Source organism: Medicago sativa, chromosome 5 (genome assembly GCF_051527215.1).
Source record: "Medicago sativa cultivar Bolivia chromosome 5, Bolivia_mono, whole genome shotgun sequence".
Taxonomy (NCBI): Eukaryota; Viridiplantae; Streptophyta; class Magnoliopsida; order Fabales; family Fabaceae; genus Medicago; species Medicago sativa.
In genome coordinates, this window is record NC_140753.1 from 27,057,134 (window position 1) to 27,115,818 (window position 58,685).

Consider the following 58,685-nt stretch of genomic DNA (forward strand, 5'->3'; position numbering starts at 1 on the left):
TTTAATTTCCTATTGCTATTTCAGTGTCAGGTGTCCGTAGTCTATTCCGTCCCCAAACTTCTTTCCTAAGCAACTTGATTGTCAAGAGAAAAATCATAAACATTGAAACACATACATAAGCATTGTGTACAACAGGAAGTTAAAATCTAAGGAAGTGTGCATATGTTAACAGCCAAGACAAACCGCTATGAATGCAACAAAATAAAACGCCAACATAATGTCAACTATCGAGTCATTTCTTCGGTTTAAGAAGAAATTTGGACATAGAAATATACCCAATTATGGGACTAATTGTAACCATCACAGTGACTATAGACAGAAAAGGAGCGTAGAATATAATACACCACAATACCAAGAAAATAAAATAAAAAGAAGTAATTTTCTTTATTTTAAACAATTACAAGTTAGACCATTACAAGTTAGACCATCTACTAAAGCATTCAAGAAAAAAGAAACAAACTAACTGTTGTTCACATACCACATAAGTCATTCACTTTCTTCGCCATATCTTTTATCTCCTTCTCCACTTTTTTTATGCTTGTGGATTAAGGTCCCAAACCCTACATAAAGTAAAACAAAATCACATATCCGAAAAAAGTTATCAAGCTAACAACTAAGAAACCTAGCAGTGAAAGTCATGGATCAACAAATGAGCAAATCATCTCCAAAAATATCACTTGCTTTCTATATTACAGAGCAAATAGACTCCAAAATCACATCATCAACCCTAAATGCATAGTTACACAAACTAGTAGCACCTCACCTCAGTAATTCTTGGTGAAAGATATTGATTGGGTACACTCAAATTTTGTCAAACCATATAAAAGTTTAAACTTTACCTAACATCATGACACAATCTATGCATCTACATCATACTAACATGATATATTAACAATTTTTTTTTTTGAAACATCATATATATTAAGCAAGGCTAGCACAAGGAGTACTATCCCGCGAAGGAGGAAAAAGAATACAAGAAAGAGGGTCATAACAATGACAGCACCTCTCCACCTAACAACCAGTCAACAAAAAACCCCCTATAAGCCAAAATCAACAACAAAAACAGGAAAAAAAAACTGATAACACACCAACAGCAGCAGCTGCCACTGAACTGCAAAACACATCAGGAACCATGCTACACCAGCTGCTCGCAACACTCCACCCTTTCTGCTAACCACAGCAAACCACTCGCACAGCAAAATAAAACACACAGGCCAAACTGATCAGCAAGACCAAACAGTAGGCTAGCAGCAAGAAAGAGAAAACTAGCGCAGAAACAAACAGGAACCAGCAACCAAAATACAAACCTTGGACAAATAGGCAGTGCAGCATCCTACCGAATCAACCACCAAGACAGTAACGGGGATTCCAACACCATTCGTAGAACAAACATGTCGCAATTTTCAATCTCGCCAAACTCCAATTCCCCGATAATACCTTAACTTGATCCCCCATTAGTTCACAGCTACTACAAGCACCAATTTATACAAACCCAATCAAAATCTGAAAAGAGGGTAAATTAAAAGGAAACTAATTTCTTTGTTTTGAGTATACCTTCAACGTTATAGAATTTTAAAACCCACAAAAAAAACAGATTTTTAACTAACCCTAGATCCATAATCATCAAATTTTTCAATGAACACTAAAGGGGTTAAAGCATAGTTGGAATTCAATGTTATAAAGCATAAAATAGAGTAAACGCTAGTGAAACATTAAGCGATTGTTACAAAAAACGAGATCGGTGAAGCTAAAACAGAGAAAATGGAAATTAGGGTTTTAGAGAGAGACAGAGAGAGAGGATTACGTAGGTTTGAGGAGAGCGATATCATCTTCATCAAGGGGGCGAGTTCTTCTCTTCCTTGAGCTCATCTTCATTGTGAATCGTCCATTCACAATGACTTGATTCTATGTCCAAACATCACACGATGGGGTCTGTGGGGGAACTGTTTGAGAATAAGTAGATCTCTGCGAATTTGGTGAAGAAAAGTAGAGAAATTGATCGAAAAGCTTTGAAAGTAGCTGCTGATTGAAGAGATCTGAAACTGGTGTTTGAAAAGAACTTTTTGTGAAATTGATTTTAGGGTTAAGAAAGAAATTGGAGAGAGAGGGAAAATTTTATAACACAGGCGGGATATGAAAACAATTTCCCAATTAAAAATAAAATAAAAACCATCAAATATTGGCCGTCCGAAATCTGTCTCAATATTTCCCACGGTTTTGGGACAAATTTGTTTTTTTAACGAAATTCGTGCGAAATCTGTGGGAAAGTATCTTGTTTGAATAGGTCTAAAAAGATTCACACGATTTTGGGACGGATTTGGGACGAAAATTCCGCTCCTTAAAAACCGTCCCAAATCTGTCCGAAAAGTTAAGACGAAAACTTATCCGTCCGAAAATTCCGTCCGAAAACACTGTTTTTTTAGTAGTGGAATCAGGAAAAGACTGTTGCGCCCCGCATTTTTGCATGCATGAGGCGCATGACAGATGCACGGGGACGCATGTGAGTGCAACCCAATGCATGCCTTAGGCGCATGGATGATGCACTAGGCACATGGGTTGTTAAATCCATACCCTGAGCATTTTTTCATGCCCTAGCCGCATGGTGTCTGTTTCCTGAGCCCACTTCTCCGATTTTCCGTCGTTTTAGGTCTTCGTCTTCAAATAACTTGCCTCGGAACTTTGGGAACATAATTCCTCCCATTTGTAAGTCTTCTGAAGCCTCTTGAAAGTTCATTCTTGGTTTTCCTAAGTCGTCACAATTCTTCAGATGTTCTTGATTTGCCGATTTTCATGATTTCTTCGTGAATTACTTCAAAAACCCCATAAAATTGCTATGTTTCGGGAAAACTAGAATTACAGACTCAAATATAGAAAACATTACAAAAGTCCTGAAATCATAGGCAATTGTTCTAATACTCCTCCTCTTTGCTTCTAAATCCTACTGAAAATAATTGAAAAACATGCTAAGAATATCGTAAGATGACATGTCATCAATGACATTAGTATGATGATTTGGGTGTGTTTGGGGTTGATTTAGAGCCTTGAAAGAGCTTAAAATGGTGAAAATTGTATTTTTTGAAAAGCTTATTTTTGAGTCTGAGGCTGTCATAATCGTGTCACGATTTTGCTTGCAGAAATGAAGTGTTTTCTGGACACAAAATCGTGCCACGATTCCCAAAATCGTGACACGATTCTGTGAAACTAATTTCTTCATATTACACTATTTTTAACCCTTTTTGGCCATCTAGAATTGTGTAGGCTTGTTATAACATCAAAGTAAGACTTGCAGGGATAATAATTATGTGTTGGAGAATGTAATGGTTAGTAATGAACCTTGAGAAATAGAAAGTAGACGGACTTTGAAAATTAATGATTTATGCCAAGCTAACTTGAAAATAATTATGTGTTAATGATGGGATGACGAATGATGGTTATTTTAGTATGATATGTAAACTTGAAATGAGGATTAACTAGACATAGATGATTAATCATCTAATATGTTATCCTTGCTAAATGAAGAGTCGTTGGTGTGATAATTATGATGAATGCAATATGATGATCAATTTGATGATGGTCAGTTGTTGATGTATGGATTGTATTGATTTGACGATACTTTGGTGGGTTTATATTATACGAGGGAGTGGATCATGTATTGATAAACTAATTGGTGTTGTGCATTGTCGAGTCTATACTTGAAGTCTATGCATTCATAGTCATTTAATCACGAAGTTGAGTAATCACGAAGATGAGGGATCACTCGATAACAAACCTCTGATATCCAAAATGGTACCACATGCATGTAGAGTCGTGTCTAGAACATTGCATGCATATGGATTGATATGAGAGTCATATATTCAAGTATGTAATGACGTGTATATGACTATGTGAATGTGATATTTGTGCACTTGTGATTGTGGTGTTGAATTGTGAATAATGTGAATTGATTTTGAGATAAGGTGATGGTGTAAAGACTTGATATATCTTGAATTTAAGATGTGATTTGATATGCCTAATTGTATGAGAATATTATCTGAGATATTGAATTGTTGATTATATGATAATTGTTGCCTCAAATCTATTCTTATGTTCATGACTTTCTATGTTGAGTATTTCTCCCCATTTTTCGAGGTTCTGGCTATGTCGTTCTATTGGGTGGTGTAGACGTGCATGATTGAGGACGCTTGATCGTGTGAGTACTCGGTGATAGATCGAAGCTTCCTCGCTTTTTGCTTGCTTTTGGAGTTTAGTTGTAGGCTCTGATTTAGGACTTTGCGGGATCTCTGTTTATTTTACTTTGAGAAACCATGATGTGTACGATGATATACCTTGAGATGTCGAGACGATGTTGAGATGATACTTTTGAAAATGAATCATGTATGTTTTGGATTATTGAAGGTGTAGCACCTTAAACCTTGTATTTATCTCTAATTTATTATTAAATAATGCAAGTGGAGTTTGAGGGTGTTGCACAAGGTCTCACGTTTCCTACTATTCTCATTTGAAAGCAGGGAAGAAAAGAAAGGGAAAAGAAATTGACGTAAAAGAGAAGAACAAAAACAGAGTTTATGGATGATGGTGTTTGTTCTCTGTCACGGGAAGGAATAAGAGAAGAGGAAATATGTGTAGCCCCCTTGAAGGAAGGAAAAAGAGAAGAGGAAATCTGAAACTGTTTCAATGTTTGATCGAAAAAGAGAATAGAGAGAGAGAGAGAGGCTGATGTAGATATGGAAAGTTTAGGGTTTCATAAATTACAAAATATCCCTTAAAACAGTTTAAAATTTTGGACAAAAACATCTTCTTGCGTAGTCTTTCTGTAGCAGATGCATTGACCTCATCTCAACCGCACTACTCCAGCCAAAATCGGCCGCTACTAATTGCATCATTCATCAGACACGTGTGGGCGCAGCTGGAAGCTCTTGGCTTGAAAAAACCGGTATGCACCACGATAGCGGGCGGTGCAGCCGCTATTGACAACTATGTGAGAAATAATCCCCGCAATTTCCTTTGGAGGTGAAAATAGACTTCATTTCATTTTGGTCATTGATCCACCACCAAGACCCTTGAGAGAAACCAATCTTAAAAGTCCTATAACACCCTAAAAATCTTAGCCTCGCACTCTACAAAAGTTCTTAGATAAAGTGTTTGATCTGAAGAAGATGTAGAGAGATAGGGTTTGCAAATTTCAGAGTCTATTTGCAAATTGATTCAATTACTAAGAAAGTGTGTGGGTAGGAGTATATATAGGTGTGATTGAAAATAGTTGATTTTATTCGCAAAACAACGAGAGTAAATCGAATCATAAAAAGCATGATACGATTCAAATACTGTTAATTGAGAGAATATGGAGAGCATGAAGATTGATATAAATCACAAGAACAATGAATCTAGAGAGCATGAAGTTTGATATGATTCAAAGAACACTTATACATATCAACTAAGCCAAAATCATATTACAAAGGGCTCAATTGAATCGATTCAAAAATTTCAAGGAAAACTCTGAATCGTAGCAAATAGAATCAAATGACCAATGGAACCCAAGACAAGGAATGATATGATTCGTAAATGTTTGGTAACACTTTGAATCGAATCAAACACTCACAAAAGCATAATTTTGAAAGAAAATAATTTACTCCAAAGAAACTCCAAAACATATAACATTATTATATATGACTTTAGATCATGGATCAACTAGGGTGCTTTCACAATTGAGCTAATTAAACAAAGGCAATGAAACATAAAACATCATCTAAATAAAAATATCATCAAAACCCAAACTAAATTATTGAAGGAGCAACTACATTCCCTCCTTTTTGATGATGTCAACTAAATGTTGATGATATTGACTTTGCACTTTGATTCCTCTGAAACTTAGCATACAAGCAACCTAGACATAACATATACTAACATAATGAAATCGAAACACAACTTCACACAAGCTGCATACCAATCAATCATAATACTAACAAAACTAACAAACATAGACATAACACAACATCATAGCAAAATGTAGCAAACATAACAAAAACATAACACAACATGACAAACCTAATTCTCCCCCTTCGAAAATTTCAAAAAGGGAGTGTACCATTCAAAATGCAAACAAAAACTATTACAACGTAAAATGTGTACAAAGCACGATGTCATAGTGAAAATAAAATTACATGAAGAAAAAAAGCATCACTGAGCATCATTGGCGCCATCCAGATTTGGTGGAGCATTTGGGTTAGGGGTGGAAAATTCACCATGGTTAAAGGAAGAGAATTATTGTGAAGGGGATATGTTGAAGATTGTGGAGTTTTCGCACCTTTGAATCGATGCCCTCATCTCCCTAAATTGAGGGTCATGAGCATCTAGCTGCTGATTCATATGTTTTTTTTTTTGACCGAAGCTGCTGATTCATATGTTGTCTCATACTTTTCAACTCATTCATCACATCATTCAGAGTAACACTAGGTCAAGGTGGCTCATAATCAGAGCACCCTTATCTTCTTCATTTTCAGCATCCTCCATATTCACGTCACTCCCAGCTTCCAATTCGGCTTCTTCTTGTATATTGTACTGATAAATAGCTTCAACTTGACTTGGAGAAGTTCCTTTTGCCAGACAAACATGATCATAAATCCAAAAATCCATCATATCATCATATTACCTATTTCCATTCCCATCTTTGTAGTAGTGCATCCTACCTACAACCCTATCATCCAAACCGCTTTCATCATGAGGTGTGGTGAGTAAGACTGCTATATACTTAATTGGCCAGGAGAACTTTGGAAAAAAATGAACATTGGATAGTTGATTTTGATCTTGTTTTTTAGCACCCACATCACATGCCTGTCCTCATCATCAATTCTTCCATAGTTATTTTTTTTAGCGGTAATTATTTTCACCACTACTCGCACTTCAGTTGCATATCACTAAAGGACGAGATATTAACAAAGTCAAGATAGGTTTTTAAAATGCTTCTCACAAAATCCACTATGTTATTACCCAAGCATAGTATTAGAAGCATTCATGTCAACCCCATCACAATCAAGCCCAACAATACTTTCCCAATGACTCGGTGTTAACGAAACAACTACACCCTTAAAAGGATAAATAAGAGATATACCATCATCTTGTCTCTCAGCATTACAGTAAAAAGCATTAACTTGTTGTTCTTCATAAGTGTCCTTAAAACTAAGAAAAGTTACCATGTTTTGAAATTCATGCAGACTAAAAAAAATCAAAACCCAATTTTCTCACTACATGCAAATCATGGTAATATTTGTCACCAATTTTCTTAGTGTATAATTTTTCCATGTACCTGTTAAAATTTTCATCGCTGAGAAAATCTTGAACATGAATTCACTAAAGCAGCCGTAGATGTATTCACTTTGCTCTTTTCTCCTTTCTTGCCAGCAACTTTCACTCTCAATTTAGGGGCCATGATTCTGAGAGTTGGTGAAGGATTTGAGTGATTGAAAGTGGTATAGGGATGAATATGTGTTGTGGTGAGGTTATAGAGGTTATGTATTCATAACTGAAGGGTGAGAAAGTGGGAAAGTTTTTTTTTTCATGGAACGACACAACATAAAGTTTTGTTTCAAATCTAGCCCACTTGATACAATTCACCTTTGAAACGAATCAATTCAAAGCATACGATTCAAACGTTTCATTGAATTTGTTTGAATTGATTCAAACTAAAAGAAAGTGAAAAATATTAATTTTTGATGAAATTATTTAAAAGGTGATTTAGGATTTAGTATCAAATGAGTGTGCAATAATTATTTTGATTTATGCAACGTATTGTTTGGATTGAATTAAGACATGTGTGTGATGGTGTATATAAAATGGATCAAGACATGATTTTATTGAGAACCCAACTAACACACAAGTACACAATCGCAATTGTACATAAGCATGCAATATATAGCACGGTAACAAAAGATATTATGAAAGAAGAGATACACAATTAACAAGATATCATGCACAAAATCGCAATTTTAACATGAGTAAAAACACAAACATTTAAATTAAAACCACAGTTCCAAACAAAATGTTGAGTGATAAAAAGTGCATTTTCCATAGCATGCAAAACACGTTTGACACAAAATGGAATTTTTTTACCTGTAACTATATACTTACTCCCTTATTCAAGTGCTTCCAAGAACAACAATCAAGGAGTGGTGTATCGTGGCAATCCAAACATGATAAGGCAATGGTGAGGTTAATTTTTTGACTTCCTCGTATACACCTTTAACACACTTTTGCTCATAATATCCTCACACTGTTAGGAGCTTATTATGGAGTGTCGCCCTCGATTTGATTCATGATAAACGTACCTATAGTACAATAAAAAACAAACCAACCTTTCCTAACTTGTGGAAGAGAAAAACAAAAGATATCTAAATTGAAAAGTTATCTTGAGATGTGTCCCCTAATTCCAAGTATAAAGGACTAGTGGGTACACCTACAATTGAGTGCCTAGACCAAACCAAGAAGGATCTTTTATGGTTGTAAGGCCCTTTTTATACTAATCAATTTGAAGCCTTTAGGCCCCCAACCGTAGTTGAGTCTTTGGACTTTTTATACAATCTAAGTTTTTGGGCACCCACATCATTACACCCTTGGGAACTTCGACTATTATAAAGTGACAATGAGGTGTGGTATGACCAAGTCTTTCATAATAGTGACACCTAATGTTGTGCTTATGAGAATTTCTATTGTAATTTTTGTTAACATAAGAGTATCCTTTATAAGGCCTCTTAAGAGAGGTCTTTATGTCTTTTGACTTCATAGTAAATACCATTTCATTCTTAGAGACTTGTTCTAGTTTGAGAGTTAGAGATTTAATCTCTTCATGTAAACTAGGACAAGTTTCATAACTCGCAAAATCCATCATATTTGAGTCATACTTGGGTGGATTTCGCTTAGGTGACTCAATATAAGGCATTACAATTTTCTCATTTATTAGAGATGCATGGTCATCTTTCAAACATTCAAAATAATTTTTAAGTTATGAAAGCTCGACATCCAATTTTAAAATATCTTTCTTTTGGGAAATCAATTTCTCAAAAGCTTTCATAGCATCACCATACATATCTACTAGAGCTTGTTGTAATTCTTCATATGAAGGATTAGATTCGGAGTTGGAGTAAATTACCTCATTTCGCTTTTTCATGTGACCCATGAAGAACAAGTGTGCAACTTCATCATTCTCGAATTTAGTAAGTACGGATGTCATGTCATCATCCTCCCAAGAAATATATGCCCCTCTTCCTCTTAACCTTCGAGAGGAGTTGAATTTTCCTTTAACTTTAGCTAGCTTTGGACATTCACTCTTGTAGTGACCGGTTTTCCCTTGAATGATGCCTTTCTAAAGTTGATCAAGCTATTGCCACTATGTTTCAGCCCATTTATTTTAATGTAGTGATTGTGTCTTATTATGAATAGCCCCATTTCTTCTTCGTTAAGTGAATCTTCATATGAGTCACTTTCTTCTTGAAAAGAAGAACTTGCAACAGACGAGGAGTCTTTTAACGCAATGGAATTTTTCTCCCTTTTCTTGATGTCTTCCTCAGTAGCTTTCAACCTTAGGATCTCATGCTCATGCTCTTTGAGCTTGACAAAAAGAGTAGTGATTCCAATATTATTGAGGTTTTGAGATTCTTTAATGGTGGTGACTTTGGGCTGCCATTCCCTAGTCATGCATCTTAAAACCTTATTAGTACGATCTTGGTTTGAGATGTTTTTTCCTATGTTTTGTAATTTGTTAACAATGTGAGTGAATCTCATTTGCATGGAGGATATAGTTTCACCATCCTCCATATGAAATAACTCATATTGTTGGATGAGGGTATTGATTTTTTATTGCTCAACGTCCTCGGTACCCCGTGGAAGGTTTCCAACGCGTCCAACATTTCTTTAGCGGTCTTACAATGTGAGACCAAGTGATACTTGTTTACGCCAAGGGATAAAATGAGTATATTCCTTGCTCTCTAATTGTATTGGACCTTTTTCTTATCATCATCCGTCCAATCGGCTTTAGGCTTGTCTATGAGAACACTGTCTTTGCCATCGACATTAATTTGTGGTTGAAACCTCCCATTAACAACGGTGTCCTAGAAATCCATATCGACCCATTGAATGTGAACATTCATGCACTCTTTCCAATAGTCATAATTTCCATTGTAAAAGATAGGAGCTATATTATAAGCCCCTTTAGGCTCTTTGTTCGTCGTATCAGCTCTTTTAGTGGTTGACCGTTAGTGAAAAGACCAAGCTCTAGATGCCAATTGTTATTTTATATGATAAATACAATAGATATTTAGAGGGTGGGGGTGAATAGATTTTTCGGATTAAAATCTTTATCAAAAGCGTGTGGTTGATAAACTTTGAAATATTATAATGACTGTTAGAATTAGCTTGAATATGATGATAGGATTAAAACAATGTAGAGATATAAGACTTAAAATATGAATAAGGAATTCACTTGTGAATCTTATTTGAGAATTCAACAATCAATACACAAATCAAAGTACAAAACTAAACTATCTCAAACAATCTATAACAAATCACACGAACTATGAACTTGAACAAAGTGATATATTAATGAATCAAGTTGAAGCTAATTTCCAAGTTCGATTGTTATCAAGTTAATGGGTCGTTTGATGGCCAGGATATGAAAACATAATATGATACATTTTTATATTCTGCTTAAATCTCATGTTTGATGCACCAAAAAGATAGAATAAAATAAACCATTTTTCCATCATATCCTGACTTGCCTTTGCTATTTTTATCCTGAGTATAGGCTGAAATAGAAACTATTCTGACATGACTAGAAATTCATTCCTTATTTATTACCATGATATTATGTCATTTTTAAAATGTTGTCATTCCTTACATATTTATAATTAATTACATGCCATTTTTAAAATATTTAATTAATTACGAGATTATTTTTCTCACTTAATTATAATAAAATGATGATATCCTATTTGTTATCATGTGCGCATCAAACACATGATAGGATTAATGCTTATCATGTTTATATCATATATTGTCTCTATCCAACTATATATCATATCATGTCTCTATCTTATCCTTACCATCAAACGAGCCATAGGTGTTTGAAGATCTCAACTAAGAAAATTGCGACGAGTTTAATATGAAATTAAAACTTCACAATCAAATTGCTAATGCTTCAATGACGAATTTCATATATCACAATTAATGATGAAAATAAAGAGATTAAGTTGAGAAGAACATCGAGATTTATATAGGTTCTCCCATTTTGTCCTCTATACAGGTGTGTCCTCTCTTCGTGATAGAAAATGTCTATATCATTATCTTCCACTATGATGAAAATGTTTACAAATGTATGATTACAAAGATTCCTTCGATATTCTATCTTATATGCTAAGTAATCATACGAGATCCAATCTTCAAGACCTCTCGAAATTGGCCAGCCATAAAGTCTTCAAATCTTAAGCTTCCATGCAATACCTTGAACTTCTACTCTGAGAATTTGAAATTGATTTGCCTCCACTTCGATCCCCTTGAACTTTGAATTGATGAGAAAGAACCCCCACAATTCCCATTGGAGGTGTAAAGAGCTTTCTTTTCCTTTAGGTTCTTGATCCACCACCAAGACCCTTGAGAAAAACTCCAAGTGTATGCAATGTTCTAGACACTTCTACATGTATGATGTACCAAATGGATTCCGGAGATAATTTTACCGCATTGAATCGACTATCGTAATTTCTCTCTGATTACGTTCTTCACCAATAACATAGTTTCTCTCAAACTATGTTCTTCACCAAGACTCGACATGACTATGAATGCATGGACTCCAAGTAAAGACTCGACAATGCACAAACACCAATTCTATATTATAAAATTCACACCATAATACAATATCTTCACCAAAATTCACCATTGCATTATCAAGCATTTACATCCATACAATACAACAAGTCATAATCAACAAAGGATCATCATCGTATTCATCAATCAACAATTATATATCATCATTAAAGAGACACGTTGTTTCCACAAAACACCAATTTGATTAAATACGAATATTTCACCACATCATAACAACAAACATTTAATACACCAATCAAACATTGATTCATTCTTATTCTATCCTATTATTATGATTACAATCCGACCATAAAACCTCATTTTGCCCAAGTTCGTCTATTTTCACAAAAACGACTATTTTCAATTTCATCAACACAATTAGGTTTCCAAGTTCTTACATATCATTAAAAACATCCCAACATATCATTTGTCATTTAGTGTAATCAATCAAAGCATTTCGGTTTCACGAAGTTCGTTTATTTTTTCAAAAACTCAAAGTTCATCTCATTTTTAACTTATTTAAAAACCAATTTCAATCCTAATGAACACCCATGTTTAAACACTCATAGAAGTCCAATTATACTTCAATACATTAGGTTTAGGTGTTTGGAAACCATTGGTTTACGTTTGGGATCGAAAAAGTGCGAAAAATCCATGTTCCGGAACCCTGCATCACTGGCACGGTCGTGCTCAACACATGAACGATCGTGCCACCTATCACAGAGTGTCACACATGACTCGTGCTAGGGAGACGCACGGTCGTGCCTCTGCACCAGAATAGCGGAAACACATTTTTGCGTTTTCGGACATAAAAGTCTGTTTTCAAGTCCGATTTTGATCCCGTTTTCGCCAAACGTTTCCCAATCATTTAGACCATTGATACACACTAAAAATAGAGGACAAAACACATAGAAATAGATTGTCATCTAAGAAGAAAGTAGCATACGTCTTCACCAAACCTCTTTATCCAGACCCATTTAATACATTACAAAACAAGCTTGGAATATTTGATCACAATTTATGCAATTAATTGTTACGTAAGTAATTGAGTAGGTCGGTAACTATCCAATTGTTTTGACAGTTAAGGTAGTTACAATGGTTAGATAACTAACTATGGTTAAGCTTGTAGAGTACATAGCATATTGTAAATTAGTGTAGCTCTACATAGTAATATTAAGATTTGTGAATAATAATAATTCTTCTCTCTATTCAATAATCTTTGTTCATAGTAGATTGCTTTGTTAATTTCTCATCTATGGAGGTTCAAATAGATTGAATACACTTGAGAAACATGAGAGAAAATAAAGTGAAAGGATCCATTCCCTGAAAACACAAATGATAGAATGATCAAACTCATGTTTGTAAATATTTTAAGGAAAATGTTAATGAGTGTATTTAGAGCATTGTTTAATAACCTTAGAGTAACTCCACTGATCGACATTTACCTTGGTCCGCTAGCTAGGAGTACATAAATTGTGGTGTTTTTACAAAAGTTGCCATTAAAGTGCTACAAGCTGTAAAAATTGTGTGTTTATGAAGTAACGATGATTTTGATTAAAAAAGGATACGAGTTGTTGGATCCAGTTCCACTAATTTAAGTCGTATAAAACTTAAATGTGAATAAAATATTAATATGTGTGATAAAATTATGGGACCTAATATGAGTTTTTTAGAGTTCATCATCGGAGTAAAAAACGTATGAGTTATTTCAAGATGATTTGACAAAATATGACTCACAAAATAATTATTGGTAGATTTCACAAGTAAAAGCCCCCTTAATTAGTAACATTTTATACGTTAAAAGTAAAAATATTTAACTTTTTTAATAATAAATTTTTAAATGAGTCCCCACCAATATTGAACTTTTGCATGATTTTTTGAATAATTAAGAGCTACTCCATTTCAAATAATTAAGAACCTAACAAACAAATAGATTCAGATTTCAGATCCCTAACACAGGACAAATGTTGACCCCCACTCCTCTTAACATATAAACTCGAATCCTTTTAACAAACCATAAAAAAGGGATTCCACTTGTGTACCATTAAGGTACCAATGGTATATACCATTGGCCAATTAGAGTGTGCCACCTATCAATGTTACTTTATAAATGCTTTATAAATGTTTTATAAATGATAATCCCTCCGTCCCATATTACTTGACCTATTTAGAATGTTTGCACTATTCATGTAACATGTTTTGACTCTATTTTTCTACTAATATATAAAAACAAAATATAGCATATAAGATGTTGTTAGATTCGTCTCGATTAATATTTTCAAAATATCAAATTTTTGTAATTTTTTCTACCAGATTATTAAAGAAATTTAAGTTTAAAATTGTGCATTGGCATACGTGACAGAGTCAACTAGGTCAAGTAATATGGGACGGAGGGAGTATATTTTCTTAAAGGGTATACTATGTGGTACAATCTAATTGGACAATAATATATACCATTATGGTACACAAGTGCTATCTATAAAAAAGCTATCACGTTAAACAAAACATAGTTTCTCGTTAATCACTCAACACACATTAGTCACAACAATTGTAAAACCGTTATAAAAAGCATATGTATTTCCTAAAAAACAAAATTGAAAAGCATAGGTAAAAAAGAATCTTATGGATAAAGGTTCTACTTAGTTTCTTAATTATCACCAATCTTTGAAAAGGGTAAGTAATTAAACAAAATATAAGAGTAAAGACTTAGATTAATCTCTCGTGATTTTCTCGATCAAATTTAACTTTGATAAAATATAAATTTAAATTAGTCTATCGAATGTGAGACTCCACTTGCTCAATGTCAGCACAATGAAAGTGTTGGAGACTCCAATAAAGGCAAACCAAAGACCTCAATTTAGGCGATTAAGGACAGACCGCAATAAAGACGGAATTTCCAACAATAATGAATCATGTACTAATTTTTTCTTCGTATAAAATATCAAGTGTTTATTTTTGGGGTAATAGTCACTTTAGTCACTGAATATGTAATGATTAGTCATTTTAGTCATTCATTGTATCAAAATTTCAAAATAGTCTCTGATTGTGCATTCTGTTAGTCAAAATAGTCATTGACACTAAAATAACCTCTCAATGTTCACAATAACTCTTTTCATATAGGGACCAAAATGACAATAAACATGTACTTATAAGGACTAATATAACAATAAGTAAGTATATTGGAGGACTAATCTGGCAATATTAATGAAATATTTTAACATTAAGGACTATTTTGACTAACAAAATGCACAATCATGGACTACTTTGAAGTTTTGATACATTGAAGGACTATTTTGACTACTCATTACAATTTCAGGGACCAAAGTGACTATTACCCCGTTTATTTTTAATGAAAAATGCTAACAGATGTTCTTCGGACATTGTTTAAGCATAAAAAAATAGTAGCTTTTACCTTAAAAACTATATAGTGATAGTTATAACTTTCATATATGTTTAATTTGTATTTTTAAAACAAAATTTATTTTTGTAAATTTCTTAAACAATGCACTTGTTAGATTGTTAGTCAGACCCATTTTTTATTCACTCAAAATAAAATATATTTTTTTGAAAAATAAAGATGGAATTTTTTTGAATAAGAAAAATAAAGAAGGAATTGTATGTATATATTTTTTTTTTGAAGAAAATGTATATATTTAAAATACAGGGTGTAATTTGAATGTGGTTCGACAGTTGACAGTCCCTTGATTCAGACTCCACGTGCGGTGCTCGTTATCATTCAATCCATAAAGACTGTGGTGGCCGGAATGGGACCCTAACTCCCAAGTCAAAAATACTAAAATCGACACAATTAAATAAAAAGATTAATCAACTAGGTCCCATCTCATTCAACTCATCATTGCCCTTCTTCTCCCATTACTCATTTTTTTACTTTCCACTCTTTATTCCCTCTTGCCCTAATTGATCGCTAACAAACATTTTATTTTATAAGCTATAAGGTCTATTAATTAAATTAAAGTAACTATTCTATTTGATAATAAATGTTCTAATTTAATAAATGTTCTAATTTTTGCTCAAAAAAAATGTTCTAATTTTGAATTTGGTATTGGACATACACCAACATTAAAACATTTAGATAGAGTTTACGGTTCATTTGAGTTGCACAAGTTTCGATAGATTAATTTTTATAATTGTGTGTGGAGGATATCTGATTTACATAAAAAAAATTGTTTTAAAGACAATAATTAATAAATTTATAATAGAAATATTATCCTAAAAAATACATCATCCTTTTACACAAAAGTTGCTTATTTTAGTTCTTTAAACAATTATTTAAGGGCATTTCTTTACATATTTTTTTGGGTTAAACAAGTTTTTCATCTCTATTAATATAGTGAATTTTGACTTTAATCCCTAAAAAATAAAACTGAATGTTTTCATCCTCACAAAGCTTTTTGTTTTGTTTTTAGTCTCTAATGAAAACTATTTTGACATGTTCTTGACATTTGTTGAACATAAAATAGACATAAAAGGATCGAAGATAATAAATTAACATAATATAAACATACCTTGAACATGAAAAAGTCATAATATTGACATCAATATAAACATAAATTAGTCATTATGGATTAAACACAAATTAAAATTATTTATGAGGATGAAAAGACTTCATTTTATTTATCAGGGACTAAAATCTAAATTCAATATATTTTTAGAGATAAAAACTTATTTTACTCTATTTTATTCTTTTGAAAGATTTCTTTTTATTATTTTATTTTTGCATATATGACTGACACAAAAATAATAAACAGTCACCTTGTAAATCTTTGTACTTCTTGTCAGAATTGCAGTTAAATATCATTATTTTAATAAAAAAATTCTTTTAAAAATATATATATGAGCCCCACTATCCAACCACAAAAAAGTCATCTCTGAATAAAAATTTAAATCAATGAAAGGAATTCTCAAGTTGCTACTTGCAAGATAATTTATTGCACTATCAGATCATCATTTTTCCATGGCATTATTCTCCAAGTGTATAGCTCTGTAGATAGAAATTGTTTCATAACCACAAGACTGTCAAGACTGAAAATCGAACTTACAATGCATCTTCGTAGTGAGTGCAAAATCACAGCGACCCCATAGTGATTATTCAAAATTACACTTTAAATCTTAAACAAAATCACGGTGTTATCGCATCAGTCCACTGTGATTCTTAAGAGCATCGATAATAGTAGTAAACTAAAAAGGGTTTTTATATGAGTCATTTAAACGAGTCTTGGTGTACACATCACTTATCAAATGAGTGATTGTGCAACTATGGAGCAATAAAATCTTGTCACGTGTTTAATATTGTCGTGTTTGCTGAGACTTGGTCAACATGTGAGTAGGGATTAGAAAATCAAAAAGAGGTGAACTTGGGGCCAAAATAACTCCAAAAAAAGCTTTGGAGGCTAAAAGCGTACAATTGTGAAATTTGGGGTTAAAAGTACATTTAAGCTTTATAATTTTTAATGAATGTACCGATTATAAAGACATAATGACTCCAATGGTAGTAAATTAAAATGAGCCCTTAAACATGTTCCACTAATTTGTACTTTAATGTATGCATTTATAAAATAAATAAAAGAAAAAAGAAATGAAGAGATTGAGAATCATAAGAATTTGAAATGCTAAAACCAACTTTTATCTATTTTCTTTCTTATTTTGAGAGTCTTTGTATAATTGTCCATAATTAGCTAGTATGCATCCATTTTTTTATTGCTCAAGTAAAGGTCGTTAATATGTTGAGGTTCTTATTACCGTTATGGATGTTCTTCAAGCACATAACCTATTATCATAGTAGTATTTTCTGAAGTTCTTGACGATATGCCTTTTATTTTCCTTAAAATTTAAATCAATTTCAAGAAGATATTAAGGAAGTTGAACTTCATAAAAAAAAGAAAAACAAAGAGTTCAGCTTCCTCTAATCGACCTTTATTGAGATTTGTTTTATTTTTGGGGTGCAGAAATCTTACATTATTGGTGGGATGAGATTCAAGTTTTCTTGTTTTTTTTCCCTTTATTGTAAAATTGAAATTAATAGAAATGTTATTTAATCACTGTTGGGTAAACACCGATTTCACACACAAAGTTTGAATAAGATTACTTCCCAAAATGTTTTTTTTGAAGAAAGATTACTTCCCAAAAAGTTATAAGAAGAACATTTTCACTCATTTAATTAAATAATAAATAATTTATTGGTTAACGAAAATTAAGAGTCGATTACTCGATATGTATTAAGCTAGGTCTTCATCCTAAAAGTTCATTACATACGTGGTGGTTAAGAATTTTTATTTTAAAACCTTAAACACTAAGATCTACCTTTTTCATAAAGTCGTAAAGATTCACTCCCAAAAGAATTATATTGTCATTTTTCGTCAACAAATTGTGATTAATACGTAATAAAATATATAACCCATTTGTACCAAAAAAAAATAAAATATAACCCATATTTCCAAATACAATTGGCTACATGATATATCAATTACTCCACTACTATTTAGCTAGCTTGAAAATCTGCAACATGACTTACAAAATATTATTATTATTATTATTATTATTATTATTATTATTATTATTATTATTATTATTATTATTATTATTATTATTATTATTATTATTATTATTAAAACTTAACATCCAAGAAAAAGAAGATTGAAGCATGGCACGTGTCACCCCATGTGGCCAAAAGACCCAAGTGTGACTTTAAAGGGAACAAAAAATTTGAAATTATATCACACCACAATGCAATTGCATATATAGTACAATTACATTTCAACAACCAACATACCTAACAAAATGATGAAATAATATATACTCCCTCCGGTCCTTATTATAAGAAAAAGTTGACTTTTTAGGTTCATAGAATAATTAATGTTTCTTATTGTAAATATAGACTAGATACATCACTTGCACAATGAACCAAAAAAATTAATTGTTTCTTATAATAAGGACCGGAGGAAGTACAACATACTACCTCCGTCCCAATTTAATTGACACAATTTTGTTTTTCACACATATTAAGAAAAATGTATAAATAAAGGGGAAAGTGGAATATATTGTATTGGGAATGATAAAAGTATTATTTAGTGTTATATTGTATTAGGAATGATGAAAGTTGTATTGAAAATTGAAATGAGTCAGTTATTTTGGGACACTTTTTTTTAGAAAATGAGTCAGTTATTTCGGGACGGAGGGAGTAACAATTATGCACACTGTACTATCTGTTTAAGGAAAGTTTTAATTTTAATGTAATGTTGTTTTGCACATGTGACAAAACTGATTTGTGTCCTAACTTCCAATTATGTTATGTTTGTTTTGATTTGTACCAAAATTAACTACCTATGTTCCAAATGAGAGACTTAGTCATGTCACTTAATTAAAGATGCACTTTTTTTGTTGAAACCAACCATGAGCATGGTGCCTTTGATTCTTTTAACATGTAACCAAAGGTACAATTTGATTTCTAAGAAAAGAATCAAAATAATATTTGTGTGATGTCTCATGCAATGTCACTATAGCAAACGACACATCCACGTTGTGCTCAGAAATGTAATGGAACTGATCATTATTTTGCCTGCGTAACAGCAATCTACAAACATGTTGAGATGAAGCACAAAGTTCATAGTGTAATCATATGATTATGTGATGTAACATTCACCTCATGTGATGTAACTTTTTTTTACTTATGACCAGACCAGTCTAAAGTAAAATGTTATTCAAAACTAGGTGACATGTAGGGTGGGTGTGTTTGGTTCTAAAGAGAAATTGTGGAGAGAGAAATTGGTGAGAGAGAATGTGAAAAGAGAGAAATAAAAGAGAAATATAGTAGATTTGATGTATTGTTTGGAAGAAGAGAAAGATGATAAAAATGGAAGAGAGAATAGTTGATTGTTTATAAAAGTACAAAAATAACCCTGAATTTTAAAAACATGTTATTAAAGCAATTATCACTAACTTTTTTTTACTAGTATTTTTTTTAACTTTGATTAACTTATAGGAATTAATTCAATTAGTTTAAACTATGTCAATTGATTATCAAATAAATTCATTGATTTAATAGTATTTTTTTAATTTAATTTGTTAATTAAATATTATCAAACCCAAAAAAAAAAAAACCAACTTGATGATATAGATGTCCAGTACAATAGTAGTATATCCAAGGAGAGAGATGGGCAATATTGGAAACAGTGGACTCTCCCCACTTTCTTCGCACCAGTGAAGAGAAACAAAAAGTGGCTAGGACCCACACTTTTTAATCTCTCTGCTGTGTTTCTTCGATGCTCCAAACTGAAGAAATCATGTGTTTCTTTGCTCTTTCTCTCTTCCCTTTCTCTTTCACGCCTATTTCTTGCCTACCAAACAGAGGCTAAGTGAATATAAGTCAAGTTTAATCTGGCTTACTCGACTCGATTTTATAAAAATTATCTGCGTTTGATGAGAATTTGTTTATTTTTTTGGCATGAACTCGATTCAAATAAGTACATGAACAATTCATTACCTTGAATCAATTTAGGTTCAATTCAAACGAATGAATTATGGATTCAAGTTTCGAACTATATTGGAGTAATAGTCACCTTGGTCCTTGAATGTGTAGTAAGTAGTCACAATAGTCCTTAAATGTATCAAAATTTCAAAATAGTCCCTGATTGTCCACTTTGTTAGTAGAAATAGTCCCTAAAACTTAAATAATCCCTTAATACTCACAATAACCATTTTGATATAGGGACTAAAATGACAATAAGTAAGTATGTATAAGGACTAATATGACAATAAGTAAGTCTATTGAAAGACTAATATGACAATATTAACGAAATATTTTAATATCAAGGACTATTTTGACTAATAAAGTGCACAATCAGAGATTATTTTACAATTTCGACACATTGAGGGACTATTGTGACTACTCGTCACTCATTCAAAGATCAAAGTGACTATTTCCCCTGTTTAAATTGGTTTGATTATATTGGTGGCCCTAGGTGAGCCCTAAAAGTGAAAATCTATGAACAAATTATAGGAAAGGGACATTATGTATAGTTTATATTAGGTGTAAAGAAGAAGATGACGTCATAAAATTTGTGGAACTGTATGATAAATTGTTGTGAACCAAGCAATGGTTTGTCTCACTTTATGTTTCGGGCTGCCCCTACATATGTGTAAATCAAAATGCACTATTTCCAATCTTATCATGTACTTCATGCATTTTTTCCATCTTAATAACTAAAAAATATTAAAAGAGAGAAAATATAGTGACGTAAAAATTAGAGATAATTTTTTTTTTAATTTTGAATTAATCATAATCGTTATTTAGTTTGTATTTGGTTCAGCTTTGGATATAATTGATTCTGACAGAATTGATTCTGATAGAATTGATTCTCACATAATTGATTTTGAGATAATTGATTTATGTTTGGATACAATAATGCAGAACTGATTAAACAAAATGAATGTTGTTTGGATAGTTTTTATCAAAATTGCTTTTGAATGTATAATTACTAAAATAGACATAGCTAAATTCAAGTAAACGTGCATAGTTGAATGAACATGTAGATAAATATTAAATGTAGATATATTATTTAATTTAAGTAGAACAATATTACAAAATATTTGTTCATATATTTTATATTTTTTGATAAAATATATGTAAGTTAAATAATACTAGAATTAGTTACAAAAAATGATAAAATATAGCGTAAAAGAAAGGTAAAAGAAAAAAATACAGTAAATTTGAATGGGGACACCGTAAAGGAAAATCCAAAATTTGTTAACTCATGACCATAAACATTTTTCGGGGGCTAATTTGGTTGGTTAGGTTTTCTGATTAAATTTGGTTCATCAAATTAATTACAAAGCAAAAAGAAAGAGAATTGATAAAGGGCAATAAAGGAAAATAATAAGTTGTAATAATTAAAATATTAAATTTAATGTAGAATTGATTCTAGGAAAGCCAAAAGCTAGGAATTGTAGCTTTAAGGAGAATTGCTTTTGGAGGATAGAAGCAATTCTGAAAAGCGAAACCAAACAACATTGAAAACTCAATTTCCACTTTTGAGGTTTGTCAAAGTGCTTCTTGTTGCTGAAAAGCCAAAACAAACACACCCTTAATAATAACTAAAATAATAATAAAATGTGATTTTTTTTATACAACATATAAACTTTTCAAAAACTCTATGACCTAGCACACCCGCCAAATCGAATATTTGACATATACTTAAAAGACATTAAAACTAACCTTTTCAAAACAAACAAAAAAAAAAAACACATTAAAACAAAAATATAAGAGAAATAAAATAGTTCATCTCTGATTTTTCAAGATTTTTATCTTCATCACCAACCTTCTCCTTCATTTCACCATGAATCACCACCAAGATTCCAACCCATTCGAAGAAGTCCCCTTATTTTTGAATTGATTTTTATCCTAGAAAATTAACACTTGACAGTGTATGCAGTTGTCGTCTTAAATCAATTGAATTCAATTATTATTGATGATATAAATTCATTTTGTTTCAAGTTTTTGTTGTAGCCTATTATCGTGCTTATGATTTTAACTATTGTTTTGAAGGAAAAAAAAAATAAAGTTCGTGTTGTTATTGTTGTTTCATCCAACAAAAAAGAGTTGTGATTGTTGTCGGTCATCAATCTATCTACCGATGATAAAAGATAACTTTACGAGTTAGCCAGTGATCAAATAACCGTGGCTAAAATTTATGAAAACTTTGCTGTTGAAAATTGATATAAAATTGATGTTGAAGTTCATAAAAAATTGTGGCGTGGTTTGACTCAGTTTGGAGGTTTTAGTTCGTCAAAAATCATGACATAATTTTAGAGAAATCGTGGCGCGATTTGACTTATAACAGCTTTGTATTGTGCACAAAACAGTGAATCATGGAGCATTCCAATAAAAAAAAGTGAATCGTGGAGCGATCCAGGAAAATTACGACGCGATTTTCTCGGGATTTGAGCACCATATATGCATTATTTGACTCATTTGATGGGCAATCTCATGAAACCAAAGGGAAAAACTTTTTGGGAACTTAGAGGTTAAGAGTTATGTGTCTTTGAGTGAGATTCTTGTGTTGAGAAACAATTGTAAACAGTCTGGGAAGGGATTCAGAAAAAAGGTAAAAAATTAAGTTTTATCTTTAAGAACTTGTTGATGTTAATTTCTTGTAACTCTTTTGTATCTTTTTGTAAAAAACTTCATTGAGAGTGAAGTGGAAAGAGATCTCTCCTCTAGACGTAAGTCATCATTAAGCTGAATTGGTGAACAAATTTTGGTGTGTTTGTTTCTATTATCTCTTTATCTTTTGCCTGTAGTTTGTGTTTTACACTTGGTTACCAGATCATATCTAGGACTACTATTGTTGTTGTTCCTTAAGGCTACTTTAAAATTGGTTACTACTATCTTTTGCCCCACACATCTAAATTTATTGGTGTGAGGTTTATGTAAACATTCACAACCCAAGTTTTCCGTGTGGTAGTATATTCTGGAAAACTTATCATTTGTTTACGATTCCGAAAAACTTGATGGGGTGAGTGGGTGTAATTTTGGAAAGGATTAAACTTTTTATTTTTTTAATGATTTGCAAGGGGTATGAGTATAATTGTTGGGATATACGGTAAATTTATCTAACTCACTCTAGATCTATATAATATCGGTTCAATGTAAGGTTGTGAATGATTTGAGTCGAACTTGGCTGAACTCGACTCCTTTCGATAAGAATTGGTCCTGTTCGAAACTCGATTCGAGTTTGAAACAGACGTTATTTTAGATCCAGTTCGGTCCATTTTAGGTTTACAAACAACTCGGTTCGACTTGTTATGTCCAGTTCATCTACTCAAATCACATAATTCAAAATTTTTCAAAAAAAGGAAAGAAAAAAAATCTTTGACATTAAATTTTCTTTTCAAATGGTAAAGATCGTTTAAAATAAAAGTTATCTTAGACATATATTGAAAGGATAGACAAAATACAAAGTTTATACATACATAAATAGGCTGATATGTACAACAAAACCAAAAGGATAGCAAGCTACAAACATTCATAGATTTCTCTTATAATGCCTATTTTCTAACTACCTATAATAATACCTAATTTTTAAGGTTTCTAGGAATATTATATGTTAACCAAACATCTTTTTTTATAAAAATCTTGGAATAAAATTTACATCTTTACATTCTAAAAAATGTTATTAATATAAATAAATTTGGTAAAGTTAAAACAAACACATCGACTTTTTTGGTGGCATGTATCTTGCCACATTTAGTTAATAAATTTTTAAAAAAGTATTGATCTTATGTCGACTAGAGCAGAAATCTATACCGGTCTATTTGTCTTATTTCTATTGTGCTTACTTGACAAATATGTAGCATGTTAATATGCATAAATTACATTACACATGCCGTACTGTGCATTACATTTATATACGTGAAGTTCCTTGTTTTATAAGGAAATAAAAAGAGAGAAAAATAATTGGTATTTTTATCTTTTTTTCTTCATAATTACTAGCTCACCTGAGAGTAAAATTGAAGCACAGTAAAAAAAAATAGTGCCCTCGTCATGAGGCAAAAGGACCAGTACTTGTTGGTGATGACAAATCAAAGTTTTTGGCCAAAGTAGATGAATCACGTGCTTTACTTCCCTATATATGCCGGTGATGACGATGGCTCACCATCCATATCAGCTCAATCATACACAACAATTTTGTCGGAATATTGGTGGTTACTGCCCTTTAAATAAATCATTTTCCTCCCATTTTTAGTCAATCCAGTCACTCATTTTGAAAGATGCAAATCTAACACCTATTCTTTTTCTTATTATTAATTATATGGTTACATATTATAGGTCTCACTCACCTCTTGCCTACACATAAAAAGATTACTTCAACAAACGAATCGTCTTTATAACTATTATAACAAGTTTTGGATAACTTATTAAATATTATTTTTATATATGGTGCACCATACGGAACTTTTATATACCTATTTGATTAAAATGCGGGAATACAGTTGTACCAAAAAATATGGGAATATGTCAAATAGTGAACCTTAAAGGAAAAATGTAACATGCATTTTCAATAAAAGAATTTTTTTATTATCCTATGAAATTAGCATAATTTTAATGAATAAAAACTCATCTAAAAAATCCATCTTATTAGATGCTTTAATAAATCTGTTAACTGTAAAAGTAGTTTAGTTTTGAATTTTACAAGCAATTTTTTCACTATTTTTTACTTAAATTTAATAACTAATTTGTCTGTGTATATATTTTTTTTGACAAAATTCGTTTGTGTATATATTACTCCTTCCTTAAGATCATTAATATAAGAAAAATAATTAACTTCATATATTAAATGATTTATGGGAAACAACATATGAACATACATCGGAAGATTAACATGCAAAGTATATGAAGGAATGACAGCATGGTCGAGAAGGATCTTTTCAAAGTAGAAAACCTAAGCGAATGACAGGTCTTTTCAAAAGACTAAAACCGAATGACAGGTAGATTGACAATACTAAGGAGGGACAACTATATTATTTTCTTTTGCAAAATTACATATGTGGTCCTCTAAGTTTAGAGTGTGTTTAGATGAGTTGATTGAAAATTTCCAAAAAATTATAATTATAAGTAATTTAAATGATTCAATTGTATTTGTATAAAAAAAATCAGCGGAATTACCTTATTATTAAATGTTTTTGTTTAGATAGTATACTAAATAATTTTTTTTTAAACAATAGTATACTAAATAATTTTATTGTTATTATTTTGGGCTACTTTTGTGAATTTTGAAATCTTTAGGTCAACTATGAAAATTTATAAATAGGGGGACAATTAGCAAAATTTTAGGGGTGTATTTGTAATTTATGGAAACTTTAACGGGTCACTTTGTAATTTTTAAAAAAAATTAGGAATCAATTCATAATTTTTTGAAAATTTTGTTGGAGTCAATTTGAAAGCTTTGAAAAATATGAGGCCTAGAATGCCAAATTTGGAAAAATTTAAGAAAGAAGAAATTTGAAATTTTTTAAATTTAACTCAGACAGATTACTTCATAAATTTCCACCATTTTGAAAAATTCTCTAAATCATTATCCAAATAATGAAATTTACCTAAATATTTGAATTCCCTCAAACAAATTACATTAACTCAAAACATTTTCTCATCCGAACACACTCTAAAATTTATAACACATTTGTTCTTTACGATTTTTAACATCGCATTGATCCTTTAAGCAATACAACATTTACAACGTTAACATTTTCCATCCATCTCTATTAGAAGAGACTTATGTGGCAGTTACGATGTTGACACGATAAGTCCAACTCATCAATTTAAATTATTTTAATTGAACTTTATTAAATAAATTAAAAATATTAAAATTTTCAACTTCTTCATCATGATCGACTGATCGCCATCTTCATTCAATTAAAATCCAACAAAAATGGTAAAAAAAAAGACCCAAAACTCAATGACACAAGAAAACCAAAAGATAAAAAAAGTTTAATAAAATTTTTAACCCTAAAAAATTAAACAATTTGGTTCTTATCCCTAACAAATCACATTTATTCGTCCCTAAAAAAAAAATTAATTTAGTCCCTTGAGTTAGCTCTGTAACACCATACTTCCCGACGATAAATATTAAATAATAAGAATTTATTTAATAATAAGGATGTTACAAAACTCGACATTATATCACAAAATAATAATTAAATATTTTCTTTTAAAATAAATCCATTGTAGAAGAAGAAAATCATTCATTGATCCCATTAATAAATTTATACTTTCCTTCCAACAATCATAAATAGATAATAACAAAGTTTCTAAGATTCAACTCAAATGTAATTAAAATTAAATCGTCAATCTCAACCCTAGTGTTACAATATCAGATCTCATAACGACTCCATGCTTATTCAAATACCAAATAACAGAACTAAACAGAGGACATCCCCTCATTTCCAACTTCTAAAACGTCTGACAACTACTCCTCGTCAACCTGGGTATCTGTACTTAAAGTACAGCCGCCATACAGAAAACAACACAACAAAATAAGGGGTGAGAAATCCTGCCATAACATAATAATAAGGAAAAACACGCACATTAAATAAATATCAAGAAAAATATAATATCCATTATCTCATCGTCTCAACAGTCATTATGTATAATCTCTTCCTTTCACATGTCACAACAAAACATCATCTTCACACATAAACAATTAGCATAAACATCAACAATTACACATCATTCATGACGTCACCAAATTACAAAATATCATCATGTATATGCGAAGATGCAACTCTTTCCTAACACCTATATGCATGCAGCTACCCGTCTCTACTCATCAAAATTGTATGTCAGAGTTATGTTACTGAACATACACGTCATCAGAATCATCACCAGAATCTTAATCATAATATGAGACATGAAGAAACTCACCAAATACAACACCATATAATTTATATATTTACTCACCAATAACGTCACCAAAATTTATATAGTTACTCAGCAACAACGTCACCAGAATTTATACAATTACTCATCAAGAACGTCACCAAAATTTATATAATTACTCACCAACAATGCCACCAGAATTTATATAATTACTCACCAACAACTTCACCGGAATTTATATAATTACTCACCAATAATATCACTAGTATTTATATGTTTACTCACCAATATCATCATCATTAATCATATAGCGTCTCCTCTTTATACAACTTGGTTCTTCCTCACCATCGTCATTAACTCTTTGTACTTATTCTTCTCATTAAAGCAGAGACCAAACTATTACCTCATTGACTCTTATCATCCTTCATTCATTCTAACTTAGGTCTTTATCTCTTTAGTGATTCGTTATCTTACCTCATCGCTAATATTACCCCTACATTATTCTTTAATTAACACACAACTTTCTATTCCCATTTTATTTCATTTTATAAATTCTCTCAATATCATCTATCCTCGTAAATCGACCACATTCGTTTCATTTTAACCTAAGTTCGTTACTTCACCAATATCATTCTTCCTAACACTATCCCCTATGTTAATTTACGCCTTTATATTTTCAATTATCTGTCTTATCCCTTCACCTAACATCTTCATATTTTGACTCATCGACTTCACCGTCTACTGCCTTTGGCCACTAACATCATATGCTTGTTTTACTTAGTTTTTATACTCTTTAATTTTAACTTATGTTATTAGACTTAACCTTTATTCCTAGGTTCTTTTATTACCTCCATCTCCTGTCTATGAACTATTCATAATATAATCTCATTTTCTTCATTAATTCCTAATTCGACCTCGCTATTTACACTGTTATGATCTTGTCCAATTATTCATGAGTAACTCGAAATTCATCCTTACCGCGTCTGGCATCCATTGCCATATTCCTTTATTTTACCTACTCCTCTTTATCATCAGTTACCTACACCTCATCATATCTTTATCATTACCATTTACCTTGACTCTTCTTATCTTTAATCTAACAACTTTCTTACGTTCTCGCTCTTCATATAGATTAAAAGTAAGAGTCCTTAAACTATATAACTAAATGAGGAAGTGTGTTTAGGCATAAATAGAAATGATTACCTTAAGGAAATGGCAAGCTAAAACATGAACTGGTGTTAGTGGCGTAAGACAATAGAAGATACTAGCGTTGAAACTATATATGAAGATAGAACCCTAAATTTAATGAGCCTAAAAGAATAGAGGGAATACATTATGAGGAATGACGAATGGAGTAAAAAAATATCTTAAGATTGAGAGCAAAGGGTAAAACCTGTCACTAGGGCAAAAGATGTAGAAAAATGGAGATATAACTAATGATGGTGGTGTGTTCTAAACATGATGTTGAAATAACGAAGATGTAAACTATATATATGATATGTATATATGATGTTAATCGATGTATGAGATGTTAATTTTGTAATATGATGAGGTATGATGATAGTATAAATGTTATATGACGATGGTGAACGACATAATTACTGTTGCTTACGAAAGACTTGAAGGTAAAGTAAAGAGAGTTGTAAGAGATTAATTCATGAACTAATAAAGATGAAAATAATAGTAAATTAGTGTAAAGGATAAATATAGCGAAGAGTATAAAACCTTTTTGTGATCATCTTTATCCCAACATGTTTTTGGTTTTGGTGAACTTACGCCATTTACAACTGCAGTGGAATGTGAGGACTATTTTTAACAGCATTCCAGATTTCTGAACCTTGTGCTTCAAGAAACATTTGCATACGAATTTTCCAAAATTCATAATGCTTACCAGTGAAACTTAGTGGACGGATTACGTTAGATTCTTCACTCAAAAACAGTTTTGTGGAACCCATAATCCCGGATCAAAGGAGCATGTTACCTTAACTCTCGCTCTGATGCCAATTGAAATTCCTAAAAACCTATGGGAAGGGGGGGGGGGGGGGGTGTGAATTAGGTTTTATGACTTTTTTTTTGTTATTTTAAAGCTATTAAGGTTCTTTTTATTAGTTATTTTTCCTAAAAACCAAAGGGGGGGTGAATTATTTATTTTTCTGAAAAACTACTATGATGAATGTATGAACGATATGCTGAAAAATAAAGAGAGTAGGGAAGAGCAAAGGACACAAAAATATTATAATGGTTCCTGTTCTAACCTAAGGGTAGTCCAGTCCCTTCACACCCCGTAAAGGATTTCACTATGTAAGAATTTCGTAACAAGCAAGTCTCACCCCAAGACTCCTCTAACAATCTTCCTACTTAACCAAAATAGAACTCAAGTGATCGTACCTGATCATAAGGAGACTGCCGGTGCTTTGAATGCGGTGGAGGTGACGGTGGTGGAATGCGTTAGACTGCTTCTTGGAGCGGATGGGGGGTGTGTACTTGCAGGCACTCCGACGCTCAAGTCAGTAGAGATCAGAGAGTGAGGGTTTAGAGGAAGAAAGAGTTCTACCTTGGGGACTGCGGTGAGTCCCCTATTTATAGAGGTGGAGAGCTGCAGAGCCGTTGAGGAGGCACACCTGGCTCTGGCGGTTACGAAATCGTGGGAAGTGTAACCGCCAGAGATTTTATTGCGGGAACGTGCACAACGTGCAAGAGAGACGTTGGGGTTTGTTTGAACCAGTCTCTTTGCTTCGTGCACCCCCATTCAGGAGAGGGGGTATGTTGCGAGCAATAATGCCAAACGTGGAGTTTGGGCTTTGAGTGATATTGGGCCTAAGTAAATGGGCCAAGAATCCCTTTGGTCGGTCCAGAACAGTAGCCCCCCAAGTCGTTGCTCTTGATAAAGAGTGATGACTTAAGTGCGGGCGTTTTGCTCGTCAGGAGCCGACCTCAAGGAGAATTCAGTCAGTATGTATCCCCGCGCTAGAGGAAGAGATGGATCTCGTTGGCGGACTTATGCATGCCTTGACTCGGAGAATCGTTTGCGAGGTGGACTGAGAATACTGAGAATTCTGGCCGACTAGGCTCGCCTATCTTGTAGTGTTTGTCTCCCTCTAACGATGTAAGTTCGCCTAGCTGTGTGGCGGACTCCGGCGTGGGTACGTCCGGCGGTATGAGATCGGATGAAAAGATTCCCTCGCCAGGAAGTTTGGTCGGATGTCATTCCGTAATTAATGCCACCGTCTCGAGGGAGAAGTTGAGGGGACATGACCTTTGGTTTCTGAGTGACATGTGTGCAAGCTGTTAGTAGCACTTGAGTGCCTATAGTTTCCAGCGTGTTATCGGGTGGTATTTCCGAGGTGTCATCATCATCGTTGATTGAATCCTGACATTCGGGGAACCGTAGTGAAGGATCATAGCCCTTGGATGAAGAGGTATGATTGAATCTGGACCGTCGAAACAGCGTTTTAGAGGAGGAGTAGTGAGTGAAGGGATGCACCGGATAGACTTTGTGACTTTTGGGTGGTTTGTGAAACGAGTATAAATAGTTCCACTATTGTTTGGAGAGTCACTGCATTTTCGAATTTCTCATAGATTTAGAGATTTCCTACAATTTCCAAAAGCAAAGTTCTTCCGAGTTTTCGCATTCCAATCGCAACTTCAATCTCTTCTTCTTCACAGGTAGAGTTCTGTTGACTCGTCTCTTTTAGAAACCGTAGGAATGCATGCTTCTAGGGCAGGAGTAGTTTTGACTCGGTGGTTTCCGCCGTTGGTTTAGGCGGTTTCCACCGTGCATCAAAGAGTTTTGTAGATATGCTGTCTGTTTTCTGTTTAGTGTTTAGAAAAACATTGGCGACAGGCTTGGGTTTCTTCCATAAGCTTTAGGTCGGTTCGCTGAGGGTAGATCCCCTCGATGCGTGAGTTTGAGTTTCTAGACCTCTTAGCTTTTTTATGGTAGCGATTTGATCCCTTCCTTGCCATGACCGATCTGATAGGTGAAGGAAGGGTGGATCGGACTGTTAGATTCACTTTTTCCCTTGCTTTTTCCAGATCTGTCATGGCTGACGAGGGAGTTGCTGCGTCCGTCGTTATGAGGCCCGGAGAGGAACCCTTAGAAACTGAATCGGTGTTTGCCGTTGATGGTGTGAACGAAGCACCTTTTGACTTCATTGGTGAAGGTAGAGATTGGGAGCTGATTCTGCCGAGCACGTCCAACCGGGTGTGTTCGGAGTATGAAAATTACGTATTTCCCATGTATGAAGTGGTTTTCAAGGACATGGGCTCCCTTTCTCTAACTTCCAGCGGGAGGTGCTTCGCTGGACCAAGTTGTCACCTACCCAGATTCATCCAAATTCTTATGCCTTCATGAGGGCTTTTGAGCTGTTGTGCGATTATCTTCGCATCCCTGCCTCCAAGAATGTCTTTTTCTCCTTCTTCACCGTACAGCGGGGTACGAACTGGGTTTCTTTTCGCCAGACCCAGAAGATGTTTGAGGCCTTTGCCGGGAAGATCTGGAGTTTTAAAGAGCGCTTCTTTCTGGTTTGGCCTAAGAGTACGACTGCTCTGGAAAATCTCTTGGAGGCTGCTAAGGAAGGCGAGCAGGAGCGCCGTCCTTTTTTCCACCTGTGCTGGTCTCAGGACCATTTTGCTTATGAACCGAAGGACTTCGGTCGAACCGTTGCCACTCTGACTGACGAGGAGAAAGGCCTTCGTCAACAACTCTGGGCTTTCATTGAGTGCCTTCCCCAAAGGGTTAAGTCTGACCGACGGGGGGACCCTTTGATGAATGCGGACGGGACCCCAGTAACAGAGCCCCGCTTCATCAATACTTATGAGTTGTTGACCTCTGAAGATTCTGATACCTGCCTTGGTAGTTTATTGTTTTCTTTTTGCTCCTGTCTCCTTTGTTGCCTTCTTGCTTGTTTCTCCTAACTGACGCAGTTTCCATTGTCTTTGTGTTTGCAGAGAAAATGAAGAAGGATTTGAGAGCCCTTGTAAATGCGGCGAGCAAAAATATCTCGGCCAAGAAAAAGCGCAAGAACGTCCAGTCCCTGAAGCATCTGATTTCTGGATCTGGTCCTAGCTCAACCCCTGGTCCTGTGGTGGATTTGGACGGGGAGGAGCCATCTGAGGAGCTGGTGCAGGACCCTGCTAAGAGGCAGAGGGTGAGAGTGCCTTCTGAGGATCCAATCACGCCGATCAAGGTCGTTCCTGTCCGCTCTAAGAAGGGAGACTTCCTCCAGTTGCTGAGGGTGTGGTCCGAGCCGGAGCTGTGTGGTCCCCAGTCAACCCTTTTCTTGGATGATTCAGAGTTAAGGATTATCCAGGATCTGGGTCCAGCTAGCCGGAGCAAGGCAATAACTGATGGGGTTATTGCCACTATGAAGGCTTTGGAGGTTGTTGCTGCGCTGAACAACGCCTCTCTGGACAGTGAGGTTTGGGCCGATGCTCTGGTGCGGGAGAGGGACGCTTTGACCGCCAAGGTTGCCGCTCTTGAGGAGGATCAAAGGAGCAAGAAGTCAGTTGCGGAGGAGCGTGACCGTCAACTTGCTTCTTTGAAGGAGCAATTTTCTGAGGTCCAAACTGCTCTCGAGCAAGCAACCAATTTCTCCCGGAAGCTGGCAGAGGAGAAGGCGTCTTTGGAGGAGGCTCTGAAGAAGGCGGACCTCCCCGGAGAGGATGAGGCGGAAGACCTTGCTGTCCTGCGGCCCGCCGGCCTTGTGGATAGGATTGGTGAGCTGGAAGGAAGCTTGGTGGAGGCCCTCCAGCTTGGTTTTGATCGGGCGGTGGCCCAGTTGAAGGTGACGAACCCTGGCGTTGAGCTGAATGTCGAAGGAATTCATCCTCGTAGTGAGGTGAAAGGCGGGGTGATCGTTCCGCCTCCTGATCCTGAGGAAGAAGACGGGCATGTTGATGAAGCCCAGGCCTGATGAGGCCTTGTAATTAATATCTTCTTCAAAATCTTGTAATGACATTGTGCGCCCTTAGTGGTTTTAACACCTTTATAATATGATTTTTTTATTCTCAATTATACTTGTTTCTGAAATGCATGATTTACTTTCAAGTATAATGTTTTGAATTTTGAATGCTCGTAGTGTGAGACTTTCTATACTGTTTGCAGTATTTTGTTTGAGAGCGAATTATCTATCTATCTTGTATGTTTGATAAACTGCGACAATTCGTATGCTCTTAGCTGCTGTCGAGGGCGAACTATCTATCTGCCTTATGTTTTTGACAGATTGCAATAATTCGTGCGCTCTTAGTTGTTCAGCTTGCGAACTTGTATGCTTTCGGATTGCGAAGCTCTTTAAGTTGAGTGTGGCGGGATGGGCTACCCCCCGCAGTCATTATTTTGACGAAGTGACTTAATGACTGGAGAGTCTTCCATGCCCGCCTAGCGTTTTGTGACTTTGACTTGATGAAATCAAAGTTGTGCCTTTTGCTTTCCAGGTAATGATTTACTTTGCTTGGAAAGTTTTTACCTTTGCGTAGTTTTTGCAAGGAAGAGCTCAGGCCAGAAGTTTTCTAACTGTTTACGCAGAGTATTAGTTAGAAGTATTTGCACATCCAAGAGATTGTTTATCTGAATGTGTGTCCAAAGTTATGGACGTGTAACAACGGATGAACGAGAGAATTTTTCTAAGTTCCCTCCACTGAGGCGTGAAACACCCATCGCGAGCTGGGGTTCTACCTAACATGCCGAGCAGTGATGTCGCAGCGATAAGCGTACATACTGAGGAGTAAGATAATTTTTTATGTAAAATCCTCTCATCCTTTTTCTTTTTGGATTCTGAGTGGCACAATTTTCCTCTTTCGTTTATTTGCTCGACGGGGAGCGATGAGTTCGTTGTATCGAACTAAGTACGTACATTAGAGTGAGTTGCGTTGTTTTGCCATCTAAGTGTAGTACTTTTTGAGTTTTTCTGCATTCCAAGTCCTTGGAATTGCATTTTGATGGAGGTCTTCAAGTCTGTAAGCTCCTGTCCCGGTCTTCATCCGGATCCTGAAGGGGCCGTCCTAGTTGGCGGCAAGCTTCCCTTCTTCGGAATCCTTCTGGTTTCGCAGGAGGACGAGGTCGCCTACTTCGAATTCTCTTTTGATGACTTTCTTGTTGTGGCGAGCAGCTATTTTCTGTTTTAGTGCTGCCTCTCGCAAGGTTGCCCCTATCCTGACTTCGTCGACGAATTCGAGCTCTTCACGTAGATTTGCCGTGTTGGCCGGGAAGTCAGTGTTGGTGTCCGTACGCCATGTGAGTTCAGTTAACTCAATGGGTAAGACCGCTTCTGTCCCGTACGTGAGTCGAAAAGGTGACTCGCCAGTTGTGGAATGGGGAGTAGTTTTGTAGGCCCAGAGGACTGCGTGTAATTCCTCCGCCCATTATGTTTTGGCCGCGTCTAGCCTCCTTCGTATTCCTCGCAGAACTACCCTGTTTGCAGCCTCGACGAGGTCGTTGGCTTGAGGGTGTTCGACGGAGGTAAAGCTTTGTTTGATGCCGATATTCCTTAGGTAGTCCTGGAACCGTTGGTCCGTGAACTGTGTACCATTGTCAGATATCACTAATGCTGGCACTCCAAATCCTGCTTCGATCCATTTGGTTGAGTAGTTGATTGCGACGACCAGATATTTTACTTGCCCAGCGGCTTTGGGGAATGGCCTCAGAAGGTCGATGCCCCACCATGCGAAAGGCCAAGGTGAGACCAAGAATGTTAGCTCAGCAGGAGGTGCTAGGTGCATGTCCCTGTGTCGCTGGCATTTATCGCAGAGGTTCACATAGTCTTGGGCGTCTTTCATCATGGTAGGCCAGTAGTATCTTGCTCGTAGGACCTTTTTTGCGAGAGCTTTTGCACTAAGGTGTTATCCGCAGATGTTGTCGTGGATGTCGGCAAGGACTTCTTGGGTCTCATTAGGTCCTAGGCACTTGATTAGCGGAATGTTGAAACCTCTTTTGTACAAGGTTCCTTCCACTAAAGTGAATGAGCAGGCCCTTCGTTTCAACCTTGTCTGTTCTTGCGGATCGGTCGGGAGCTCGCCATTCTCTATGTATCGAGAGATGGGTCCCCTCCAATTTTCCATTCTGATGATCGAGTTGACCTCTTGATGCAGAGTTCCTATGTTCTGGATGCTTGGCTCGTCGAGGACCTCTTGTATTACTGTTTTGTTTCCGTTCGCAGTTCGCGTACTTGCGAGTTTTGAAAGAATGTCTGCCCGAGTATTTTGTTCGCGGGGAACGTGAATTACTTCTACGACGTCAAATTCTTTCATTTTCTCTAGTACTAACTGGACGTACTTTTGGAGGTGGTCTTCTTTTACCTGGAACTCTCCTGTGACTTGGGAAGCCACTAATTGCGAGTCGGTAAAGATTTTCACCCTTTTGGCCCCCATGTCTTTGGCGGTTCGCAAGCCAGCCAGGAAGGCTTCATACTCTGCAGTGTTATTGGTAACAGGAAAAAACAAAATGAGGGAAATTTCGACAACGATACCTTTGTTGTCTTCGATGATTATTCTGGCTCCGCTTCCCTTGGCGTTAGATGACCCATCTACGAAGACGGTCCATTCTTCAGGGTTTTCCTCAGCTGGGAAAGTCATCTCGGCGAGAAAGTCGGCGAACACCTGAGCCTTTAGTGCCTTCCTGGATTCGTAATGAATGTCGAACTCGGATAGCTCGAGTGACCATTTCATCATCCGACCAGCCACGTCTGGGCGACCCAGGATCTGCCTGATGGGCTGATCCGTCCGGACTACCACCGTATGAGCTAGGAAGTACTGCCTTAGCCTTCTGGCTGTTGTGAGAAGTGCGAGGGCCACCTTTTCGATCCTCTGGTACCTTGTTTCAGGTCCCAACAATGCTTTGCTGGTGAAGTATATTGGTTTCTGTCCCTCCGCTGTTTCTCTAATGAGGACGGGGCTTACCGCGTCGAGGAAACAGAGAGATATAGGTACAGTACTTCACCTTGACTGGTCGCGATAGCACTGGTGGCCCAGAGAGCGTTTCTTTGAGGTGCTGCAAGGCAGTCTCGCACTCGTCCGTCCATTCGAACTTCGTTTCTTTCCTTAAGAGTTTGAAGAAAGGAAGTGCGTGTTGAGCGGACTTGGCGACGAACCTAGAGAGAGCGGTTAGCATTCCGTTGAGTGTTTGGATCCACTTTTTGGAGTGGGGTGTTGGAAGCTCAGTAAATGCGCGACATTTGTCTGGGTTTGCTTCAATTCCTCTTTCTGTAAGATAGAAACCAAGGAATTTACCCGATTGGACTCTGAAGGTGCACTTTTCTGGGTTGAGTCTCATGTTGTATTTCCGAGTTTGCTCGAACACTCTTTTGAGATGGGCGGCATGATCCATCTCTTGTTGGGATTTTATGATCATGTCGTCCATGTAAACCTCTAGAAGTTCGCCCAGAAGTGCCTTGTCATAAACTCTGTTCATCATCCGTTGATAAGTAGCCCCCGCGTTTCGTAGACCAAAGGGCATTACGTTGTAGTAATAGTTCCCTAATTCGGTCATGAAGGCTGTTTTCATTTTATCTTCTTCAACCATGGGTATCTGATTGTACCCAGAATAGGCGTCCATGAAGGATAAAAGTTTATAGCCAGAGGAATTATTAACGAGTTTGTTGATGTTAGGAAGAGGATATGCGTCTTTAGGGCAGGCCTTATTAAGATCGGTATAGTCAACACACATACGCCACTTTCCATTAGATTTTTTGACAAGTACAACATTGGAGAGCCAGGTAGTGTATTTGGCCTCGGAAATAAACTTTGCCTCTAGGAGGTCTTTTACAGCTTTTTCTGCAGCCTCTGACTTTTCAGGAGACTGCTTCCTACGACGCTGGGCTACAACGCTAACTCCAGGATCCACTGTCAGTTGGTGACAGGCGACGCTAGGGTCGATTCCGGGCATGTCAACTGCGCTCCAGGCGAACAGGTCAGCGTTTTCTCTGAGGCAGACGATCAGCTGGTTCTTGACAAGTTCGGGGAGATCCTTGCCAATCTTGAAGTTCTTCGAGGGGTCGTTGCCGAAAGGGACCAGCTCGAATTCACCATCGGGAACAGGTCGAAGAAGTTTCGCGTTGAGCGGATCCTTCTTCTCCCGTTTTTGCTCCTTCAGGTCTTCCTTGGTTAACCTGGGGTCGAGTTCGACCAAGTTGGCGTCCAGGGTAATCGCAGTAGCTTTCCCTTTGTCCCCAGCGGGTTTGCTGGGTTGGGAAACCGAGTTCTGGGTTTTATTAGCTTGAAGGAAACATCTTCTAGCAGCTTCGATGTCTCCGCTGAGAGAGGCGATGATGCCGCCTTTTGTATGGTACTTCAACTTCAGATGAGCGGTTGAACATGTGGCCCCCAGCTGGGCTAACACGGTCCTCCCTATAATGCAGTTATAGAGAGAAGGGCAGTCGATCACCAAGAATGGGATCTTTATTGTCTTTTTGGCCTCCTCTTCGCCGAAGGTGACCAGTAGCTCTACGTACCCCCATGGTTGAGTGGATGAGCCGTTGAAGCCATAGAGTTCATCCCCAACATAAGGAGAAAGGTTTTTCTCCGTCAGTTGGAGAGTTCTGAACAGGCTGGTGTACATGATGTCGCATGAGGCCCATGTGTCTATCCGGACTCGTCTGACATCTGCGTTGGCCATCGATGCTCGCACGAGCAAAGGGATGGCAGAATTTGAAGCTCCACCAGGCAGTTCGGAGTCGTAGAATGCCAAAGGAGGCCTTCCTCCTCGAGTGGAGGGGGCCATCGCATTGACTTCCATGAGTTCCTGGAATTTCCTCTTCATGCTGCCCATGGAAATGTTCAGCGTTCCTCCGGTGATGATGTTAGCGGTAGGGAACTGCTCCCAGGTGCATGAGTAGGGGGTGATTTCCACATTATCAGGGAAATCACCAAGATGTTCCACGGACATGGCGATGGTCCTTCCGGGCTCAGATCCGTCACCTATAAGTTCGACGGCTTTCCGTTCTGCTTCTGGATTTTTGACGTACTGCTTGAGTCGACCCCTTTGGATGAGGAGTTCGATGGTGTCCTTCATATGGATGCAGTCGTCGGTGGTGTGTCTGTGGCACTTGTTGAATCAACAATACTTTGTTTTGTCGACTCCCTTCCTCTCCTGAGATGGAGCCTTTGGCGGCTTGATGCCGACTTGTGCTAGATTGGCTACTGCGATCTCGGCGAGGATCTTCTCCCTTGACATAGCCAATGGAGTGTACTCGGTGAAGTGACCGTTTGGTCTCTTGCTTTCGCGAGCAACTTTGCCTTCCTTCTTTCTCTCGTGGAAGGGCTTTTTGGAGGATTCAGCAGCAGGTTCCTCCTTCCTAACCTTGTTGAGGCTGTCCGCGTACAAATCCTCTTCGTTGGCGATGTAGATCTTGGCGATCGCTAGGAACTCGTTGAGAGTCCTTGGGCGATCCAAGAGGACGGCTTTCTTGACGTCCGTCTCGTCGCGTAGGCCTTTGGCAATGAGGTACAGCTTCATTGTCTCATTTGCGCCCCGGACCTAGACGGCTTCTTTGTTGAACCTCTCGATGTAGTCTCGGAGAGGCTCGCTTCTTCCTTGGACGATGGCTTCGAGGGAAGCCACCGTTTTTGGTTGCGTCCTTGACGCGGTGAAATGGGTGGTGAACTCGTTGCAGAGGTCACTCCAAGAGTCGATGGAGTTTCTCCTCAAGTTCTTGAACCACGTAACGGCTCCTCGCCTTAGAGTAATGACGAAGAGCTTACACTTGACGGCGCCCCGCACCGATCGGTAAGTGAGAACTGTTTCGATGTTCTCGATGTGCTCATCCGGATTAGTAGTCCCATCGTATGAGTCCATTTGCGGCGGCTTTTCCAGTCCACGAGGGTTAGGAGCTTCCCGGATACGCCGTGTGAACGGACCATAAGCATTACGATCTGTTCGGGTATCGCGAGTGTCCAAAGAACTGGAAGGTGACCGTGAGCGCCCGTTGCGTCTGGACGGAGACCTCCTGGGTGGAGACCGTCGGGGCCCGTCTGTGAGGGGATCTCCTTGGTGGAGACCGTCGGGGGGACCTTCTTGTTGACCTCTAAGAGTAGGATGGAGATCCGATGCTCGTCGTATGTCGAGGGGATCTAGAACGTGACCGGCTGGGGCTCCCTCCTCTTCTGTTACGTACTGGGGAGGGAGATCGCCGGGTTTGGACGGTTGGACGTGCTTGCTCCAGATCCATCAGCCGGCGGTTCTGTTCCTCGATTAACGACGTTTGTCATTGAACCGTGCGGATCAGGTTGCTGATGAGTACGCCGGTTGATGATGCGTCTTCTGGCGTCTCTGTAGGGCGGATGGGACCTAGCAGAGGCCTTTGTTGGATAGGAAGTACCTGGGTTGGTTCCTCCCTGGGTGTATCCACAGGTGAAAGTGAGGATGTTACGCCATCCTGTTGAGGAATGCGCACCGCACTTCGTAGCTGGGATTTAGCACCGTTGGCAGCCATTGTAGTTTTTTGTGAAAAGCTTTGGTTTTTAGGGATAAAAACAGGGAAGCTTATATATTTCCCACAGACAGCGCCACTGATCGTACCTGATCAGAAGGAGACTGCCGATGCTTTGAATGCGGTGGAGGTGACGGTGGTGGAATGCGTCAGACTGCTTCTTGGAGTGGATGGGGGTGTGTACCTGCAGGCACTCCGACGCTCAAGTCAGTAGAGATCAGAAAGTGAGGGTTTAGAGGAAGAAAGAGTTCTACCTTGGGGACTGCGGTGAGTCCCCTATTTATAGAGGTGGAGAGCTGCAGAGCCGTTGAGGAGGCACACCTGGCTCTGGCGGTTACGAAATCGTGGGAAGTGTAACCGCCAAAGATTTTATTGCGGGAACGTGCACAACGTGCAAGAGAGACGTTGGGGTTCGTTTGAACCGGTCTCTTTGCTTCGTGCACCCCCCCTTCAGGAGAGGGGGTATGTTGCGAGCAATAATGCCAAACGTGGAGTTTGGGCTTTGAGTGATATTGGGCCTAAGTAAATGGGCCAAGAATCCCTCTGGCCGGTCCAGAACATCAAGTATCTTTACAGCAAGAATCTTCACCAAACCTTATGATAAAATTCTCACAACCTTTGAACAAGAATCTTCATCAAACACTATGTTGAAATTCTTACAACCTTTGAGCAAGAATCTTCACCAAACACTATGATGAAATTCTTATTAACAAGTGTTGAAGAACTTTTGTATGGTTGTATTAAATCAATATTAACTTCTAATGAATATAACTTAATGCTCATAAACCTTTATGGATATGAAAATATAATCAAGGTTTCACAAAAATGAATGTTTTAAAGTTTAAGTGAGAAAGTGATATTTGATCTTAGAATTTTTGATTATGAAAGTTGGTTAATGCTGTTCAGATGTCAAATGTATTTATAGAGGTTGTAGAAAACAATTGTGAAGCAAGACTCCAATTTCAAGGGATTCCTTGAGCCATTACTAATAATTTGAATCGCACCAGTTCATGAAAAAATGCATTTTGTCAGGTGGTAACCGATTACTACACTTTTGTAATCGGTTACACCTTTCCAACATTCAAAAATTTGAAGAAAATTTAAATGGTAACCGATTATACAGACTGGGTAATTTGTTACACATTCAAAAATATTTGAAAAATTGAATTGGTAATATGGTACGCATATTTGGTAATATGTTACTTGATAGTGAAAAAGCAGTTTTCCAACATTTTAAAAGCTTGCTTCTCATAGACTCTTATATTTAACTTAGAAAATGATTTATGATTAAGTTCAAATGAATTTCTGAGCATTCTAAGTTATATAGATGTTGAAAGTGATAAATCAAAATAAAAACGATACTTACAATTATTCACACTATACAATCTAAAAGTCTTTATCTTCATCTTGTGCCTCCATGATAATTTTTTTATTGTGATTTGTGTTTGTTATCATCAAAACTTAGCTAAGTCTAAAGAATGAAATCTTCTTCACAAAAACCATATAGCGTCCATTAAAAAAAGCGAGCTTAGTTTCTAGGGTAAAAGAACACTGTAACAACCCGATTTTCGCTAGTTTTATTTTATTATTTATTATGTGTGTTATATGTGCTCTTATGTGATTATTTGCCTCTGTGTGTATTTTTGGTCGGGATTCGTAGAATTCGGTGTAGAAGGGTATTTTAGTCATTTTGGACTTAGGGGCATTTTGGTCATTTTGAGGGCAGTGGCAATTTTGTAATTTTGCAGAAAGTTATTTTTTAAGTGTTTAGTGGAAGTTATTATTTTACCTAGTTACTAGAGAGGGTGTAGTAATTATTTTAATTACCGTTAAGTGACCGTTAGTGTTGTATTTTACCGGTAAGTGAGTAGTAACATTTTTGAGGTTGAATTAGAAATGGGTTAGGCCCATTAAGGTTTGTGAGATAAGCCCATTAAGTGAGCCTTTATAAACTAATGTTAGTGAGAAGAGATAGGGTTACAACATTTTCATTTCATTTCATTGGAGAGGAGAAGAGATAGAAACTAGAGAGAAGAGCAAGAACAAGGGTTAGAGGCAAGAGGGAGATTCACCATCTAGGAGCTAAATTGAAGCTTGAATTAAGGATTCTTGGTGTTAGAGGTAAGGGGGTTAGTCTTTACTCATAATCACTTAGTTGTAGCTTCTACCCTAACTTCTTACATAAGTGCTTATTTGAATAATTGATTATTTGTGAAATTAATGGTGAAATTCGTGCTTATGTTGTGATGCAATGTTTGGGTATGTGAATTGAATGATAATTGTGTTGTTGTTGTTGAATTTGCATGACAAAATGGGTTTATATACATACAACATGTTCTTGAGTGAAATAGTTGATGAATTATGTTGTAGTTGTTGAATTGTTGATAAATTCATGATGTTTAATTGCTGTTGATGTTGTGAGATGATGCTGTTGAAGAATTGAACCTTGGGTATTCATAATTTTGAACTTGTGTTGTTTATTTGAAGTTTTCATGAAAATGGGTCAAATGATGATTTTGGTTGAGAGAATGTTTTGGGGCAAGTTGTATATGGTTTTGAGTGTCTTTTCATGTTTAGAAATGTTTAAACAAACTTTGGAATCAAATTTGGGCATTGGGGAGTCAAAATTGGGGTTTTGGGGTGAAAATGGCTCTTTTTCCCGAAACTACTGTCATAACTCGCACTGCACTCGCAGCTGCGAGTTGGATGCGAGCAGGAGTGGCTTCCTGGGAGCTACTCGCAGTTGCGAGTAAAGTTACTCGCAGTTGCGAGTTGCACAGGACAGAACTCCCTGTTTCGCACTCTTGTGTCTTTTTCGCACGTTTCTGTTTTGAATTGGTTTTCGGTATAAACATGAAAGTTGTAGAGAATTTTGTTAGCTTTCCAATGGCTTTGGTTTGACTTGAAAATAATTCTTGGTTTTTGAGTTATGATGAAAATACTCCAAGGTGGTCTTGGTGAAATTTTACGAAAATTCCGCATAACTATTTCTAAGTCGACCCAAACCTCATGGATTGTTTCCAATCTTCGAAACTTATATTTTATGAGTTCAATTAAGGTGTTTAGTAGTATTTAAACTATGATATGAGGGATCTAACTTGTTTTGCTTTGAAAATGGAAAATTTTGTAAAAAGTGGAAAAGTGAGACGAACTTTGTGATTTTTATGAATTCGTTGTTTTTGGCCGATGAAATGCTTATGTATCCTCTACTGCACCTATAAGCAACTTGTGAGAATACATGGCATAGGCAATTGAGCTTGTAGAGTTGGTTTTGGTTCATAAATTCTATTATTTTTAAAAGGTGACTTTTGGAGACGAACTTAGTAGAAATGAATCTTGAAGGACTAAAGTCTTATGAATCTTTTGTGAATGGTCACATATGATTAAATAATTGTGTTTGAATGATTGTGGAAGGTTGAGAATGATGTTTATCATAAATCGTTGTGTTATTCCATTTTACTTGATTTATGTGATGTAAATGGAAACGAATTGTAAATTGATGATGATGAATGTGGATGAACCTTATGTGAGCTATGATTGTTGAATGTATGGGCATGATCCTTGATAATGCAATGTTGTTGAGTTGTTGAAATGTAAAAGGAGGTGTACTTTTACATTGTTTTGATAGTTGTTATGTTGGAGTTGTGCATTATCGAGTCATTGCTATATGTCCATGCATCATATCATGTTGTTGTTGTTGTTGAAATGTAAAAGGAGGTGTACTTTTACATAGTAAGAGGAGGTGTACTCTTACTTGGATGTTTTTGTTGCATCCATTGTTGTTGATTTGGTACCACATGCATATATGTGTCAAGTCTAGGCGCATTGCATAAATTGAATTGTCAGATGATTGTTTTTGAGATTGTTAATGATGGGTGGTAAGTGTATACTTGTATTGCTTGTATGATTGAATGATTGATGTTGAACATGCATGCAAATACTTGTGAACTCTTTTACAATTATACATCTGTCTATTATAGTTTGATTATGATTAATGTAATACTTACCCCCAGTGGTTTCGACCGCCTACCTGTCTGTATGGATGGGTAGACGTTGTGCAGGACTAGACGCTTGGTGAGTTTGCTTGTTGGATGTTTGGACGACGGGAGCTTTCTCCGTTGTCGTGTCAGTGTCATAGTATCTAGGCTCTGATTAGGCTTAGCGTCTATTTGTTGTTTTGGATTCTGTTGCTATGTTGTTGCTATTGTCCACTTGTCGGATTTGAAGTATTTTATTTTGAAGATTTATTGACCATGGCATGTATATGTTGAAGTTTATGATTTGAATTCCGCTGTGATCGTTGAGATATATATATATATATATATATATATATATATATATATATATATGCATGATATTGTTGGGTTTGTTTTGAGACGTAGCATCTATTTCTAGAATATTTCTGATATATTCGCGCGTTTTACCGCTTAATAGAATTAGGGTGTTACAAACACAAATTTTCTACACACTTGAAAACCCTAGGCAACAACTTCTCATAAACGAAACCCTAGACTTGTGTTCTAGACTATAACATATCGTAGAAAATCTTTTAAATTTAATAATGTTTAGTGTTTACTTATAAAATTTATAAATTGTACTAAGTATACCGTAGATGTTTTAAACTTATTTCGTATTTTTGAATAAAAGTTGAATTAAATTTTTTATTTTATTGAAAACACGTAAAAGAACAATTTTGGTAAATCAGAAGTTGATTTTTTTTTTACAGGCAGAAATAGATGTTATTGACATAAAAGTATCATTATGAAAGACTAAAATCTCATATACTCCAATCCAAATAGACTCAAAATGAAATAATTATGTATACATTTGGAGAGCTCATCTCCCTCTTTCTAACCTAAAAATGCAGCACCTCTCCTCCGCCACCTTCCACCGCGGCTCTCCTTTACCTCCCTCAAATCCAATCTTCACAATCATACCTACCCTTGAACGTCGGAGGACTGTTTCGCAAGAAACGATCAAGCCTTCGCTCCTCAGACGTTCAAGGGTAGGTATGACCCGGATGGAGCTCAGACATGGATGCAAGCCATGGAGAGGATCTTTCGTGCTATGGTGACTAGTGAGAACCAGAAGGTCAGGATGGCTACTCATATGCTTGCAGAAGAAGTTGAGTATTGGTGGACCAATGCTAAGGGGAGGCTTGAGGTTGGTGGAGCTGTGACTTGGGCTAGGTTCAAGACTGAGTTTTTGAGGAAGTACTTTCCTGAGGATTTGAGGACTAAGAAGGAAGTAGAATTCTTGAACTTGAAGCAAGAGAACCGTTCAGTGGCTGAGTATGCGGCAAAGTTTGAGGAACTTTCGAGGTTTTGTCCGTACATCAATGCGGAGGATGCTATGGTTTCCAAGTGTGTGAAGTTCGAGAGCGGCTTGAGGCCCGACATCTACCAGTATATGTGTGTTCAGGAGATCCGTGATTTTGACACTTTGGTGCATAAGTGTCGCATGTTTGATGATGCTGGAAGAGCTAAGGTTAATCACTACAAGGCTCAGAATGAGAAGAAAGGAAAGGGGCATGGATTTGGGAAGCCGTATAACAAAGACAAAGGCAAGAAGAGAGAAGGTGGTGGAGGTTCTAAGGTGAATGTTGCTGAGGTGAGGTGCTTCAAGTGTGGCACTTTGGGTCATTTTGCTAATGATTGCAAGAAAGGTGATAGTTGTTACAAGTGTGGAAAGGCGGGTCACAAGGCTTATGATTGTACTTATGTGGAGAAGGAGATCACTTGCTACAATTGTGGTGAGAAGGGGCATATCAGCACCAAGTGTACCAAACCGAAGAAGTCTGCGGGCAAGGTGTTTGCATTGAATGCGGAAGAGGTGGAGCATCCGGATAATCTCATCCGAGGTATGTGTTTTATCAATAATACTCCTTTGATTGCAATTATTGATGCTGGTGCTACTCATTCTTTTATCGCGGCTAGTTGTGTTGAGCGTTTGGGTTTGGTTGTGACTTTGTTGTCTCGAGGGATGGTTATCGATACCCCAGCTAGTGGATCAGTGACTACTTCTTTAGTGTGTGCTAAGTGTCCAGTTAGTTTTGGCAACATTGATTTTGAGTTGGATCTTGTGTGTCTTCCGTTGAAGCATATGGACGTTATTTTTGGTATGGATTGGATGTTGACTTTTGGTGTTAACATTAATTGTTTGACCAAGAGTGTAACGTTTTCTAAGTCGGTAGCTGAGGAAGGTAGAAGGTTCTTGACCGCGGAGCAAGTGAAGAAGTCTTTGGATGGTGAAGCTTGTGTATTCATGATGTTTGCTTCCTTGAAGGAGAGTAGTGAGAAAGGAGTTGGTGATTTGCCGGTAGTGCAAGAGTTTCCAGAAGTTTTTCCGGACGACATTACCGAGTTACCGCCGGAGAGGGAAGTTGAGTTTGCAATTGACTTGGTACCGGGAACGAGTCCTATTTCGATTGCGCCGTATCGGATGTCTGCATTAGAGTTGGGTGAGTTGAAGAAGCAGTTGGAAGAGTTGCTTGAGAAAAAGTTTATCAGGCCAAGTGTTTCGCCGTGGGGAGCTCCTGTGTTGTTGGTTAAGAAGAAAGATGGAAGCATGAGGTTGTGTGTGGATTATCGGCAGTTGAACAAGGTGACAATCAAGAATCGGTATCCGCTTCCGAGGATTGATGATTTGATGGATCAGTTGGTTGGTGCAAAAGTGTTTAGCAAGATTGATTTGAGGTCAGGATATCATCAGATTAGAGTGAAGGCGGAAGATATATCCAAAACTGCGTTCAGAACGAGGTATGGACACTATGAGTATTCTGTGATGCCATTTGGAGTATCTAATGCGCCAGGTGTCTTCATAGAGTACATGAATAGAATATTTCATCCTTTTCTGGATCGTTTTGTGGTGGTGTTTATAGATGATATTTTGGTGTATTCTAAGTCCGAAGAAGAGCATGCCGAGCATTTGAGGATGGTGTTGGGAGTTTTGAAGGAGAATAAGTTGTTTGCTAAGTTGTCAAAGTGTGAGTTTTGGTTGCGGGAAGTGAGTTTCCTTGGTCATGTGATTTCTAAAGGTGGCATTGCGGTGGATCCGTCGAAGGTTGATGCAGTGTTGCAATGGGAATCACCTAAGTCTGTTTTTGAAGTTAGAAGCTTTCTTGGATTGGCAGGTTATTATCGGAGGTTCATTGAAGGATTCTCTAAGTTGGCGTTGCCATTGACGCAGTTGACTCGGAAAGGACAAGCTTATGTTTGGGATGCTAAGTGCGAAAAGAGTTTCCAAGAGTTGAAGAAGAGGTTGACGTCGGCTCCGGTGTTGATTTTGCCAAATCCTAAGGAATCCTTTGTTGTGTATTGTGATACTTCTAAGATGGGTCTTGGTGGTGTGCTTATGCAGAATCGTCAGGTGGTGGCTTATGCTTCAAGGCAGTTGAAAGTGCATGAGAAGAATTATCCGACTCATGATTTGGAATTGGCGGCCGTTGTGTATGTGTTGAAAATTTGGAGGCATTATTTGTATGGTTCTAAGTTTGAAGTGTTCAGTGATCATAAGAGTTTGAAGTATCTGTTTGACCAGAAGGAGTTGAATATGAGGCAGAGGAGATGGTTGGAGTATCTTAAGGATTTTGATTTCCAGTTGAGCTATCATCCTGGAAAGGGCAATGTTGTTGCTGATGCTTTGAGTAGGAAGTCGTTGCATATGTCTGCCTTGATGGTAAAAGAGTTGGAGTTGATTGAGCAGTTCCGAGATTTGAGTTTGGTTAGTGAATTGACACCGGATGGTGTGAGGTTGGGAATGTTGAAGTTGACAAGTAATATTTTGGAAGAGATTAAGGACGGTCAGAAGGAAGATTTGGAACTTGTAGATCGTGTGGTGTTGGTTAATCAAGGTAAAGGTGGGGACTTCAGATTGGGTGAGAACGGTGTTTTGATGTTTCGTGATCGTGTTTGTGTACCGAGAGTTCTTGAGCTTAAGAGGCAGATTTTGGAAGAAGGTCACAGAAGTAGTTTGAGTATTCATCCAGGAGCGACTAAGATGTATCAGGATTTGAAGAGGTTGTTTTGGTGGCCTAGAAAGAAGAAAGAGATCGCAGAGTTTGTGTATGCTTGTTTGGTGTGTCAGAAGTCTAAGATTGAACATCAGAAGCCGTCAGGTTTGATGCAACCGTTGTTTGTGCCAGAGTGGAAGTGGGATAGTATATCAATGGACTTTGTTGGAGCGTTGCCGAAGACTGTTAAGGGTTTTGATTCGATTTGGGTGATTGTTGATCAGTTGACGAAGTCGGCACATTTTATTCCTATTAAGACCGGTATGTCTGTGGCTAAGTTGGCTGAGGTCTACATTGAGCAGATTGTTAGATTGCACGGTGTTCGTTCTAGTATTGTGTCGGATCGGGATCCGAGGTTTACTTCTAAGTTTTGGGAAAGTTTGCAAGATGCTTTGGGAACTAAGTTGAGATTGAGTTCTGCTTATCATCCTCAGACTGATGGTCAGACGGAGAGGACTATTCAGAGTTTAGAAGATTTGTTGAGGGCTTGTGTTTTGGAACAAGGTGTCAGTTGGGTTGAATGTTTACCGTTTATTGAGTTTACTTACAACAACAGTTTTCATTCTAGTATCGGAATGGCACCATTTAAGGCTTTGTATGGTCGGAGGTGTAGAACTCCTTTGTGTTGGTATGAGTCAGGAGAAAGTACCTTGTTAGGTCCGGAAGTTGTGCAAGAGACGACCAAGAAGGTTAAGATGATTCAAGAGAAGATGAGAGCGTCTCAGAGTAGGCAGAAGAGTTATCATGATAAGAGGAGGAAGGATATTGAGTTTCAGGTTGGTGATCATGTTATCTTGAGAGTGAATCCTGTAACCGGTGTTGGACGTGCTTTGAAGTGTCGGAAGTTAACTCCTCGTTTTATTGGACCTTTTGAGATTGTTGAGAAGGTTGGGGTTGTAGCGTATCGGATTGCGTTACCGCCATCTTTATCGAATCTTCATGATGTGTTTCATGTATCTCAGTTGCGGAAATATGTGTATGATGCGTCTCATGTGATTCAAGTGGATGATTTGGAAGTTAGAGATAATTTGACTGTTGAGACTTGGCCAGTTAGGATTGAGGATCGTGAAGTGAAGCGTCTGCGTGGCAAGGAGATCGTTTTGGTTAAAGTGATTTGGGTTGGACCGACCGGTGAGAGTGCCACTTGGGAATCGGAGAGTAGGATGAGGGTTGCGTACCCAGAGTTGTTTCCTTCAGGTAATTTTCGAGGGCGAAAATTCTTTTTAGTGGGGGAGAGTTGTAACAGCCCGATTTTCGCTAGTTTTATTTTATTATTTATTATGTGTGTTATATGTGCTCTTATGTGATTATTTGCCTCTGTGTGTATTTTTGGTCGGGATTCGTAGAATTCGGTGTAGAAGGGTATTTTAGTCATTTTGGACTTAGGGGCATTTTGGTCATTTTGAGGGCAGTGGCAATTTTGTAATTTTGCAGAAAGTTATTTTTTTAGTGTTTAGTGGAAGTTATTATTTTACCTAGTTACTAGAGAGGGTGTAGTAATTATTTTAATTACCGTTAAGTGACCGTTAGTGTTGTATTTTACCGGTAAGTGAGTAGTAACATTTTTGAGGTTGAATTAGAAATGGGTTAGGCCCATTAAGGTTTGTGAGATAAGCCCATTAAGTGAGCCTTTATAAACTAATGTTAGTGAGAAGAGATAGGGTTACAACATTTTCATTTCATTTCATTGGAGAGGAGAAGAGATAGAAACTAGAGAGAAGAGCAAGAACAAGGGTTAGAGGCAAGAGGGAGATTCACCATCTAGGAGCTAAATTGAAGCTTGAATTAAGGATTCTTGGTGTTAGAGGTAAGGGGGTTAGTCTTTACTCATAATCACTTAGTTGTAGCTTCTACCCTAACTTCTTACATAAGTGCTTATTTGAATAATTGATTATTTGTGAAATTAATGGTGAAATTCGTGCTTATGTTGTGATGCAATGTTTGGGTATGTGAATTGAATGATAATTGTGTTGTTGTTGTTGAATTTGCATGACAAAATGGGTTTATATACATACAACATGTTCTTGAGTGAAATAGTTGATGAATTATGTTGTAGTTGTTGAATTGTTGATAAATTCATGATGTTTAATTGCTGTTGATGTTGTGAGATGATGCTGTTGAAGAATTGAACCTTGGGTATTCATAATTTTGAACTTGTGTTGTTTATTTGAAGTTTTCATGAAAATGGGTCAAATGATGATTTTGGTTGAGAGAATGTTTTGGGGCAAGTTGTATATGGTTTTGAGTGTCTTTTCATGTTTAGAAATGTTTAAACAAACTTTGGAATCAAATTTGGGCATTGGGGAGTCAAAATTGGGGTTTTGGGGTGAAAATGGCTCTTTTTCCCGAAACTACTGTCATAACTCGCACTGCACTCGCAGCTGCGAGTTGGATGCGAGCAGGAGTGGCTTCCTGGGAGCTACTCGCAGTTGCGAGTAAAGTTACTCGCAGTTGCGAGTTGCACAGGACAGAACTCCCTGTTTCGCACTCTTGTGTCTTTTTCGCACGTTTCTGTTTTGAATTGGTTTTCGGTATAAACATGAAAGTTGTAGAGAATTTTGTTAGCTTTCCAATGGCTTTGGTTTGACTTGAAAATAATTCTTGGTTTTTGAGTTATGATGAAAATACTCCAAGGTGGTCTTGGTGAAATTTTACGAAAATTCCGCATAACTATTTCTAAGTCGACCCAAACCTCATGGATTGTTTCCAATCTTCGAAACTTATATTTTATGAGTTCAATTAAGGTGTTTAGTAGTATTTAAACTATGATATGAGGGATCTAACTTGTTTTGCTTTGAAAATGGAAAATTTTGTAAAAAGTGGAAAAGTGAGACGAACTTTGTGATTTTTATGAATTCGTTGTTTTTGGCCGATGAAATGCTTATGTATCCTCTACTGCACCTATAAGCAACTTGTGAGAATACATGGCATAGGCAATTGAGCTTGTAGAGTTGGTTTTGGTTCATAAATTCTATTATTTTTAAAAGGTGACTTTTGGAGACGAACTTAGTAGAAATGAATCTTGAAGGACTAAAGTCTTATGAATCTTTTGTGAATGGTCACATATGATTAAATAATTGTGTTTGAATGATTGTGGAAGGTTGAGAATGATGTTTATCATAAATCGTTGTGTTATTCCATTTTACTTGATTTATGTGATGTAAATGGAAACGAATTGTAAATTGATGATGATGAATGTGGATGAACCTTATGTGAGCTATGATTGTTGAATGTATGGGCATGATCCTTGATAATGCAATGTTGTTGAGTTGTTGAAATGTAAAAGGAGGTGTACTTTTACATTGTTTTGATAGTTGTTATGTTGGAGTTGTGCATTATCGAGTCATTGCTATATGTCCATGCATCATATCATGTTGTTGTTGTTGTTGAAATGTAAAAGGAGGTGTACTTTTACATAGTAAGAGGAGGTGTACTCTTACTTGGATGTTTTTGTTGCATCCATTGTTGTTGATTTGGTACCACATGCATATATGTGTCAAGTCTAGGCGCATTGCATAAATTGAATTGTCAGATGATTGTTTTTGAGATTGTTAATGATGGGTGGTAAGTGTATACTTGTATTGCTTGTATGATTGAATGATTGATGTTGAACATGCATGCAAATACTTGTGAACTCTTTTACAATTATACATCTGTCTATTATAGTTTGATTATGATTAATGTAATACTTACCCCCAGTGGTTTCGACCGCCTACCTGTCTGTATGGATGGGTAGACGTTGTGCAGGACTAGACGCTTGGTGAGTTTGCTTGTTGGATGTTTGGACGACGGGAGCTTTCTCCGTTGTCGTGTCAGTGTCATAGTATCTAGGCTCTGATTAGGCTTAGCGTCTATTTGTTGTTTTGGATTCTGTTGCTATGTTGTTGCTATTGTCCACTTGTCGGATTTGAAGTATTTTCATTTGAGGATTTATTGACCATGGCATGTATATGTTGAAGTTTATGATTTGAATTCCGCTGTGATCGTTGAGATATATATATATATATATATATATATATATATATATATATATATATATATATATATGCATGATATTGTTGGGTTTGTTTTGAGACGTAGCATCTATTTCTAGAATATTTCTGATGTATTCGCGCGTTTTACCGCTTAATAGAATTAGGGTGTTACAAACACAAATTTTCTACACACTTGAAAACCCTAGGCAACAACTTCTCATAAACGAAACCCTAGACTTGTGTTCTAGACTAGAACATATCGTAGAAAATCTTTTAAATTTAATAATGTTTAGTGTTTACTTATAAAATTTATAAATTGTACTAAGTATACCGTAGATGTTTTAAACTTATTTCGTATTTTTGAATAAAAGTTGAATTAAATTTTTTATTTTATTGAAAACACGTAAAAGAACAATTTTGGTAAATCAGAAGTTGATTTTTTTTTTACAGGCAGAAATAGATGTTATTGACATAAAAGTATCATTATGAAAGACTAAAATCTCATATACTCCAATCCAAATAGACTCAAAATGAAATAATTATGTATACATTTGGAGAGCTGCTCTCCCTCTTTCTAACCTAAAAATGCAGCACCTCTCCTCCGCCACCTTCCACCGCGGCTCTCCTTCACCTCCCTCAAATCCAATCTTCACAATCAAAATGTAGACATCCGGCTTCGGTGGTGCACTTTCCTCTCATGGCCGCACTACCAACAAACCACAATTGGGGTCGTTTCACACATTGAGGGTTTGTTTTTCATCGACGGCACCGCCTCTGAAGTGGTTGTGTTCTTGCTCTTTTGGTTTTCACGATCTGAATATGCTTTGGATTCGGATTTGGTTTATGTTTTATGATTTGGTTTGTTCATCTCTTTGCTGCTCGATCCAGGTGAATCAGATCCTATCATGGATAGTTGTTTGTTCAGATTTATGGTATGTTTGAAGGTTTACAGGTTGGTTTCTTGGAGATTGATCGTGCCTTGTTGTTATTGATATAACACCACCTTTTTCACGGCGGCGGTGGCTATTGTTGGTGCTCTGGGTTTCAAAAACGCTGCCATTCGCGTTTGTGTGATGTTACTGATATTGATCTTAAATCTGTATGGGCTGGTTTGGTTCTCCGCCTTGTTTTGGTGGTTTTGAGCCCTGACCATTGACTCGGTTGTTCGGACGGAAAGACTCAAAAGGGTCACAGCTAACTGTTTTCGTGTTAAAAACAGAGAGTTGTGGTGCGTGGGTATGTTTCGTGTTTGCGGACTGCCCATTCTTCGATGTTTTAGATTTGACCCTTTTAAGGAGTTATGGTTGTTTTAGTTAATTTTTCTTACTGGTAGTTGTCGTGTGGTCATGCCTTTGATTTCTCTGATCATTATCCAGAGTTGTTGAGTTCCGCAGATTGCAGGTTTCCAAGATATGGTGACGTGTCGATGTTGTTTGAATAATTGTCGCAGTCCTTGTGGCTGACTTCAGACTGCCTTGGAATCCTAATCATTTGTATGATTTACATTGGACTAATTAGACTCAAAAGAGTCGGTATTGCTTGTTGTCTCGTTGTAGGGAGTTGTGGGTTCTTGGACTATTCTGTGCTGATGGTTGGTTCACACGCCAGATAGCTGACCTTGGTTTAATTAGGATTCATCATTGGAGGTTGGATCATATGTGTGGCTTAAAATGTTTGTAATGCCTGTTTGGGTTATCCAGCACATTTGTGTGTTTTTACTAGGTTAGGTTTATGTCCCCCCAGTTTTTTCTGTATTTTTTTCCTTTTTTTTTAATAATATTTATGAGCACTTAACACAAAATTGAAGTATAGTTGAGAAATCACCTATTCTCTTTCTTGATGTTATTATGCTCTGGCCTTATAAAAAAAATAATTATGTACTATAATTTTTTTAAAGGAATTAAGTATAAATATGTATTCTCCCTTTATTTACAAGGATGTAGGACTGTAGGCAGGCCCAGTCTTGGAGGAGTGCAAACAGCTCAACCAAGGCGGGCCTCCAAATATCATGGGCCTCAAAAAAAATTATAGCCTAAACCCATCCTCCATTCAAATAAAAAGACATGTTCTTTTTTTTCTTCTTTCATAAGTACGCGTCTGAATTTTCTTCTTCTCACTCAACATCTCTCTTTCGCTTAATTTTTTTTATTTCGTTTCATGTTTAGAAGTTCTTCTAATTCTAGTTTTTTAATGAAGCTTAGCTACACGAATTTTGTTATACGTTGCTTAATGCTTATTAGTAATTACTTTTTAAAATTTCAATGTATAATTGCTAATTTTGTTGAATGTTGCAAATATATGATTCTAATATATGTTGAATGTCAAAAAAAAAAATTTATATGTTGAATGTTGAAAAATATAATTGCTAATTTTGTTATATGTTGGGCGTTGAATGTTGACAAATTTTGGTATATATTGCTAATATATGCCTCCTAAATTTTAGGTTTTACATTTTCTTTTCTCCAGTCTTCTTCTATGCCTCTTAAATTGCCTCCTAGGATTAGAAAGTTTTTAAAAGATAACTTTTTTATTTAACTATGGAGACCTATTTTACTATGAGAGTCAAACCTTTTATTTTATAAGAACGACCCTGGCCGTAGAAGAGGCAATAAAGGATTATGAAAATTAAAGAAGAAGCTTTTTGATTGTTTTGATTAAACGCTGGTTAATGATTACTATCAATTAGTTAAATTATCTTTGAATTTTATATGCCATAAGGGTCTCGGTATCCTTGTTAAGTCTCTTTCGGCTTGAGACAAAGTAGGTGTGGTAATGTGACAAACGCAACATCTTATTTTGAATGATTAGTTAGTGGGTAATAATAATAGCACAAGGTGCCAATATCAATCCCCTCACTTTCATTCTCATTAGGAGATAGAGTTGATGTCCCTTTTGTAGCACGTATAGATTAGATTATCTATATATATGCCATCATAACATCATACACTAATATGGTTTTATTTTTTAAAAACAAAAGATGGTTTTTGGACATAATATAATGAAGCTTTAGCAATAGTTCTTCTCATAACTGAACATGATTACGGATGTGCCACCAGAAATGATAGATATTTTATGAAAAGAATTAATATTCAATATTAACTTTATGTACCCCCTAAAAAAAAATTAACTTTATTATGTACATGAATGAAAATATTGAAATGATGGAGCAGCAATACATATAAAAGAACGACCTTTATATTTTCATTGCTTTTCTCTCTCAAACTCAAGTAAGATAGATTAATATTTTTTAATGGCAATATATACGATGTTAATTCGAACAATAAAATCACACCAATAAACTTAGATGTGTGGAGTAAAAGAAAAGAGTAATCAAAAGCAAAGTAATTTCAAGCAACAACGATAAACATGCATTGATATAAGTGTGAAGAAACACCACGAGATAACCAAAGAACCAAAGATAATAAAAGAAGAGAGGAAACAACATATCAATATTTGTTTACCTTGTTCTGACAAATTTATCCTACATCTGGGGGAGAGCAACTCTCTAACCCATTATGATAAGAGTGATACAAAGAGGTTACGAAAATTACTTTACAAACTCACAAAGAACAAACCCTAATTTCTACCCATTTTTCAAGTCACTCAAACCAAAAAAGAATCCTAAGATAAACAATAAAGAAAGCTTTTCAACCTTTCCTCTAAAGAGATATCACTACCAAAGGTGTTTGTGAAGTGTTTTCCAACCCAAGAACCTCTCACCAAAGACCCTCAACCCTAAAGTTACCTCTTTTGGTTTACCAAGATTCTTTCGCTCGAATCTCTTTTTCTCTCTTGACAAAAATTGAAGAATGAAGCCTAGTATAATGTTCAGATCCAGGAAAAATCTTGCCATGATTTGTCTGGGTCGTGCGATAATTTGGAGTTCATACGTCAGTATAGTACTGAACCTGATCCAAAATCGCACCACGATTTCTACCAATCACGCTACAATATTTCCATTAGCTTCCTCCAAATTATTGAACCAAAATCGCGCCACAATTTTGCAGAAATGGTAATATCAATTTTGATCCAATTTTCAATATTTCTCTACCTTTACTCAAAATTCATGGTGATGTCAATTTAACCATCAACCACCTTGTTTCTCTCTCCAACATGGAATTACTCTTCAACAAATTTGATCAATTCTAATAATATTTGAACTTTGATTTAGGCAATGACTTGGTGAACACTCATGCCAGATTCTCTTCAAAAGTAACTTTCTCAACCACAATCCATTTTGATTCAATCATGTTTCTAACAAAGTACAAATGAATTTCAATGTGCTTTGTCCTTTCATGGTACACTTGATGATTTGCCATAAGGATGACACATTGGCTATCACAATGTATCTTCGCACATATTTGAGTAAATCCTACCTCACCAATAATCCTTTCAACCATATGGATTCCTTCACCCCTTCAACAAGGGCAATGTGTTCTGCTTGAGTTGTAGAGAGAGCCACCACAGAGTGTTGATTTTTCTTCCTGCTAATATACGGGCCATAGATATTAAACCAAAACACGATAAGGATTTCCTTATGTCCAAACTGTGCACAAAGTCCGTATCTACATACCCCTTCAAAGCATCTTCATCTTGAGCCACTCTGTGTATTTAAAACCGCCTTTCAAAGACCCATAAAATATCACAAAACCCATTTCAAAGCTTACCAATGAACAATTCCCAGATTTTCCATAAACTGAGTCATTATGTTGACCACATAAGTTAAGTCTGGTCTATTACAAACTATACCATGCATGATGCTTCCAACCCCACTTGCATAGGAGCACCCCCCCCCCCCCCCCATCATCTTCTTTTTATCCTTGGATTGGTGACATTGTTTAATGGATAACTTTGTGGTATGAACCAAAGGAGTGGCAATAGTTGTAGAGTTCGACATTCTAAAATGTTCACCACCTTCTTCAAGTAACTCAATGGAGACAAGAATAGTTCACCTTACTCACAATTCTTAATTATATCAATTACAAGAACCCAATTGTCGGACCAAGATCCTTCAATTCACCATTTAATTTTTGTTCGAGCTTCCTTATCATCCTTGCTTTGCAATTAAAACACCATCCACATATATTAGAAGGTAGATAATGACTTTCTCAACCTTCTTTAATATGTGAACATAAGAATCTTACCCGTTTATCACAAAACCGGTCTTCAAAATAAATTTATCAAACCTACGATACCATTGCCTTGGGCTTTGTTTCAATCCATACAATGATTTCTTCAAAAGATCAACCTAGACATTCCTACGCAAAACCTTTCGATTTCTCCATGTAGACTGTCTCTTCAAGGTCTCCATGTAGGAATGCAGTTTTAACATCCATTTACTCCAACTCAAGGTTGTACTGATTAACGATAGCCATAAGTGTCCTTATGGAACAATGCTTCACCACAGGTGAGAAGATCTCATTGTAGTCAATCCCTTCAACCTGAGTGAAACCCTTTTCCACGAGTCTTGATTTGTACCTTAGACCTTCAACTCCTAAAATACCTTTCTTTTTCTTCAAGATCCACTTGCATCCAACCACCCTTTGGTTTTTAGGTAGTCCCACAAGTTTCCAAGTATAGTTATTTTTCAATGAATGCATTTCCTCATTCACTACATTGAATTGTTTCTTGTTCTCTTTGATCTCAAATGCCTCCTTGAAGGTTCTTGGTTCTGAGTCTTGCAATCCTTCAACCGCACTTAAAGCATAACAAACCAAGTTAGCATAACCATATCTTCTAGGTTCTACAATGATCTTCCTTTCCCTATCTCTAGACAACTGTAATCAAGATCCACTTCTGTTTGACTTCCACTTGAATCTGATGTTGGAGTTTGTTCCTCCGCACTTTCTTTCTCTTCAATCAAAAGCTCAACCTCAAACTGAGTTTCCTCTACCCTTGTTTTTGGTACTAAAGTCTCCATGTCTTTGCACTTCATTTTCATTCATGTCTCATCAAAAGTAACATCATTACTTCTAATGACTCTTGACCGTCCACCATATTCAAGTTTCCACGACTTATAACCCTTCACATTCTCTGGATAACCAATGAATACACATTTCACAGTTCTAGCATAAAGCTTATCTTGCTTGATATGCGCATACGCCAAAGCCTTGAAAGCCTTGAAAGCCTTCAAAATTGAGTAGTATGTCAGTTTCACAATCCATACCTCCATTGGTGTCTTGAAATCTAATATGATGCAGTTGTTACATATTCACCCTAGGTAACTGATGACAAGCCATCTTACGTTATTATATTTTTTAGTCATTTTCAGTAGGTTTTAGCAGCAAAAAGGAGGAGTATTAGAACAACTATCTATGATTTCGGGACTTTTGTAACGTTTTCTATATTCGAGTTTGTAATTCTATTTTTCCCGAAACATAGCAATTTTCGGGGGTTTTTGAAGTAATTCACGAAGAAATCATGCAAATCGGAAAATCAAGAACATCCAAAGATTTGTGAAGACTTTGGGAAGATCAAAAATGAAGACTCAAGAGGCCTGAAGAAACTTTATAGAGGGAGAAATTCTGTTCCCAGGTCCTAAAGCAAGTTATTTGGAGGAAAACACCTCAAACGACAGAAATGCAAAGAACTTGGGCCCGGAACACACACACACACATACGCCTAGGGCATGATTTCATGTACCTAGGGCATGGTGTAAGCACATTCACATGCGCCTAGGGCATCTGTTGTGCGCCCCGTGCATCCAAAATGTGCGGGGCGAAAGCGTATTTCCCTGCTTTTTATGGGTAAAGCCCACGTTTTTAGCCTAAACCCAGGTAGAAACTCTCACTATAATCACCAGCCTTCCTCATTCGTAATTTCTCGTTCAGAACTGGAGAAGTTTAAAAGGAAGGCAATTCTAGGAGCTTCTGTGGGAGTTTATATCTTCTCCTTGTTTTTCTAGGGTATGTTTTTATCTTTAGTAATTTGTTTTTAGTTACCATGTGTAACTAAATATTTCTAGGTTAGTGTTCTAAGATGAAGTTCTGTTTATTTTGTTGGATATTAATTTAATTTAATGTCGTTTATATTTTATTTAC

General features: G+C 36.5%; 1 protein-coding gene and 2 long non-coding RNA genes across 3 annotated transcripts in view; 1 reads left to right on the forward strand and 2 right to left on the reverse strand.

Moving 5' to 3' along the window:
* LOC146921432 (uncharacterized) overlaps positions 1–2,422 on the reverse strand; it is a 3,341-nt gene extending 919 nt beyond the window's left edge. Inside the window, exons 1-3 of the long non-coding RNA XR_015012144.1 lie at positions 1,805–2,422; positions 1,089–1,468; positions 479–560 (exon numbers count right to left, since the gene is read on the reverse strand). This is a non-coding gene — a long non-coding RNA (uncharacterized LOC146921432). The remainder of the gene's footprint in view (positions 1–478; positions 561–1,088; positions 1,469–1,804) is intronic.
* Positions 2,423–35,077: 32,655 nt separating this feature from the next.
* On the reverse strand, positions 35,078–38,243 carry LOC146921433 (uncharacterized). Its single transcript, XM_085711310.1, has 4 exons — positions 36,999–38,243; positions 36,772–36,905; positions 36,169–36,636; positions 35,078–36,047 (listed from the first exon to the last, which is right to left on the reverse strand). Exons 1-4 carry the CDS (start codon positions 38,241–38,243, stop codon positions 35,078–35,080), a joined length of 2,817 nt encoding a protein of 938 aa, XP_085567436.1.
* A 10,271-nt stretch (positions 38,244–48,514) lies between these two features.
* Positions 48,515–51,634, forward strand: LOC146921434 (uncharacterized). The gene is made up of 2 exons (XR_015010771.1): positions 48,515–49,478; positions 51,408–51,634. It is a non-coding gene; the product is annotated as an uncharacterized LOC146921434 (long non-coding RNA).
* Positions 51,635–58,685: the final 7,051 nt, after the last annotated feature.

Excerpts from the sequence above, each read along its gene's own strand:
- LOC146921433 (XM_085711310.1), bottom strand. The coding sequence starts at position 38,243 with ATGAAGGACACCATCGAACTCCTCATCCAAAGGGGTCGACTCAAGCAG. Across the intron at positions 36,906-36,998 it reads CAGAGGCTGCAGAAAAAGCT|TGGCGTATGTGTGTTGACTA; the intron begins GTAAAAGACCTC and ends TCTAATGGAAAG. Across the intron at positions 36,637-36,771 it reads TTCATGGACGCCTATTCTGG|AGTTTATGACAAGGCACTTC; the intron begins GTACAATCAGAT and ends GATGATGAACAG.